A 70,569-nucleotide genomic window follows, 5' to 3' on the forward strand; every position below is an offset into this window, starting at 1 on the left:
GGTTAAGCTGCCACTGGGGATGCCTGCATCGCATATTGGCATGCCCAGTTGAGTCCTGGCTCTTTTGTTTGTGATCAAGGTCCCTGCCAATGTTCTTGGGAACGAGCAGATAATGTCTCAAGTATCTGGGCTCCTGCCACCCATGTGGGAGATCTAGGTGGAGCTGGCTCCTGGCTCCTGGCCTGGCTCAGCCCAGTCATTGTGGCCATTTGGGGGAGTGAAGCAGCAGATGTTTTTCTCACTCTGTCTCTCCCTCTCTGTGTGTGTGCTTCTCTTTCAAATAGATAAATCTTAAAACAAGGTCTGCTTCCTGCCCTGAGGTCAGCCTTGATCCCAGAGCCCCAGAACCAGCCCATCTTGCTTGAAGATGCTGGTTTGATGAAGTGCTTTAGGCCTGTCAGAGTGCAGGCAGCAATCTAAGGAGTGTCTGCATAGCCACATCTGGCCAGGACAGAAACCACAGACACCCGAGCACTCTCTCAGAGCTCGGGTACTTGCCTTCCAGGATGCAGCCTGACTTTGTCCTTCGACGTCTGCATGGTTTCCATGGTATTTGGACGCTGTACATCCACACACACCTGCAGTGCATGGTTTTGCATGTCCTCAGGGCTGGGGCCCAGGGTCTGCGTCAGCCCCATCCGGCACAGCAGCCATGGACGGCATGTGGCACCAAGGGCCTGCACTTATCACTTTAGTTCCTTTTTTTTTTTTTTTTTGACTTATTTCTTTATTTATTGGAAAGTCAGAATTACAGAAAGAAAGAGACACAGCGAGCCAGGCAGTCCGATAGGGGATCCACTGGTTCATTCCCCAAGCAGGAAACCCAGCAGGTGCTGAGTAGATCCAAAGCCAGGAACCATAGCCTTTTTTGGGTCTCCCATATGGGTGCAGGGTCCCAAGGCTTTGGGCCATCCTCGACTGCTTTCCCAGGCTGCAAGCAGGGAGCTGGGAGGGAAGCAGAGCAGCCAGGATTTAAACCTGCACCCATATGGGATCCCAGCACATACAAGGTGAGGACTTTAGCCACTAGGCTATCGTGCCGGGCCCAACAACCAGTGTTTTCTTCAACCATGGGCTGCATAGGTGTGGGGAAGTGATGATGCTGGCATCTGTAGCTTGAAGGAAGCTGGAACTCAGGGGGAGCTGGGCTAGCCCCGAGAGCCTGTGCAGAAGGCTCAGGATGGGCCTGGGCTGACAGCTGCAAGGGGGCAGGCCGCAGCCAGGGCATCTCCATATTCTGGACATGACCACCAGTTCTGCTGGCAGCTGCTGGCTCGCTTCCTCCTGTTCCCAGGATCTTTGGGGCTGGCCCAGCTCTGTCACAGGTGATCTTGAGGATCACTCTGGGGATGGGTGAGGTTTGTCCCCAAAGGTGGACAGCAGCCCCGGGAGGGGATCGATTGGCTGCTGTTTGCTGGGTTGGGCTGGACATGTCACACATGCGCAATCTCAGGCATTCTAGGGCTGAACCCTGGCCGAGGAGGAAACCCAGAGGTCCAGGCCAGCAGAGAGGCCACAGCTGTGTGTGCTGAGGCTCCTGGTTCCTGAATCTCCTGCAGTCTACACTGGTGGGTGGGCTCCTGAGGCCAGGGAACCCCCGGGTGGGAATGTGCCTGAATGGTTGAGAAGGACAGGGTCCCAAGTGGGTTTGGAGTTCCTAGATTTGTGTTGATTTGCAACATAAGGAGTTGTCCATTTATTTATGTATGTATGTATTGGAAAGGCAGATATACAGAGAGGAGGAGAGACAGAGAGGAAGAACTTCTGTCTGATGGTTCACTCCCGAAGTGGCCACAATGGTTGGAGCTGAGCCGTTCTGAAGCCAGGAGTTCAGAGCCTCTTCCAGATCTCCCATGTGAGTGCAGGGTCCCAAGGCCTTGGGCCGTCCTCCACTGCTTTCCCAGGCCACAAAACAGGGAGCTGGATGGGAATTGGGGCCACGAAGACATGAACTGCTGCCCATATGTGATCCTGGTGCGTTCAAGGTGAGGACTTTAACCGCTAGGTTACTGCACCAGGCCCAGAAGTGAATGCTTTTAACACGGGAAGCTTGGGCTTGTTCCTATCAGTGGTTACTGTCTGATGATAATGGAGATATGTTGCCAAATTCTGATCCAAATAAAGTGTGATGCAAGGATGTGTTACTCAGTCCAAGTGTAGTTGAGTAGATACTCAGAAACACGCCCTAACGTCCACGTCTTTGGAATCCTGCAGCTGCATGGGCGACCCAGAGGAAGCTCCTGGCTTTGGATTGGCCCAGGTCTGGTGATGATTGTCATTCAAGGACTAAACCAGAGAATGAAGATCGTTTCTTCTTCTTCTCTCTCTGTAACTCTGCCTTCCAAATGAAAAGAAATAAATCTTGGGGCATGTGTTCAGCCCATCACCTGGACACCCTCCTCCCATGTTGGAGTGCCTGGGTGTGGGCCCACTTCTAGCTCCTGATTCCAGATACCTGCTGGTACAGACTCCGGGAGACAGTGATGGCTCGAGCCATGGGTTCCCTGCTGCACCTGTGGAGACCTACCTGGAGTTTTGGGTTTCTGGCTTCAACCTCTGTCCCAGCCCCCAAAGTAGCAGGCATGTTGGTGGATGGAAGTACTCTTTCCCTACCTGATTCTGTTTTTCCAGTAAATAAACACAGCAGTAACAGTTCAGAGAAAAAAATAATACCTCTAGTTTCTTAATGTTAGATGCTAGAAATACCTAGAATACTGTTCACCTAATGTTTGTCTCTGTGGGTGGAGGTTTTCATAGGCTTGTCCAAACTATCTTTTATTCTTTATGAACAAGAATGTATCATTTTTACAACAATAATAAAGTCATTCTGAAGACGTATGATTGGTGAAATAACTGTCTTCAGCATGGTGTCTGGGGACTTGTCAGTTTGACTTATTACATAAGCATGAGGGACATGTGTCATGCCTAAAGAATGTGCAGCAATAAGATGAAAGTCAAACCAAGGAAAGAATGACATACTGAATTTAGAAAATATTATCATGGGAATAGGAATTACAATTTCTTATTAAAATATCCTGTATGCAATTTCATCCATGAATTCAATATAATCCAAACAAAAAAAAATCCCAGCAAATTATCTTGGGAAAGTTGGGAAAAGTTCCCAAAATTTAAGTAGGGAAGCAAAAGGCTAAAAATACTGAGTTCAGTATTGAAGGAAAGCAAGTGGAGGACTGACCTTAGACAACTTGATGACTTATGGTAAAGCTTCAGTATGTACAACTGCGATATCGGCAAGAGGATGGACAAGTAGAGCAACAGAACACAACAGAAAGTCAGTTACGGACCACACAAGTGCAGTCACCTGATGTGTGAAAAAAAAAAAAGACACACCATGCACAAAGATGGTTCCTTCCTTCCTTCCTTCCTTCCTTCCTTCCTTCCTTCCTTCCTTCCTTCCTTCCTTCCTTCCTTTTTATTGGAAAGTCAGATTTACAGAGAAAAGGAGACAGACAAAAAGATCTCCCACGTACTGGTTCACTCTCCAAGTAGCCAAAGTGACCAGAGCTGAGCCAATCCAAAGCCAGGAGCCGGGGGCCTCTTCCTGGTATCTCATGTAATTGCAGGGGCCCAAACACTTGGTCCGTCCTCTACTGCTTTCCCAGGCTGTAAGCATGAAACTAGATGGGAAGTGGGGAAACTGGGACACAAACTGGCACTCATATGAGATTCTGGCATATGTAGATTAGTCAATTGAGTCATTGCATCTGGCCCCAAAGATAGTCTTTTCAACAAGTGGTACTAGAACTGGAAATCAGCATGAAAAAGTAATCTATTCACAGAACGTACACTCTTCTGAGAAGTTAACTCAGAATGTATGAAAATAGGATATAAATGAACTGTCAAACTTTTAGAAAGTGGCAGAGGAAATGATCTTGGGTATGAAGGTGGCTTTTTAGATACAACACCACAGGCACGCTTCCTGGGGCTGAGCGCACCTAACCTGGCTAGACGGCAGCACCATCTGGTGCTCTGGAGAGCCTGGGTAGATGTAGGACAGACCAGCCTGGCCCACCCCATACCCAGCTCCCGTGTGACCCAGTGGGTGCCATGGCCTAGCCTGGCCTGTCTCACACCCATTCTGGTTCTTGCGAACACCACCAGATATTGAAGCTCAGCCCAGATGCCCCGCCCCTGGACTCAGCCCACGTGCATCGAGGGATGCTGCAGCCTTGCCCAGCCAGGTCTGCCCATAGCCCCAGCTCTCAGATTTACCAGTGGGAGCTGCAGCCCAGCAGGAGAGTCCCCAGAGTGCCTGTACCAGGTCTGTTCCTGGCCCCAGGTGTTGTGTGTGCTGGCAGGTGCTTTGACACAGCCTGGCATGGCCTACTGCAGTCTCAGTTCTTGGTGGTAGGTGTTGCAGCTCAGTCCACCTGGACATGGTCCATAACCTGTCCAGGTTTTCATGTGTGCCAGTAGGTGCTATGACCTAGCCCAGATCCAGTCCACACAAATGCTGACAGAATACTGCAGCCTTGCCTGCCCTGGCCTGTCCCTAACTCCAGCTCCTATGCTCCCCAGAGGGAGCTGTGGATTAGTGTTGTGGGCTAAGGAGTTGATTAGTGCTGGTTGGGCTGAGCAGGAACAGGAACACGAACTGGGCAGGAACAGGAACTGGGTTTGTGGCTAAAAACACCTAGACTAATTGGTCTTATCTGTATCCAATATCCTGCTAAATGAGGATGTGGGGGGAAGAGCATATAAGGAGAGGTGAAGGAGCAATAAAGGGAGACTTCTCAGAGACATCTACCATCACTGGTCTCGTGTCGGTGCTTCATCCCCAGACCCTCTCCGTGTCCACGTTACTGGCTCTGCTGGCTGGAGCAGATTAGTAGGGGAGTTCTTGAAGTTCCCATACCAGGCCTGCTCCCAGCCCCGGATCCCACCTGTGCCAGTGGGGGCAGCAGTCTTGCTGGTCTGCCCTCAGTCCCTGCCCTTGCATGCATTGGCAGGTGCTGCAGGTTGGCCCTACCTGGCCTTCTCCCAGCCCCCATGTCAGGTGGGTTTCTGGCTTGGGCCAGTCTGGCTTGGGCTGTCACCACACCCAACTTTCCACGTAAGCTGGAGGGTGCTGTAGTTCCACAGAGGTGAGCCCACAATTCCCCTATAGAATCTGCCCCCAGGTCCGGTTCTCATGTGTTCTGGTGGGTACTACAACTAAGCCTGACGAAGTACTCCCCCCAACCCTGCATTAACCAGGTCCAGCACGCCCACCAGCTAGTGTCTGCTTTTCTTCCAGCAGTTTAATGCTTGCCAGGTACAAGGCAACCTAGGCAGTTGCCTATGGCTGGGGCTGGATTGCCTTTTGAAGAATGGATGTTAGGGCTAGAACAAACAAGAGCACTCATTCTGTAAGAACAGGTGCTTTCAGAATGAACTACAACGTGGGCCACCACGTAAGGCCCAGGGGCTGTTACCAGATTTCTCTGCTTCTGACTCAGGCACCTGTCAGTGCATCCCCTCTAGCCTATCACCACTTGTGGCTTCTGATCTGCGGGTTCCTACAAATTCTCAAAGTCACACTCTGCTGTTGGGACTCCACTCTGGCCATAAATTTTTTTTTCTATTCATTAATTACAGTGTATTACATGACACAATTTCATAGGTACTGGGATTCTCTCCCCTTCACCCCAAACACCTCCCCCATGGTGAGTTCCTTCACCTTGATGCATAACCACAGCTCAGGTTCCGTTGGGATTCCCTAATTAAAAGCTCACACCATACAGAGTCCAGCATCCCACTTGTCCAGTCAAGTTCAACAGCCTCTTAGGGAGGCCCTCTCAGGTTTGAGGGCAGAGCCAGCAGAGCGTCACCTCGATCAATTAGAAGCTCCAACATATCATCAGCAACAATCCAGGTATGATGAGGCTGGTGCAGAGTCCACTGATTGACACAGTCCATCTTAGAGTTTCCCCTTGTCCAGTTTTTCGCTGCAAGCATATAGCTGAGGTGGTTGATTGATCTACTCCATCTTCTATCTTTTCTTGGTTAATGTTTTGATTCCTCCATTTTGTTCAGGGGAATCCCCAAAGAAACTTTGAGGTGTTCCCAGTCCAGGCTCCTACATGCACTACTAGTAAGCACAGTGCCCGCCACAGTCCATCACTCCAATCAGCTGGTGGTTGTAATCCCTGGGTTGGTTCTATTCTGAGCCCCGACCTCCATTGGAACCGATGAGTATTGCAGCTCTTCCCGGCTCTGTCCATCACACACTCGTCCCTCACCTAAACCAGTGGGAGGTGTGCTGGTTGGGTGCTGCATTCCCTATTGGCACAGGCCATTTCACCTTGGCATTTGGTGTTTTGTACTGTTTTTATCGCAACCAAACCTGGCCAGGCCCCCACACAGTTCCAGCACTCGGATTTGCCAGTGGATGACGTGAACCGACTCAGCCTGGTCTGTCCCCAACCCGAGCCAAATGTATGCCAGTGGGTCATTTTCCAAAGCCTCTTCTGGGTTGTTACCTCCATACTTCCTGCGTTTATTTCTAGGGTCAGTGTCCTGTCAGAGGAACTGTTCAGATTCCTCCATCAGACCCCTTCCTGGTGTCAGGTTTCACGCATACCAGCAGGTCCTTTGGCCAGCACCGCTCTTCAACCCATTCTGGTTCCTGCTGTTGAGAGTTTCAGCCCAGCCACGGCTCGTCCATACCCACATATAGCTCATATATGGCTCAGTTGGGGTTGAAACCTAGCCGAGTCCGTCAAACATCTACCCTGGTCCTCCAGAGCACCACACTGTGTTGCGGTCTAACCCGGCATGGTGCGTCAAGTCCGAATCCATGTTTGTGCCAAGGGAGTACAACTGTGACCCGACCAGAACTCAGCCCCCTTCCAGTTCCTGCGCCCCTTACTGGTAACCTCCACCCAGCCAAGGCCTCCCCCAAGCTCCCCAACCAGGCCTGTTCCCAGCCAGTGTTAAGTATGCCAGAGGTTGCTCTGGGTCAGCCCAGGGCGCCCCATAGACTGTCAAGCCTCCTGCATAGATTCCTCCGGCCCTTCTAAACCATCCAGTGGGGTCAGAGTTTGCACAGGGTTGATCCACACATACCTGACACATTCTAGCCCCGAGTATGGTTCTCAAATGCCAGACAATGGCATAGTCTTGCCTTCTGTGACCACTCTGCTGTTCCCTCCTCCTATCAGGTAATGGGGTATCCTGCTGGACAAGCCCAGAATTTTGCTTTTGAAGGGACTGGTGTTGGTAATCTGCACTATAAAGTGACTACCGGTTCTTCAGAGGAAGATTTACAGCCATTGAGACTCTTAAGGACTAATACACATTCTCAGAGAACTGTGGGTTCAGCATGGAGTGACTCCTGTAGCATATCAAAGGAATCAAATTCCAGAATTTCCTGGCCGGGCGGCCAGCAGGTGCAGCCTGGTGCCAAATGGCGCACTGGCTGCCCGCGTGCCGCTCACCCCATGTACGTACATACGTGGTGGTAAGCCTGGCTGTGCTAGGCTGGACTCATGGCGGGGCACCCAAGCACCCCAGGCAGCATGGCTGCCCGAGGTTTGAGACGCTCAGGCCCCACCCGGATCCTCCTAGCTCCTCCCCCACTCCAGCCGCATGGCGCGCTGAGGAGGCCCAGATCCGCTTCTCAGAGTCCCGGGACAACCCTCCCACTCCTAAAAGAGGGCCATCAAACCAGGATTAAGGCAATCTGGAAACCGCGCAGGAGCTCCTCCCCCACTCCAGCCGCATGGCACGCTGAGGAGGTCCAGATCCGCTTCTCAGAGTCTGGCCACAAATTTTGAGCAGAACTCAGAGGAGCCCCTGAGGGCTATTTTGCTCCCGGCCAGTTGGCCACTCACCACAGGTGGCCTTGCAATGGCTCCTTGGCCATGGGGATCTTGGGTTCTTGGAGGGGAGCAGTCAGGCGCACGGGGAGGGAGGGTGTTGCTTCAGGCCCTCTTGCTGGCTCATCGCAGTGGCTAGTAGGCCACTTCGCACTCACTGGGCATTTCAGTCAAGGTGTTCTGTATGTTCATAATTTTTGTTTTTTGCAATTTCGTTTTTATGTGCAGGATCATTCTATTTGAGGTCCTGTTTCATTTTTACAGCTCTCTTTCCTGCCTCCCCACATCACCACTCTCCTTTTCCAGGCTAGTCAAATACATCAAATACACAGCCATACGCCACCACGCCTCCTTCTGCAGTTTCCTCCAAGCTCTCCAGTCACCAGCATAAATAAGGCTCACGATATTGCCTTACTAAAAAGGGGCTCACATTACAGACACTTTCTGCCTGGCTCTTCTTACTGAACAGCTCATAGAGAGTTCCCTTCAGGTCGGTTGGCATGGTTCAAGGCCATTCACTTTCACAGTTAATATGTCATGGCAGGGATATATCGTCATTGTCCAACTATTCTCCTATTGACTGTAAGGCGCTTCCTGTTAAGTGATTATTTGGGTTATGAATTCAGCAGTCCAGAGCTTACTAATCTATTTAAGAGTCAGAGTGGAACAGGGACAAATGGAGCCCCATATGCTAGTTTACTCCCCAGATGCTTACAAGTGTTCCCCACCTCCAACACGTCCCCCATACCCACCTGCCAAGGAGCCACACAAGGAGCCAGGAACGGAATCCAGGTGTCCTCTGTGGTGGCAGGAACCCAAGGGCTTGAGTCATCACCACTGTCTTCTGGGGGCACACTGTCAAGGCAGCTTGAGTCAGAAGAGCCAGGTACAGAACCTGATACCGGACCCTGGGCCTTACGTAATGTCCCACTTTGGAGTTCATTCTGAAAGCACCTGTTCTTGCAGAATGAATCCTTTTGTTTGTTCTAGCCCTAACATCCATTCTTCAAAAGGTAACTAGGTCGAGGCCAGATGGGGCTGGGAAACCCTCAGGAGGCCCACAGAGGGCCCCGTTGGATCACCGCACGAGAAGGATGCAGCTGACAAGTCTCCCACGTCAGGCAAGAAAACAGGAAACAAGAATGACACTGAGAGGTCTTCCTATCACTCATCACCTGCATTTTTCATTGCAAAAAGAAGAAACATGACCTGAAGCTTGAGTGTACTTGCTTCCTGTACACGGAATGAAGCTGCTGCTCCTGCCAACGTGCTGCACTCGGGGCTGGCTTTGACGCAGTGGGCTTCCAGCGTGTGGTGCTGCCGTTTCATAGGAGTCCTCCTGCTTCCAATCCAGCCCCCTGCTAACGTGCCTGGGAAAGCGGCAGAGAGCCCAAGATGGAATTTTGGGCTGCTGGCTTCAGCCTGGCCCAGCCCCGGTTGTTGTAGCCACTTGGGGGAATGAACTGGCAAATGATAAATATGACATATAAAGTGACATGTAAATGTTATATGTAAATTAGCATATATAAATTTACATATAATGATATATAAAAATAATAATATGATATATACCCATTCTGCACTTGAACCCACAGGAGCAGCTAAGACCCTTCTGCAGAATACCACAGCAGGGATGGGGGGCCTGCACGCACATTCACTGCATTCTCCAGCTCCCTGAACTTGAACTGCATTTGTCTGGCTTCCATCCCTGCGGCTGGCAGGTGGTGGTGGCTGTGCCCTGAACCCCTAGCTTGACTGTTTCTCTCCAGTCTTTCCCTGCTGCCCCTGGGTGTTTACTGCTGACTTTCCCACAGGAGGGAGAGAATGAAGAGAAAGATCACAGCCAGTGCTTTTCTGGAGGCCAAGCCATGGAAAGCAGGGTGGAGGACGAGCTGTCTCTCCTGGAAAGTCCTGAGGCTGTCAGCTCCCAGCACTGATGCTCCCAGGTAAGTTCACTCTTGGAGGGGGCACCTGCACAGGGGAGGCACAGCAGATGTCCCAGCTCCCCATCTCTGCCTCACACTACAGCTCCACGGGGTTCCCTTCCCAGCCTGGGTGCAAGAAGCCACAGTCCTCAGACTGAGAGAGCTGCAACGAGCTGGGGCAGAAGGTCCCTGGCTCCACCACATCCCAACAGTTGCAGGTCTCCACTGCAGTTACATAACATTCCTCCTCTCTATCAGTCTGAAAAAAGTCTGGACATTTCACTGTCTCTAGAGAGAGGAAAATGGCAGATGGATTTAGCTCTAATGCTTCAATTATGCGGGGCAGGGAAACCAGACAACTGAGGGAGCTGGCCCACAGACAAGCTGGCTGTGGAGTTCCTGGCTGGAGCCAGCACTTCGTCACACAGCACATCCAGACTGCAAGGTCTCGGCTGTGCAGCTCCAGGGGGTGACCACCTGTACAACCTGATGTGCTTGGTATAGAAGGGGGCTGCGCCGCGGGTTGAGGGTGGGGAAGAGGTGAAGTAGGCAAGGATTCCCTGCATGCTGCTGACCTGACACGTTCCCACAGCCTCCCACTTCCTGTTGGCTCCACAGCTGTCTAAGCTCTTTCACCTTCCCAGCCTCGTGGCCCTCTGCACACATCTGCAGGCCCGAACTTGGAGAACTACTGCTTCCATCACGGTGATAAAGCTCATCGTTGGCCCTCCATGCCTGCAGCAGTCTCCCCAGCTCTGACAGCATAGCTGGGCAGTGTTTCCTCCATTGCTGGGAACCCAAAAGCCTCACTGTGTAATGAGTGATTCTCAAAAGACAACCATACAACCAGATAAACGGCCTCCTTGCTTTCCTCTACAACCCGGAGCTGAGAAGCAAGCATTAGCTCTCGAACATGACTGCTCACTCTGGAGGGGCCTGGGTAATGAGCACACTCAGTCCAGGCTGCATCAGCATGACCTCAGCCAGGGCCCAGCATGATGGCTCAGCAGCTAAATCCTTGCCTTGCACAATGCTGGGATCCCATATGGGTGGCAGCTCATGTCCCAGTTGCTCCACTTCCCGTCCAGCTTCCTGCTTGTTGCCTGGGAAAGCAGTAACAATGCCTTGAGACCCTGCACCCATGTGGGAGACCTAGAGGAAGCTCTGGGCTCCTGGCTTTGGTTCGGCTCGGCTCCAGCTGTGGCGGCCACTGGGGAGTGAACCAGCAGATGGAAGATCTTTGTTTCTCCTTTCCTCTGTACATCAGTTTAACCAATTAAAAAAAAAAAAAAACTTAAAAAAATTCTTAAAAAATGGGGCCCAGCACGGTAGCCTAGAGGCTAAAGTCCTCACCTTGTATATGCCAGGATCCCATATGGGCACTGGTTCCAATCCCAGTAGCCCTGCTTCCCATCCAGCTCCCTGCTTGTGGCCTGGGAAAGCAGTCGAGGACGGCCCAAAGCCTTGGGACCCTGCACCACATGGGAGATCTGGAAGAGGTTCCTGGTTCTCAACTTCAGATTGGTGTAGCTCTGGCCGTTGCAGTCGCTTGGGGAGTAAATCATCGGATGGAAGATCTTCCTCTCTCTCTCTCCTCCTCTCTGTATAGCTAACTTTCCAATAAAAATAAAATAAATCTCTAAAAATACTTTTAAAAAATTACTGCAGCCATCACCTGCAGTTAAGAGCTTGGGTTCTGTTTGAAAAGCAGTTCTTCCACACAAAGGTCTGTGCAGGATTTTGGAAGGAAGGCGAGCACTGAAAAACAAGTGATGCAAACTCCAAGGGGAGCCACTGTCAGAGCTGGGTCGGATCTCTCTTCCAGTCATGCATCTGGAAACACGGTAACAGGCAAATGGCTGCACAGTCAGAATTCTAGCCTCACTCCCTCTTACAAGGTTTTCAAACAGGGAGGAGAAAATGAAAGGAGTTTTAGAAAAGTCATCTGTTTAGATTCTTGTTTTCCCATTTCTGTCCAGAAACGTTTCAAAAACAAAACCCCATGGAGCCCCTGGCTTTCCAACCTTCAGCCGTTTCACATCCTTCAGTGAAGCTCCAGCTTTCTTGTGGCCATTCCACCGTGACAGGGCAGGACAACTGTGTGCTGGGCAGCCAGCCGGCCACCCGCCCGCAGTTCATTGCTCTAGTCCTGGTTCCTCTCCTTATGAACTGAACGGCGGCTGCCCATGTTGCAGATTACCTATGTGCCGGCAGTTGGTAAGCTACAACGGACCAGGACAAATGGCATTCTTCCATTCAGAAAGGGAGCCATATCCATTTCATGGGCTGTTTCATATTTTATCAAGTAGATTTCTGTTAACCACTATTATTTTATTCCCTCCCTTCCTGTAATAAGGGTGGCGTGAGCCTAAGATCTCTTTCATAAACCACCAGAGGTGTGGTGTTTATTCAGCATAGGACTATGGGAGAACTCAGCACATGCAGATATCAGTATCACGGGGTGCCAAGGCCAAGGCCTCCCCAGAAAGCTAACTTCTGGGGAGACCTGTCTTTGGTTAGGGCAGTGACCCTAACCAGTGTGCTGGGGTCACAGTCTCGGGACTTCCTGGTAAACATTCAACACAATCCTTGTGGGCTGCTCTTTTATAAAGGTTTTGATCTTATTTGATAACAGGAATTGGCGAGGCGGCCCTATCACGGTCCCCAAAAGCCCATTTCCTCATTTTGATGATGCTCCTTCCTTTATGTAGATGGGTTTCCGCAGCTTCCATTAGAGCTCAAGAGCTGGCTGGGGAGAACACCCTGCTGGACCCTCCACAAAATGAGAAGGGCTGGTGGGCAGCCCATCCCTCCCACAGAACCGGTCGGAAGTGGGGTCAGCTCATCAGGACGACCTTATCGAGTGACCGACGTCCCTGCATGTGGCAGTAATGAAGAGCAGACAACCCCTCTGTAGAGGATTTCTCCCGACGCCCATCCCCACCTAACACTGCCTCCAGGGAGCCGACTATTGGGTGTAATGTGTAGCATTTGCAGTCTCTCCTTAGCTTCTGCCAGTCTCACTCCTGGCTGAGATGGCGACCACCTGCCAGGAGCACCTGTGAATATGTGTTCCTTTTCAGAGTCCTGAACTGAAGGGAGTGTTTTGAGGACCCTTCAGATACAGGGAAGTGGTACAGTGATTCAAAGAGCCAGAGATCCCCATCACCACGGTGCTTGCTTTCCTCTGAGGAACATCCATCTTCAGCTAGCTTGAAGGGTCAGGTGTCAGAGAACCAGCTCAGGCACCAGCAGCAGCAGCAGGGGGCCTGCCCAGGGCCGGCCTCCAGATGGTCCCGCTGACCTGAAGTCTCTTACATCATGACTGTTCTTAGCAGCAGTGACTTTTATGTGTACAACAAGTTTTTTGTTTTTCTCTGTATTAACACATACAAAGGGCTGATTCTTAAAGAGAAAATTCCCTCAGGAACGGCTCATCTTGGCTTTATTGAAGCCTATGGAGGAGGCTCCGTGTGAACTCTGTCTGTACTTTGCAAACCCACAAGCAGGCCAGGCAAGTGTGTGGTGGTCCCCATTGCTGTTGCTCAGCAGGAGTGCAGAGAAAAGACCTGGGAGGCAAGGGGCAGGGCTACTCCAAGGATGAAAGGGATCCCAGGCAGACTCGTGCCCACTCGGCTCCCTCCACCGGTCACCTTGCACACCGACTCCAGCTGTGGCACTGATTTCTACACTTCAGAACCACGGGTCACAGTGTGTTTTGTTCCCTGTCCTGGGACGGCCTGGCCTGTGGCTGAGTCTCTAGCAGCGTCAACAAAGGGACAACAGGGAAGGAAGGAAGCGAGGAGTCAGTGCCCTCGTTGCTAACTGACACTTGTTCCTCTACCAGAGCACAGGAAACAATGAGCACAGAGCACCAGCCAATCACAACACAGCTTTATATACCATTACAAAAATAAAACCACCTCCCCTGGTTTCCAGGACAAAGGTGGAAGGGGGATGGGGGCATGGTGTTAAGAGGATGGGATGGTGGAGTCAGTTGCTAGCCCGTCTGACAAACACATTGGGCCTGTGGTTCCTCCCCCAGCTGCTCCATGAAGACGTCAGCTTTGACACATCTGCAAACTATTTTCTCTGCATCAAGTCAGACCCCAAAGATCAAACCGGGGAGGTGTCCCCTCCACGGGCCAGCTTACTCTAACTCCTCCTTGGGAAGACACTCAGTCAAGGCAGCACAGTTGGCAGGAACTGAGCTGTCTCAGCAGGAAAGGGCTCTGGCCCAGCCAAGGGAAGGGACAAGAGGCTAACAGGGAAGGGGGAGGGAGAGACGAAGGGGGGAATGGAAGTACCTCCAGACCAAGTGGACACAGACTCTCAGGGAACACCCCTTCAAATTAGGATCACGCCTTAGGCTGGCACCCCTCATGGACACCCCTCATGCACAGCCATGGACACTGAGCAGGGAAGTATAGCTCCTGAGTGTAATGTGGGATGATTTCCTAATACCTTTTCCCCCCTCACTGGTTCTGGATCCCATTCTGCCTGAGAAATTGCTGTGACCTGTTGAATCAGCCCTGGGCTTTTCCTTCTGCAGCAGCAGTGCAGGTGATGTGGCCAGGAAGGTGGGTGTTAACAGGCCCACTCATCAAGGATGGTCCTTGACTGTTGCAAGCTGTCCTTCCTGTTGCTGGGGAAGTGGTAATGTGTTGGGGGGTGGATGGTGCCCATGCACATGGAGGTAGACACCAGCCCTATTTCCTGCCTGAGGGCCAGCCTCAAGGCTCTCATGTCCAAAAGCTTGCATGAGTTCTGACTGTCACAGATGGGGCTGACAAAGTCCTGGCCTCAGCCCTGGCACACAGCTGGCTCATGCGCACATGCGAGGGGCAGGTAACTAAGCAACCAACTCCTGGAAAGTAGTGTCAGCATTTGCAGTTTTATTTCTCCTCTTGCAATCTGGTTGTCAGCTCTCAAAGCCATTCCGTTCCATATAGAATTCTGTTTCCTATGGTTCTGGCAGAGTGGTTCCATCGCAGACGATCAAAGGCTGCACTCCTCTGGCTACAATGTAGACCTTCCAGTGGGAGGCGCTGGCATAGCCTGGAGGGGAAATAACAACAGGGGCAGGGGACAGTATGAGCGGTGTCAGGGTCTGGACATGCCAGCAGGTGAGAGCCAGGCGGGGCTGCCAGGGGTGAGCCTCACAGGCATACCCCGCAGCCAAAGTTAAAGGCAGTTCTTGTTTGGAAGGGGTTCTAGCCTGTGTTACCCCATGGTTGTCAGTTTCCTCTGACGCAGGACACCCAATAGAAGCTGCTCTAAATTGGGATACCGCACTCCTCCTCTCACCAGGGCAACTAGTGGAATGCTCTGAGTGAGGCAAGCATCAGCCTTTTCAGCAACAAGACAGAGGGGGACAAGACCCTGCAGCCAACTCTCCTGAGGTTATGGGAAATATGCTAGCCAAGGCCCTGGCAACCCAGATGCCTGCTCCCTGCTAGCCAAGGCCCTGACAGTTCAGATGCCTGCTCTCTGATAGACGAGGCCCCGGCAGCCCAAATGCCTGCTTCCTACAGCAGACAGCCTGGGTTTGGTGCCTGGCTCAGCTCCTGACTCTAGTTTCCTTCTAAAGAATACCCTGGGAGACTGCAGAGGAGGCTCCAGGAGTTGGGGATCCCTGAAATTCTGACTCACAGGTTTGGCCTGGCCCACCCCGGGGCACACGGGGAGTCAAGTAGCACATAGCTCTGTCTCTGTGTCTCTGACAAATGAATAACGTACCAGGGCTGCCTACCTGGTACAACCACTGAAGACTCTTCTCCCTTGCTGGAGTCTGATTTTCTGTCCTTATCTAACTGGGGCAGCCGCACAGCCATCACTTCCCTTCCCTTTGCAGCTCCAGGCGCCTGCTGTTCTCCCAACCTCACCCTTCCCCCATTCTTCTCCCGGTCTTGCTCTCCTCTCTGTCTCCCCTCCCTCTCTCCCACCGTCATGCACCTGGCCTCTCAGACACTGCCAGCCACGGGGCTGCTTTCCCTCTGGCTGGCGTGTTGATTAGTCACAGCCCAGCAGAGACCATGCCCTGGACTGGGGGCTACTTTGGACCAGCTGCACCAGCGTTTGATCTCCACAGTTTCCCTGTCCACTGTCAGATATATTTGCTTAAAAAAAAAAAGATTTATCCATTTTTATTGGAACGTCAGATTTGCAGAGAGAAAGAAACACAGAAAGATCTTCTGTCTACTGGTTCACTCCCAGAGCAGCCACAACCACCGGAGCTGAGCTGATCCGAAGCCAGGAGCCAGGAGTCACTTCCAGGTCTCCCATATGGGTGTAGGGTCCCAAGGCTTTGGGCCATCCTCTATTGCTTTCCCAGGCCACAAGTAGGGAGCTGGATGGCAAGTGGAACAGCCGGAATACGAACCAGTGCCCATATGGGATCCTGGTGCATATAAGGCAAGGATTTAGCACTAGGCTACCGGTGCTGGGTCCTACATTTGCCTTCTGTTCTTAATTCTGCGTTTAGTATCCTGGCTGCAGTGGGAACTGGAAACCTGGAATTTGGATAATGGTGTCTCCACACTTGTCTGAACTGCTAGGCGTGTGAGAATTTGGGACAGTAACTTGTTGAAGCACAACCCCACACTCCAAACCCAAACATATCACAGAGTGTTGCAATAGTCATCCCTCATGTAAAGGTCATTCCACTGCAGGAAAGCAGGTTTAGACTAATTTCCAACACAAGAATCCAATTTTGGGGGGAGAGTTTCCCAAGGGCCAGCCCAGCTGCACTCCATTACTAGGGAACACTTAATCTGTGCATTATTTTTATTTCCGTTTCTAAACTGAAATCAAAGTTATGTAACTTGGAAAACAGCTTGGCATAGTTTTCAGTCTGCTCCATACACCCATTTGCGATCACAAGTATCAAGGGATCTAGGAGTCTTCTGAAAGAATGAAACTTAAAGCAATCCATTGGAAAACCCATCTGGGTTCTCACTAGTCTCCAGGCCCTGCCCAGGTGTCACATGGAAGAAAACCCAAGGACCAGGAGGCCGAGGGTGACACTTGTTGACTTATGAGTATCTGCTTCTGCCAGGACAACCCTGCTGTGGACAGTGGGTGTGGCAGAACTAGTTCTCTGGAACAGTAAGGAACGGGACAAGTGACAGTTGGAAAAACGCAGGGCCAGAGTCAAGGGTGAGTCGTCAACGTGAAGCTCCGACCTGGCCCCAGGTCACATACACAAGGTAACGCTTCCTGGGGGACCACTGCTGCAACATCCTGCTTTGCTTGCTTTCATTTGTGAAATGGGCACATAAAAGGTCTCCTCTAATCCTGAATAATCCTCCCCTGGATTGGCCATGTTCAAACACTTTACAGACTTGGCATACACCCTGCCTGATGGTGGGGCGGGGGTGGTGGTTACTTCTTTCTGGGTCTCAGCCTCATCTGTAAAATGAGGGATTGGTTGAGCATTTTGCAGAATTCCTTCTGAATCAGTTTGTCTTATCAATAGATTTATGTGTTCTAAATGCTCTTATGTATGAGACATTTTCCTCTGCTATATTTTCTCATTAGCTGCTTCATCTTTGAGCATAAACAATGACACCATTAACAAAAGAACGTTATTTTGGACTTTACTCAATAGAATCTTTGAGAAGGCGGGATTTTATTCTTAGAATACTTTCTGAATTGAAAACTAAAACTAAAATAATTCTGAATTGAAAACTGTTGTGGTGAAGTGGGTTAGGCTGCCACTTGTGAAGCCAGCATCCCACCTGAGCACCAGGTGGGATTTGAGTCCTAGCTATTCCACTTCTGATTCAGCTTTCTACTAATGAGCCTGGGAAAGCAGTAGAAGATGTTCCAAGCCTGTGGACCCTGCAATCCATGTGGGAGACCTGAAGGGAGTTCTTGGCTCCTAGCTTTGGCTTGGCCCAGCCACCCACTGTAGCATTTGAGTAGATCCACTGGTCAGAAGATATCTCCCTTTCTCTGTAATTCTGCCTTTCAAATAAATAAATAAATGTGAAAATGGAAATGACCCCATCGCTGATTCTGCCCTCCTGGGGCCTCACATACCGATATCCCCCGCCTCTACTGGCATGGCCACGGACTGACAGTGTCTTCGGCAATGGAAGGGAGGGATGAGCTGCAGCATGGCCTCCCCACTGCCAACGGTGAACAGGTCATGCATCCTGTGCATCTGGAGGAGAAAGCAGGGAGGAAAAGGAATGAAAAGAGAACAAAACAAACTCCTGGAAAATGAGCCTACCAAAGTCTGTGCAGACACGGCTCTCAGTCTCCCAGGAGCCTAAGTAAAGAGGAAAAGTAAGACCAATGACAACATTCACAATTATGCCAGAAAATGCAAACACACTAGTTTTTCCTAATCCTGGCATGCCCTAGGACTGAGGCTATAGTGACAGCTCTGCCACTGGTTCTCCTAACGAGACATTGGCAATTCAGTGGGCAGCCCTCAGGAGCTTTCTAATTTGCGACTACTTTTAGCTGCAGCTTCAGAGTGGGCCAAAGGTAAAAGATCTAAATGTAATTAAAAAAAAATATATTGTAAATTTTGTTTATTCAAAAGGCAGAGTGATAGAGAAAGAGATTTTCTATCAGCAGGTTCACTCCCCAAATGCCTGCAACAGCCAGGCAGGGGTGGGCCAGGCCGAAGCTACAAACTAGGAATTCCACCTGGGCCTCCCACATGGATGGGAGGAACTCAGTACATGGGGCATCATCTGCTGCCTCTCAGGTACATTGGTAGGAAGCTGGATCACAACTGGAGGCAGAGGCAGGACTTAATCTAGGCACTGCCATAGAGGATACGGGCATCCCAGGTGGTGGCTTAACCTACTGTTCCACAATACCCGCCCCCTCCCCTTCAGTGCAACTCAAAATGCTTCTGGAAAAAGCTAACAAACATGTGGTGGTCTAAGTAAAGAATCTTTAAGGGTCTTGTTTGTTCTGGATTGTTTTGGAGGAACAGATGGTTGGCTTACTACCCTTTGGGCAATTTTTTATGCAATAGTATTTCTTTCCACTAGGGCCCTAATAAGAACTACACAGCAGCAAGCTTAAGTTCACACTGTTTGGCAAGACCAATTTGAACAGATATGTAATGTGGCTGATTAAAAACAAATTGGGGTTCAAGGCCTGGCTCCACTTCTATCCCCAGCTTCCTGCTAACATGCGCAAGTACTTGGATTCCTGCCACCCACACGAGAGACTGAGGTTGAGTTGCAGACTCCTGGCTTTGGCATGATCCAGCCCTGGCTGTTGTGGGCATCTGAGGAGTGAAAATGGCAGATAAGGGCCTGGTGCAATGGCTCAATGGTTAAATCCTTGCCTTGCAAGCACAGGAATCTCACATGGATGCCAGTTAATGTTCCAGCTGCTCCACTTGCCATCCAGGCTAACTGCATGGCCTGGGAAAGCCCCAAAACCTTGGGATCCTGCACCCATGCAGGTGACCTGGAAGAAGCTCCTGGCTCCTGGCTTCAGATTGGCTTCACTCTGGCTGCTGTGGCCATTTGGGGAGTGAATGAGCAGATGAAGCTCTTCCTCTGTCTCTCCTTCTCTCTGTAAATCTGATCTGCCTTTCCAATAAAAATAAGAAATCTTTAGGAAAAAAACCTAGCAGATAGATCTTTCTCATTTATTCATATGGATATATAATCAAGACACTTTAAAAGAGGAACGCTAAAGATTACAAAAGGACCATGTCTTAATGAGAAAAATAAAGAAAGGAAAAACGAATGACAGTAAGACTGGCCTCTGATTTTGAATACTAAGCACAGCCAGCCAGGGTAACCTGTGCACTTTGGAGCACACACTACAGCCAGCAACAGATTCTGTGCAATCCCCTGGGTACCAGGCAAGGAGCCGCAGCCTCTGGCTCTGAGACTGGGAACAGCAGGGAGCAGCAGTCAACGGGGAGGTGGGTCTGGCTTGGATTTTTCTTCCTTCCTTGAGCCTAGCTTTTCTCCAAGCCCCCAGAATCCTAGCTTCCCCTCCTTGCTCCTTTCCTCCAGGGAGAGCCAGACATAATGGGGGCCAGCCGGAAGTCTGATTCCAGGGGCCACGTCCTGACTGTCATTCAGGGCCTTGGCTTTTGGCCCCATCTTCCCTGCCCACACCTAGGCTGTGATTCTGCTTCGGCAGCGACACATTTCATGGCTACTCTGATAACAGGAGTCGGGGGGCGGGGGAGGAGTTGTCTTAAGCTGCTTATAATTGACTGGTAACTAACACCAGCAGAAGCCCTGGATAACTTCAGTCTTAAAAGAAATTCCAGGAACCCTACAAAAAAGTACAGGTGTGCTTCTTCCACAGGGCTTGAGTGAGCGCACAATCATGAACTTCCACATCTAAAATGGAAAGTCAACAGGAGGGTGTGGGCCAGGCCTAGGCAGCGCTGTGGAGAGGGGGATGTGGGCCCTGGCAACCCTCACCTCTTCTTCCCCTCAGTATGCTGCTGAACAACTCGATGGATCCCTGCTTTGTGCAATTCCGAGACTGAGACCACAGCCAAGTGACTCTACCAGGCCTTGGGGCCCAGAGACGTGGACAGCAGGGTGGGGTAACAGGGCCCGGAGAGAGGAGAGCTTGGGCCAGGGTGGGGAGACAAATGCTTTAAGACACCAGACTCTCAGGATTGTTCCTCATTTGGGCTACTCCCCTTCCCAAAACATCCTGGAGCACACAGTGAAATGACTTGATAAGCGCCTGTGTAACTCTGCATCGACTCCTTTGGCTGGGCTCCTCCGGTTGAGCAGGCTGGTGAAATGAACTTGTGTCTTCCAGCAGGCAAACTGAGATAAACGCCCTCGCCCAGAATTAAATCATAATTGTGAAGATGAAATCACACGAGGGGGCTGGGTTCTAGCCATGGAGAATAGGAGAAATGTCTTCAAAATCAGAGGCGAGAGTCCAGCACCTCCACCCCGCTGCTGGCAGACAGGAGTCATTCCTCCTGGACGAAATGACTGTTTTTATAGTTTTTAAATTCCAGCAACGCAATTCAGCAAATTGGGAGCCAAATAATAGTATCAGAGGTTGATACTACAACCCTGAGCTGTTTAGAGGAGCCACAGTTTGGGAAATTTTCTTTCTTTTTTTTTTTTTTTTCAAAAGGAGATTCATCTTTTTAATTCCTTCAAATCCATCCAGTTTCAAGAATTTTCCTTAGGAAAGAGGCTCCACGAGGGAGCCATTCAGAGAAAGGTAAATGGACGCCAGCTCTCCAGCCCACTGGGCCCAGAGGTACATGAGGGTTCTGGGCATGTGGCTGTGGCCCCAGATGGAGGTGGGGTCAGGAAAGACGAGGGAGAGGGGTGCCTGCTCCAAGCCGTGCCTCTCGAACCCTGCCGTGGCAGCCAGTTTGGGCCAGTTCTTCACTGAAGCTTTTTATTATTTCTCACTGGGCAAAGTCAGCCTGGGGCTGAGAGATGAGGCAAACCTCATTAGCTCCCTACTTGACCTTGGGCACATCACTAAATCCCTCTGGGGCCTTGGTTTCCTGATCTACAAAAGGAGGAAGGCGAGCTGTTCATCTACACACTGCTTGGCTATGGTATATCTACTCTCTGGTCTGAGGTGGACGAATTCAAGTCACCTGCAGTGCTAGGATTCAACTTCCTTTAATGCAGAATTGCAGCCTGCCCCCAGATTTGTAAAATCTCTGAGAGACCTGCCAGAAACACACTTCTTGCTTCCTCCCAAGTCTCCTAGCTGGCCACAGGAGGGGAAACCTTAAGTTATGTGATTGTCTCCTTAATTCATCCTTAATTGTGGCCTTATGGGAAACATTCTAGATTCAGATCCTCTCAAAATCCCTTACCTTACTCCCCGTTACAGGTTCAGGGTGAAGAAGAAAACATTTTTTTAAGGAGGCATCTTTTGGAAATGGCAGGTGCTTGAAAACAGGAAAAAGCTCATGCAAAACTTGTGATCTGTTCAGCAGACTTCTCCTGTTAAAAAGTTTGAAGCAAAGAAAAGTCAATCAACTGGACAAGCCAGCCCCTCTCTGACACCAACAGGATGGGGAAGCTGTGGGCGGAGGTTAAGATGGAGGGAAATAGCAGCAGGATGTCTAAACCTCTGGGTTCAGAAAAACAGTTCAGCCAAGACATTGAATTGTAAGGCCCACTCCCACAAACCCTACAGCCACCATGTGCCTGGGAAGTCCAGTTAAACCAACACATAGAGGAAGGAAAGAAGCAATCTATTTATTGTATCTTGTAAGAGAGACCTGAGTAACAGCAGGCCAGGTGGGGGAAAGAGAGGAGGGAGGAGGAGCAAACAATAAGCCACGACCCTCCTTAGGAGGAGGAGACGATGTCCTACAAGGGAGGGGAGGAGCATGATTGCTGTGCCAGTGGGCTTTTGGTCTTGGGGATGAAAAGCAAACTTACAGAAAGATGGGGGCTTCACAAAATGCTGCCAGCAAAAGCTTGAGAGCCATCTTAGATTTCTGCAAGAGCTCTAAAATGGAGGAACGTGGTTTCCCCATTCTTATAAGGGCAAATTTTTTTTTTAAGATTTATTTTTATTGGAAACGCGGGTTTACGGAGAGAAGGAAAGACAGAGAAAGATTCTCCATCTGCTGATTCACATCCCAAATGGCTGCAACAGCTGAATTGAGCCCATGTTATCCAAAGCCAGGAGCTTCCTCTGGGTAGCCCACACGGGTGTAGGGTCCCAAGGTTCTGGGCCATTTTTTACTACCTTCCTGCGACACAAGCAGGGAACTGGATGGGACTGGGGCAGCCAGGACATGAACTGGAGCCCATATGAGATCCCAGTGCTTGCAGGTGGAGGATCAGCCAATGAGCCATCATGCTGGGGCCTTTGTTAGGGGAGCCGTGAGCCCCGGGACTGAAGGATATCTTCTGTAGAGCTCAGGCAGAACAGAAACACTCAGCTCCATCCTAAGCCTGGCTGGCTGTCCCCAGGCACCTTACTTCACCTCTCTGGTTTCCTCATTGCTGATGTGAAAAACGACACTGGGAACTCCTGCTTCCCAGGCTACCATGAGTGTGCCGCCAGCACAGACAAGTCAGACACACAGTCCTGGCGTTCTCTGCGTCATCTTCAGCCCTTGGTGCTCAGCATGGATGCCTGGTGCACAATGCAAATGCCAACACCCAAGCCGAAGTGGCCCACCGCCAGGCCGGCGTTTCCTCTCAAGGGCACCCCCACTTCTGACATACTTTTTCCATCCTTCCCTTTCCCCCTCTGGCAGATTTATCAGGGAGCACTTCTCACTGACTTGAGGATACATCACCATATGCGTATAATGTTATGGGGTGCAGCCTTTGATGGCTTGCACCTGCTTGACAGTGGACAGGACATGGAAACAGTTTCCACACCCACCCTTTCTACCTCCTCTCACACCATTCAAGTTAATGGAAGGGGCAAAAAGTGCACCCCACCCCTCCTGCCCTGCATACTATTCACAACAATTGACAGCACAGAAATTACTCTGCAGGCTCCACAAACCAGGCCCTTCCTGCCTGTTGGTGTACTAGATTAGGGTAACTACAGGAAAACTTTGGGCTTTGGTAACTTCTTTCCTGCCTGAAACTTGGTACTGCATGGCTCTCAATCTGATTGGAGGATGAGAGCTTAAAAACCCTTGACTTTTGCCACTCGGCACAGTGGCTCCAGGAGTGTAGCGGGAGGTGCTGTCACCAAGCTTGGGAAATAAACACTCCTCCTAACATCCTACACCTGGGTCCAGTGTGAGCACTCTCGCACTCCACAACAACAGGCCCAGGCATGTCTTTGGGGAGAGGGGAGGTCTCAGTGCCGCTGTCACTGTTCTGTTATCTGGTTCCCACCCTCCCACATACACACTCACCAGGGATATGGGAATGGGAACCAGCGCTCTGGGAAGCAGCGCCACCACTTGGTAAAAAACCCTTCTGCAAAGCCTTCCATGGCCTCCGGGTATTGGCATGAGACGTGCTGGATCTCTTCAGGTGACAGGGGTTGTGCTGTCTGGGGTAGGCAGAAAACAAAGCAAAACAAGACAACAGGGTGTTATTTACTAGAACTTCAGGGTTTGCTCAGTGAGAGAAACGAGCTTCACCTTACCTTGATCACCAGAGGATGCAGCCTCTCAAATTTCTGTGGGGCATCCCCCAGGAGCACGACCTGGAGAGGTAACTTCTGGGTGCAGCCGGTGCAGTTGGCCGGGATAGGGTCTGACTCATTTTGCTCACAGCTGTTGGTCCACCAGGGGTCAATGTCTGAGGGAGGATGGGCTGTGGGGAAGCCGACACAGGAAGAACACAACTAATTAAATCCAGTGGCCCCATGCGGCAGGGAAAACAGACAGGAAAAGGCATCCCAACACTTGTCAAAGTCAACTCCCACCAGCACCGGAGCTTTCTGAAAAGGGGCCTTTGTGACCAGGGCCCTCAGCTGGGAAGCACCGGGCCAAGGGGACAGATGTGGGACAGAGAAGTGTTTCTTTCTGTGTACCTCTCCATATATTGCAGAAAGTACCTTGTAACCTTCCTTAATCACCAACAGTACACAAGTGTACCAGTAGGAAGAAATACTCAGCCATGATTTTTGATGGCTGCTGCAGGTGCAGGAGGGGTGCTGGGCTTACTTCAGACCTGACATGTCAAACCCCCACCCCATCCAACACCCAGCCTCAGCCAGGAACTGGAAAGGGCTGCAAGATCCAGACACATCATTGGACGAGCAAGGCTCCCACCTGCCAATGATGAGCCTAGGCTGACATTCCTTACCTAACTAGGACTTAAACAGAGCCTGTGCCAGCTTCCATGTTGGAAGGGGCATACAACCTCCTTCATGTCCCCTCTGCCTGCCTTTGTTCCCTTGCCGCTCCCCAGATCTTTCTCTCTCCTTCCTCTTTCTGACTGCTGCGCAGGCAAAAGGCCCGAGGGCAGATCCCAAATAAAAGCCTCTGTGCACCTCTTTTTCAACCGGCTGATGTTTTCATGGGTGGCTGGCAAACCTAACACTTTTCTCAAGGCTTCTGACCCTGGGGCACACATGTGATTCTCTGAACCCTTCAGCATGCAGGCGGAGGTAGGGGAGTTGGTGGGGTGGAGGGACAGATGGAAAGAGCACCCCACAATCACTGAGGTGCATCCTGTTGCACACACAGTGTGCCTGGACCTCAGTTCTTAAGAACAAGGACTGGGTCAGGGTGACTCTGGGAAGGATGGGTGAGAGGAGCATAGACAGGGCAGACAGGAGTTTGGGGGCCATTCCTGGAACAAACACACATGCACCTGCCCATAAGACAGCGGCTCTTCTGCCCACAGCTCAAAAGGGGAAGGAGTTACTAACCACTGCTTCCACTCCTGGGGAAGGAGCACAGCAGGTGAGGAAAAAAAGAGCCACTGAATGCAGCTCCCTGTGCCTTTCCAAGTTTCTCAGGTTCTTCCCGTCCCGTTTGTTACGGCATTACTTCCTGTTTATTTTCTGTTTCATTCTGGGCTTCATCTGTGTTCTGTCAGATGTGTTTGTTCTAAACTGGAACTTGAATCCAAATGTTTCACAAGTTGATTCTGATTAAACCCCAATGGAAACCAGTCAGGAGGGCCTAGGACAGCCAACGGGCAATCAAACGTGCCTGCAATGAATTCCCTTCTTTAAACCAATCAACACATTTGGAAAACAATGCTTAGCCACAAATCACTTTCTGCAGCCAGTGGTAAACACTATTTGTGTTTTCTTTATCATTGTAGTAGTGGAGCATGGGAGCAGCTCACTGAGGGAAGGACAGTGGCTCATCTCCCCAGCATCCTCTCTCTCTCTCTCGCAGATGCTTTAGCTGGGTGTTCTTGTTGGTAGCTGCCACCCACCCATCTCAGCCAACCTCCACCTCAGGTAGACAACTACCCAGAAGTTGACTGCTGCACCCACAGGGCTCCCTGGGAGCGGTCCAAAAACCCTTCTAGGCTACCCATTGGAATAGCATAGGTTTCCCTTTTTTTTTTTCCTTTCTGGAATATTATCAACTATTTTATATTGGGGGTCAAAGTTGGCAAATTCTTGCCAAAGCACAAAAACTCTGGGTAACATAAATATAGTGTGTCAGAAACAATCCTAGCAATGGCAAGCAGACAGCATTTCAGTTTCCAAAGTAGCTGTGAGAGGAAATGAATGCACTGAGGGCCAGGCCTGATCCTGATCAATTTCACATGTGGCCACATTTCATTTTCACCATGTAACTACCAGGGAGGAGCATTGCGGGTTAAGATGCCACTTGGGGCACCTGCACCCCTTATCAAAGCATCTGAGTGTGACTCTTCGTGCCCTGTTCCAGCTTCCTATCTAAATGCATGTGGCGCAGTGGCAGGTGATGGTGTGGGCCCCTGCCACTCAAGTGAAACAGCCAGATTGAGTGCCTGGCTCTGGTTTAGGCCTGGCCCACCTAAGGCTGTTGGCAGTCATTTGGGGAGTGAATCAGATGATAGGTGATAACAAATAATCTTTTAAAAAAATTAATCTAGCAGAGGGTAGGCTCTTGAAAAGCACCTGATGGAAGTAGAAGCATGGTGACCAGGCTGGTGGCCAGCAGGGGAGGGGGAGAGGAGGAAAAAGGATCCCCCAAATGGGATAGCTTATGCCATCCATCTGAATTATGGGACACCAAAATTCTAGAAGAAGGGCGACCTTTGATTTATCTGTAGCCTGGAGCTCACTATGGACAAAGACTGTATTTGCCTTGGGTGGGAGGGGACCAAAGGACGGGAAGGCAGTGAGTCATGTTGGGGCAGGGGTGGGGGCATGTTGCTGGCTCCTTCCCTATTCTTGCAGAAGGAAAGAGACGTGGCCAGATTCCAGCTTACAGAGCTTTTGTCTGATGCGTTCTCTAGACAGCAGGCTGTACCCCCATGCCACAAAGTGAGTGAGATCCTAGCCTGAAAAATAGCCCAAGGCAGATAGCCACTCTAGCCCAGGGCACCCAGGTCATGTCCCAGACCTCACCTCCTCTCAGCTCTGTTGTTTCTAGCTACCCTTGCTGCCGCTCCAGAGAAAGAGGGCCAGTGGAAGTTACACAGCAGATTCTGGTCTTTCAGTTTCCAAGGTTGCTTTACTTCACATGTCCTCCTACACCAGTTATTTTAAGTTGAAATAATACAAATAAAAACAGTGTGACAGAGAAGAGAAACTCTGTGTCTAAGAGTTCAACATAACCTGTGGCCTGTAGCCTTGATTCTCACCATGATGCGGAATCATTGCACTGCTTGAGATGTCAAAGTCAGTCTCAGACAAAACATGACCTTGAAGGTGCAGCAGCTAGAGCCCCACCCCCACCCCACCAGCACCAGCTAGGCTCTGCAGGAAAGTGGGTGAGGCCAACATCTGAGCCTCAGGAAGCTACGTGGCAGACATTCCAAGTGGGAGAGAATTCTCAGTTGGAGGGTCCTTCCACACAGATAGTAACCTGAAAGAAAAGCAGGAAAAAAAAAAAAAAGATTTTCTTCTGAGGACAAAAACCTCCCTCTGGGTAGAAAGGAAGGGGAAGAACAAATGGCACAAGGCCAATGCTGGCACTCCCAGAGCAGCAAGCCCGTTTGGTTTGCTTGCTGCAGGATTCTGAACGCGGCCTGTCACATAGTAGGCTCTCCACAACAACAACAACACAGGGTCACAACTTTCAACAACAGGATTAAGTCCTGAAGGAAGAAAATGAAACAAGTAGCTTGTATTCCCAGCAACCTCGAAAGGGAGATGAGATGCACAGAACTCCTTATTTCCTCATAATAGGTTCTTAATTTTGAAATCTACTCAAGAAAAAGCTGTACCAATATAGGACAAAGCTCCCATGACCTGCCCCGGGGTGCCCTGCAGTGGACCCCCCTCCAGGAAATCCTTTTAGGAGGTATCTCTTCTTGCATCCCAACACAAGGCAGAGGCAAAGCCTTGGGATGAAGGTGCCTCTGCCAGGTCCTCTTCATGGGTGGCAGCATACACCAAGAACCATTTGCATGCACTGTTAAAGAGGGAAGGGCCTCCAGAAACCGTTTCGCCAACAGCCTGGGCCCAAGGCAATGCACTTGAGAGACTTCCAAACCACAGACTCCTTCTGTTTCCATGGGTTCTCGCTTGCATAAAACCTGTCTCTACATAGGAGACTTTGGAAAAGTTAGTTAATACCCTTGGCATATCAGTTTCTTCAACTTGAAAAAGGAAAGAAAAGTACAAACTACTTTACAAAGTGTCTGTTGTGCAGACTGAGAAACGAATGCAGAGTGGATGGCCTGGCACTGGTCTAGAAGAAGCGCTGACGGGGCTGTTTTTGCAAACCGATGAGGAGGGCATTTCCCAGGGCCCAAGCATTTCATTTTTGAATACAGGACTAGACTCTCTAAATCTGGGTAGGTCCTTAGTTCTAAGTCCGCAATCATCTGCTGGTCCCAGGCTCTCTGAGACCATTGCTGGGTCCACTTGGCCTGTCAGTGAAGGCTTCCAGCTGTACAAAGCTCTCACCGCACCATGGGAGAGAGGTCCACCCTTCTCACTGAGCCTGAGAAACTGCCAGCTGCCTCAATTCAATTAGGGAAGGAATCAAAATAACCAGGCTGAATGTGCTGGAACCTGACCTGACTGGGGACAAAGATGGCAAGGATGAGTGTGGGGCAGTGGAGAAAACACCAGAAATCAGGAGACTAGAGGTCAAGGGCTAGACAGCTACTCTCAGCTGGATACCAACCCTGGCCCTGATGTCCTCTTCTATACACTGGAAGCCTATACCACATTAACTCTCAAGATCCTTTTCAGCTTTGACATGCAGCAAGTTGGTGGAAATGATGAAAGCCAGGTGAATTGGATGGCAGGGGCAAGGTAGATACAAAAATATGAGATTGAGAAGGGAAGCAAACGAATTGAGAATGCCAAATGTGATGGGCAAACTGAGTTAATACGAGAGAGGCTTAAGTCATGAGGATACAGACTAGGAAGATGAGCTAGGCTAACTGCCTCGTGGAAGCTCAGGGAAATTATAGAACCAACAGCCTAAAGAACATTTCCCTTCAGGACTACAGTATCAGTTATACCAGTTAGAAAGAACCTTGTTTCTTCAGGGACTAGGCAGCTAAGAGGGAAAATACTTGTGATCTGAGAGAAAACCTATGAAACCCCAAAATCAGCCTTAAAGCTGGACTCTTCAGGTATACTGGGTAACTACAAACTACTCAGAAGTTAATTAAGCACTATGGCTGGAACTATGGCATAGTGGGTAAAGCCACTGCCCATGGCACCAGCATCCCAATTTGTGTCCCAGCTGCTCCACTTCAGATCCAGTCCCTACTAATGTGCCTGGGAAAGCAGTGGAAGCTGGCCTTAGTCCTTGGGACCCACGGGAACATCTGGCACTCCTGGCTTTGATCTAGCCATTTAGGGGGCGAAACAGCAGAAAGTCTCTCTTTCTCTTCGAAACTCACTTTCAAATAAATAATAAATCTTAAAAAAAAAGGAAAGAAAAGTTGAAGTGAGAGAATCAAGATGGCAGAATAGGGCAAACACATGTTTAAACAGATGGAGAAACATTAGCTGGTGTGAAGCAGAGGGCACATTCTGGGAAATAGGAGAGGACAGAATGACAGCACCTGAAAGAGGGGCACTTGGAGACTGACAGACACAGGAAAGCAGTGGACACAATGGTGTAGTGTAGTGACCGATGCCCCAGTGGCATTCAGTGAACGGTGATCTGAACTGCAACGGCAGCCAGAACTCCACCAGCAACAAGGTGGGAAGGCGTGTTCACCAGGAGCTCAGGAGGTGAACCCAAACAAAGAACTGCCCGTCCTGCTGGTCTGTTTGATTTGACCAGGAGCAGAAACAGAATGGCAGGTCCCAGACAGGCAGTGCAGGAACAGGGTGGATTTCTCAGCACAGTCCGCCATCTAGAGCTGAATCCGGGACCATTTTAATCGCTTCTCAGCCTTTTGGCTAAGATCAAGTGAATCAGGCACCATTTTGTGTAGGGAGACAAAGGCTATGGGACAGGACTGCACATGCACTGAGCTGGGAGTGAACTCATTTCTGACTCAGTGAACTGCAACAACATGGCATTCTACGGGTTCTACCAAAGATAGGACCGGGTAGCTCTCAGATCTGATGGCCAGCAGACCAAGAGCTCTAGTAGTGGCACATCAGGCTTCGTTTTCTACTGTGTGGCAAAAGTTTTAAGACTTCAGGGACAACAGTGAGCAGCACATGTTCTGAGCTGGGAGCTAACTCACTGAGCTCAGTGCATTGCATTGGTCTCACACGGAAAATAATACTGACTTCAGCATCGTACAGATCAAACTAGGTCCATGTGGCCCCAGACCTATTGGCCATCAGGTTCTGACAAGATCAACACCACCAACAACCTAGCTAATACAGGGCTCCTGGTATCTCCTTAATCCTGAGAAATGCTAGAACCAGAAGTGGGAAAAAGGTTGTACAGACGACGGTGCAGCCTCAGCATGGAATCACAGGAGGTAGAGTGGTGAGCCAGGATCTGGGGCTATGCAGTCCATGGTGGAAGTCTAACATAAGAACGCAGACCTGGAACTTGCTGGAGGGAGTAGCACAAGTGACTATAAACAAAGAACTGTGTGCCAACCACAATAAGTAAAATCAAATTGTAGACCTGCAAGTGACACAGCTTAGAAACCTGCCCCAAGGAGAAGAATCTACTAACCAGAAGTACAATCACCAAGAACAAAAGAAGAGACACAGGAACAATGAATATTACTGAAGATTCCCCTGCAAAGGAGCAAAAGTCTTTGCCAACCTCAGTTAACTGAAGAATATATCGAGAAAATGGGGAATACAGAATTCAAAACACTTGTTATAAAACGTCTATCAACAACGAAAAGCATGTAAAGCAGGCATTCAAGGAATTCAAGGAATATGTCACACTGGAAATGAATCTAATGAAAGCTGATATGTCAGAAATTAAGAATACAGTGGAGCAAATTAAAAGTACAGTGGAGAGTCTCCAAAATAGAATGAATGAGGCAGAAGAAAGAATTTCAGAATCAGAAGATCTTTCCTGTCATCAGGGGAAACAAACTAGAAGCTGGAAGCAGAACTCAGTCAAGCTAAAAAAAGTATTCAAGAACTGAAAGACACTATTAAAAGGCCAAATTTAAGAGTTATGGGAGTCCCAGAAGGAGCAGAAAGAACAGCTGAGTTTAAAAATGTATTTAATTAAATAATAAAGGAAAATTTTCCTAATCTAGAGAAAGAATCAGGAAACAATTTCCAGGAGGGGCACAGAATTCTCAACAGGCTTGACCAAAAGTGATCTTCACCACGACACATGATAATCAAGCTCTCTTCAATTGAACATAAGGAAAAGACCAGTTTGGGTTGAAGGCCAGTCAGGAAAAGTCACTGTTCCTGCTAAGACAGGAGGTGAACTGAGTAGGGCTGGCTCATGGACCCCCTGGTATGCGCTAAATCTGGCATTGGGAGGTGTTCTGATAGAGGAGCCTGGGCAACTTCTCTGGCAGGACACAGACCCAGCAGGTAAGAGCAAGAAACATGATAGGAAACAGCCAAGAACAGGCCATGGAAAGTTTCCCACTGGCATACATTAGCCATGGGTCGGGGGCAGACCAGGCTGAATCAGTTTGCATCATCCACTGGCATATCCAAGCACCAGAACAGTGTGGGTCGAGCTGGGTTCGGTCGCAACAAAAACTAGAGCACAATATGGAATGCCAAGGTGAGGTTGCCTGTACTGGATGTGGCCACAGCGCCCAACCAGCACGCATGAGAACCAGGAATGGAGGGGGCGGAGTCAGCAGGGGAATAAGGAGTGGTTCCCTTGCTGGACAGCTACTCCCACTGGACAGCGTGAGCTGGGATGGGGGCAGACCAGACTAAGCAGGGCTACAACACCTGTGCGCCTCATGCAGACCAGATCAGGGAAAAGCCAGGCTGGGCTGATTATTCCTACTGGTGCAAACAAAATTAGAGTGGGTGAGGGTTGTTTGGGCTTAGCTGCAGCATCAGTTGGTAGAAGCTGGTACTGGGGTCTAATTCTGTCAAGTCAAACCACAGAACTACCTGGAGAGTGCATAATCTGGGAGTGGGAGAGGCCTGGGAGGGAAACAGTGGGCTCCTCCCTCTTGGGTAACCACTTCCACGGGAGGGCATGAAAACTAGGACAGGGGCTGGGGTGGCTAGAAAGATACCCAACAGCATCTGTGTGGGCTGCATAGTGGAGCTGGTTAGATGGAACAAAGCTTTACTACCCATTGACGTGTATGAGAGCCGAACGGGGTGTGGGACAGACTGGACTACTGCTACACATACTGGCAAACCAGGGTAGGGGGCGGGCCTGGTGGGGGTTATTGTGGGTCGCTCCAACTAAGCTGCAGCTCCCACTGGTTTATGCGAGGGTCGAGTATGTTCTGGGCAGAACCAGGATGGACTGCAACACCCATTGGTTCTAGTAGAAGTTGGGGCTGAAAACAGAACCAATCCAGCAATTGCAACCACCAGCTGATCAGGGCAATGGACTGTGCTAGGCCTGTACTTGCTAGTACATACAAGAATCTAGTCTGGGAACACCTCAGACAAAGTTTCTTTGGAGATCTCCCCAATCGAAATGCTGGACTCAGAACCCTAACCAAGAAAAGACAGAAGACAGAACAGGTCAATCAACCACATCAGCTATATGTTGGCAGCGAAATACTGGGCAAACGGAGACTCTATGATGGACTATGTCAATCAGTGGATTCTTCAAAGACCTCATCGTGCTTGGAGTGGCAAGATTGGCAGCGATTCATAACTGGTGAATCATCAAAACCACTTGAGCAAGAACCTCGGAGCATGCCCTACATCCGGGACCTGGGGAGGGTGGGAAACTGGGTGGGCCTTCTCCCTTAATACCCTCCTTTAAACATGAAGGAAACAATATGGAAACAATAGTCTTACCCACTTTCCTATAGCCCTTGAACCTTTTTAACCATAATTAACTATGTAAAGATTGTCCAAAATACAATAAAAAAAAACCATTCACATTTGTAAGTAAGAACACACTGTCACAGAACCAACACTCATAAGCCGAAGCCACACTGTTCCAGTGCCTTCTCCAAGGACCCATGGGACTTCAGCTGCAAGACACACGAACTCTGGAGCAGACCTAATCGTCTGGCTTGCTGATGGCACACTGGCGTTTCCTCAATTTTTCAAACTGCAACTTGGACACAGGACAATCATTGTCTACTGACTCTTCCTCATCTCTTAACTCAGTAATCCGTGCAGATTTTACTTTATCAGATGGGACAATGGAAGTAAATGCCACCAGGTCCCATTTACTTCCCCCCATGTACCAAAGTGCCAGAGTTGCCTCCCGGAGGTTGTGAGAGAAAGACGGCAAAGTGGAATGGCACATCTGAGCTGGCCTAACCCGTGTCTCTGGCTCTTTCCAACACATGTTCTGGGCCTGCCAGAGAGGACTAGGAAAAGGCGCTTTTTGAGTTCTGTGGATGACATTTCATCAACTTTCTCAAAACATACGAGGAAGTTCTATCTGTAATCTAAAAACTAAATAGGGGCAGGTGTTTGGCAGAATGGCTAAGCTACCACTTGGGATGCCTGCATCCATCCCAGAGTGCCTTGGTTCCAGCCCAGCCCCACGTCCCCCATTCTAGTTTCCTGGGGCCGGGCCAGACCACAGTCAGGAGGACACAACTCAATCCAGGTCTCCCACACAAGTGACAGAAACCCAAGTACTTGGGCCATTCCCTGCTGCCTCCCAGGATTCACATTAGCAGAAAACTGGGATTGGAAGCAGACCCAAAACTTCAAGTCAAGCATGCTGACATGGAATGCAGGCATTCCAAGTGGTGTCTTAGCCACTTTGCCAAACACCTCTCTCACCCCAAATGTGTACTTTTTTTTTCCCCTGAGGGCTTATTTCCTAAAAGTGATTTTGAATTTTAAAGGGTTCAGAACATGGTTACATAAGAACTTCTATAATCAATCTGTGATAGTAATGTATGTATTCCTTTGAACAGAAAGATAAGGTTACTACTGCCAAAAAATAAAAGTCCCATACAATCTCTCTCTATTCTTTCTCAGAGTAAATTTCAAGCATTACCACATGTTACACAAGGCTCAACAGGAAACCCTTCCAACAATTTGTCAGGCTAGAATTCCTGTGCTGCCAATGACACGCTGTTAACTGAATTTAAGTGTTAGTTAAATTCAACTTACTTAGTACAACTGGTAATGCTTTCCAGCACAGAATTAAGTGAACCACGACAGAGAGACAGACTAAACAGAAAGAGTGGAATATACCCGGACAAAAGCCTGGACTGTTAGGCTAAGGACTGTTAAAGAACATAGTGAGAGCAAGCTGGACTTGGATGCTTTCAGTAAATCAGTAGCTGTTCACTAAACATGCATCGTAGATGAGGATGAGAGAGACCAGGATAGGACAAGGTACAGTGAAAGCCTTCCCACCACATGGGAGTAGGGCCTGTGGTGCTGGCTCTACCAGACGTGCTTCTCTGGCAAACTTCCTCAACGTTCTGAGCCTTAGCTTCTCCATCTGCAAAATGGGAAACCTAAGACCCATCCCAGCGAGTTCTCAGGACTGGATGAAACACCACAGTTTGAAGGAGGTGGATCCTTGCCTGCCGCATCTTGTGTTGAGAACACTATCTCATAAACGACAAATGCTTTGTGTTCTCTACCTGGAATGGTTCTGTCTTCATCACCCCCAGGCAGAGGCATGCCCTTATTCTCTGGCATGTACTTCTTGGTAATGGGTAAAGACATCAGCCGAATGTGATGGATGAGTGAGCGCCAGGCGTGAGGTCCAGAAAGCACCGGCTCAGGTGCTAAGGCGCTGAAAGGCTGAATCACAAAGTAGGCAGTGAGCAAGATTAATCCCAGGGTTACAAGGACCTACAAGGAAAGACAGGAAACGGATTAATAACAGTACCAGCAAAACAAAACACCCTCACATCAAGGAAAAAAAAACAAAAAACAAAAAAAACAAAACAGGCCACTTGTGCTATTTCGGATGTGCCGTAAAGGACTAATCCATTCTCATCGGGCAGCTATTCACATTCACTCTGGAAATCACTGAAAACTATGAGGACCACAAAGCTCACCAAGTTTCATTCATGTCGTCAGGGGCTCTATCCAACATTTAAAAAAAAATATAGGGCTCGGCAGCGTGGCCTAGTGGCTAAGGTCCTCGCCTCGATCCCATATGGCCACTGGTTCTTATCCCGGCAGCTCCACTTCCTCTCTATCTCTCCTCCTCTCAGTATATCTGACTTTGTAATGAAAATAAAATAAATCTTTAAAAAAAATATATATATATATATATACACACAAATATATATTTTATACACAAAGACAATGTAACCCAATGTACACAGCTTTTACCCATGACAGTTAACAGCATAGTCAAGTTTGCCAGTAACACAAGATAACAAGGCGCAAATGGTGGGATCGGTCAACAGTTAACATGGAGTAAGAATGGTGAAGCATCTGTGCTCAACCTCAGTGGGGTGCAGCACATTTTTACCTTATACACAGTTATAAGGAGAGGATACTGGGGCGGCCCCCTCTGAGGTTCGTTCTTTTCCAGCAGCTGTCTGATAAATTTTTCTATTGCCTTCTCAGACATGCCACACTGATGGCCTGTCTGTCTCACCAAGTCAACAGTCTCTGAGAGTTTGTCATAAATGCTGAGCTCATTGGCAGCAAGATCCATGTCTTCGAATACAAAATCCCTGAGAGAAAGAAAATACAAGTAAAAAGAAAGGTGGATTCTTTGTAGTACTCCCTCCTCAAAGTTTGTTTTTTCAGAACAGTGTTTCTTGGCCACCTGTGGGGAAGGACCCATGGCTTTGATGTTTTTCCCAATCCTACTGCAGACCAATTTAGTGAAACACAACAAATACATGGAGACACTGTCAAGTTGTTTTTATGTGGTACTCGGGGGTGGGCTAACCACAGGGGACAGAACAGTACTGTCCGCACACCTCTGAGGAGGACTCGTCTAGGGCAAATCCCTAATGGATGTCTGATGACATCCAGAAACATTCCTGAAATCAACCAAAATATCTGCCACTGGTCATTGACGAAGAAGAAAGGGGATGTGAACAGTGTTGTTGACAAATTACTTCTCTCCAATTATATCAGGCGGATCTTTCAGCAACATAAGAGAAGTGGTCACCCAGAGTAAAGTTCACTATGAGGAATATTCTGCTAAGCTTCATTCCTGGCAAAAGAGAGATTTCAGACAACATAAAAATTACGGCACAGGAGTTTCCCAGATCTTAACAGTTTGCTGTCCCCATGCTTTCTTCACAAATGCAACTTTAAAACTATGAAGGATAGTATTGTTTTAGTATTGTTTAAAGGTTTAAGATATTTTAAAACAAAGATCTAAGATCTATAATTTTAGAATTTGATTTGTGTTCTCATGGTTACTTCATAGTATTTCATAAAATAAAAGAACTAAAGTGGCAGGGCCGGCAGGTTGGTGTGGCAGGCAAAGATGACTTTTGCCCGTGGTGCAGGCATCCCATGTCGGCATTAGTTCCAGCCTGGTTGCTCCACTTCTGATCCAGCTCCCTGCTAATGTGCCTGGGAAAGCAGCAGAAGATAGCCCAAGTGCTTGGGCCCATGCACCCATGTGGGAGATCCAGAAGAAGCTCCTGGCTCCTGGTTCTTGATAGGATTGGCTCAGTCCGGCCATTTCAGCCATTTGGAGAGTGAGTCAGTGGAGGAAAGTTATCAACTTCTCTCTGCCTCTCCCTCCCTCTCTCTTTGCAACTGACTTTCAAGTAAAAATTAAACAAAAATTTTGTTTAAAGAAGTGGCAAATTATCATTTGGAAAATGAGAACTCTTCACAAAGTGCTTGTGCTGGGATAGCCATTCCTATTTGCTGGGATGCTGGTAAGGATTCTCCTGTTTGATATCCAACAAGCATTCAGGTTTGATTCCCAGCTCTGTTCCTGATCCCAGCTCCCTGCTAATGGAGATGCTGAGAGGAGTCAGACACGTTGGAATTCTGCATCAACTTCCTGGCTCTCAGCTGCAACCCGGCATGGCCAAACGCTAGCAGTTGGAGGCAACAGGGGAGTAAATCAGTGGATGGTAGTTTTCTTATCTGTATCTCTGCCTCTTGAATTTAAAAAAAAAAGTAGGGTATGGTACAATGACTCTATTGGATGATCCTCCCCTTGCAAGTGTCAGGATCCCAAATGAGCAGCAGTTCATGTCCTGGCTGTTCCATTTCCCATCCAGCTCCCTCACTTTTCCCAGCCTGGGAAAGTGGTAGAGAATGGTCCAAAGCCTTGGGACTCTGCAAGTACATGGGAGACCTGGAACAAGATCTTGGCTCCTGGCTCTTGGCCTTGGACTGGCTCAGCTCCAGTCTTTGTGGACATCTGGAGAGTGAACTAGTGGGTGGGAGATCTTTGTATCTCTTTGTCTCTCTAAATCTGCCTTTCCAATACGAGTAAATAATCTAAAAAAAAAAAAAGTAAAAATGTTTTCTTCATACAGAACAATATTTTTCTTCATAAAGAAACAATGGTGCTTACAATATATGCTCTCTTCTTCTGTTTTTCTTTTTTTAAGGCAGAAGGTCTTCTTATCTCATGTACTTCATTCCCAAAGTGCTTTTAACCTCACAAAGCACTGACATGGTACAAACATACTTTCAGTAAGAGGATGCTGCCACCTGTAGGATAGAGGACACCATCAAGTCACTACGAGAGATCTGAAAAGCCACAGCCCAGTGTGCATCAGTGTTTCTCTTCTTCAGTAAAACAAAAATGCTTAGTTCACCAGTGACGGGAACATAAAATGGGCAGCTGCTGTCAAAAAGTTAGTGTTACCTTAGAACACAGCAGTTCTACTCCCAGGAATGCACCCAGAGAACTGGGAACGATGTCCACACAAAACCTTACACTCAAATGTTAATAGCTACATTATTCATAACAGCCCAAGATGGAAGTAGTTCTAAAGTCCACACACTGATGAGTGAGTAAACAAAAATGTGATACATCTGTATTCTGTGATGGAATATTCTGGAAAATGCAAAGGATGAAGTAATGACACGGGAATAGCATGGATGAACCTTGACAATACTATGCTAACTGAAAGAAGGTCACTACCAAAGACTCTAAGTTATGATTGCATTTGTACCAAAAAAAACAAGAATGGGCAAATCTACAGAGTAGGAGGATTAATCAGTGGTTGCTTAGGGGAAAGAGGAATTAGCAGTGACTGTAATAGGAAAGCTGTTTCTTTCTAGAGAGACAAAAATGTTCTAAAGTTATGGTGATGGTTATTAATTTTGTGATTATGTCAAAATCCACTAAACTGCACATTTTAAAAAGCATCTACTTTTTATTTATTTGAAAGGCAGAGAGACAGGGATTTATTTTTCCATCTACTGGTCCTCTCCACAAATGCCTGTAACAGCTAGGGCTGAGCTGGATCAAGGTTAGGAACAAGGTTCTAAACACGTTTCAGCGGCTGGGAGGGAGCCAGGTGCCAAAGATTGTCTGCCTCCTAGGGTAAACATTTTGTAAAGATTTATGTATTTATTTCAAGGCAGAGTGACAGAAGGAGGGAGAGGATCTTCTATTTGCTGGTTCACCTCCAAACGCCAGCATCGGCCAGGGCTGAAGCCAAGAGCCCAGAACTCCATGTGAGTCTCCCGCACAGGGGTCAGGGACACAAGCACCTGAGCCATTACCTGGTGCCTTCCCAGACGCATCAGCAGAGAGCTGAGTCAGATGCAGAGGTGGGACCTGAAGTAGGAACTCTGAGAGCAGCTTAACTTGCGATGCCACGACACTCATCACAAATTGTACATTTTAAACAGGCCAACTTCTTGGCATGCAAATTATACCTTTTAGGGCCAGGCACGGTAGCCTAGTGGCTAAAGTCCTCATCTTGTAGCCACTGGAATCTCATATGGGTGCCAGTTCATATCCCACCACCTCCACTTCCCATCCAGCTCCCTGCCTGTGGCCTGGAAAACAGTTAGGGATGGCCCAAAGCCTTGGGACCCTGTACCCATGTGTGAGACTCAGAAGAGCCTCCTGGCTCCTGGCTTCGGATTGACTCAGCTTTGGATGCTGCAGCCAGTTAGGGGGTGAACCAATGGACGGAAGATCTTTCTGTCTCTCCTCTCCGTAAAATCTGACTTTCCAGTAAAAAACAAATCTTTTTTTTTTTAAAGATTTATTCATTTTATTACAGCCAGATATACACAGAGGAGGAGAGACAGAGAGGAAGATCTTCCGTCCGATGATTCACTCCCCAAGTGAGCCGCAACGGGCCGATGCGCGCCGATCCGAAGCCGGAAACCTGGAACCTCTTCCAGGTCTCCCACATGGGTGCAGGGTCCCAATGCATTGGGCTGTCCTCGACTGCTTTCCCAGGCCACAAGCAGGGAGTTGGATGGGAAGTGGAGCTGCCAGGATTAGAACTGGTGCCCATATGGGATCCCGGGGCTTTCAAGGCGAGGACTTTAGCCACTAGGCCACGCCGCCGGGCCCACAAATCTTTTTTTAAAGATGTTTTTAAAATATGTATTTGTAGAATGGAAATGTGCTCTCTTGTGGCATTTATTATATTACTTTGTCTATTTCCATCCCTCCCAGGGCCTAACCACTGAACTCTAAGACCTATGAGAGCAGGAAATGCCATATATACTGTTACTATGATATAGTGTCTTCTATCTATGTAGAGGGTATCTGCATATACTTATTAACAAAGACTGATACACTGGGCGTGTGTGTGTGAACGGGAATGAACTTCATAACACAATACGATTCTTTCAGAGTCCACCTGTCGAAGACTCCTTCCAATACGGACTTTCTGGAAGCCTGTGCTTAACCACTGTGAACAACCTACCGCCCTGGTTAGTATATACAGAGCAGGACGATCATTTCAGGTTGTGCAGGCCAAATGCCTTCACTTCCAGATGGAGGAATAACCCCATCCATCTCCTGAGCCTCATCTGTATCCTACTCACTCTACTCATTCTTCACTAGCAACCAGAAAGAAAGGCTGCAAAGCATAAGGAGCCATACTCAAAAAAAAAAAAATTAACATGCAGCATCTCGAGTTAATAGGTCAGCAGATCAGCTCAGAGAGGTGAGATTAGACATGATTCTTATTTCCTTTTCCATATTTCTTAGACTTCTGTATTAAGTTTATGATCACAAAAATCCCACAGATACTCTTAAGGAACAGCAGGGCACAAGGTGAGTCCGAGACAGGCAGCGATGAATGGCTATGGCACCGCAGGGAAGAAGCAAAGCACCACTTGCTGCCCATGCCGGGAATGACTGTTTAGTTCCCCATTGGGTTGGATCTGAAATGACACAGCTGGGAAAATGGAAGCGACACTGCACCAGCAGAGGAGAGGACTGAGTCTTAGACTAACCCTTGACAATCACCAGTCAGATATTTTGGTTTTATTTACTTCTATAAAAGACAGATTCTTCACTTCACAAGTACCTGTATATCTAGAGTTGGGGGGAAGAGCTGAAGCCCAATGCCAAGAGTTGGCATCCAACCCAGGTCTCTTGTGTGGGTGGCAGGGACCCGACACCGAGCCATTACTGCTCCCCCCACCACTCCCCAGGGTCTACATTAGCAGGAAGCTTGAGTCAGGAACCAGAGGCAGGGATTGAACCTGGATACTCTGATGTGGGGCATGGGTGTCTTAATCAGTCTTACCTGTGAGGCTAAGCATTTGTTCCTTAGTGAAATCATTCTGGCTAAGTCTATCTCCTCATCCAAAAATAAGATGATTGGACCACAAGGTCTTTAAAGCCTCCTTCTGCTCTCAGATTCACAAAGTCTGTGATCCGTCAGGAAGGGGAAAACTCAATTCATGAGGAACTGAGACTAACAGCCAACCACATTCCTTTACTACCATTTTCTGTTCCTCTGTGCTCAGTACTAATGCTCAGAAACGTAATGTCAACAAATAGCCACCGAGATCCCGTGATTCATTCATTCCATTTCACAGACACGCCGAAAGCTTCTCTCACTTGTCAAGACGGGAACCCAAGTGTATCTGACTTGAGGGTTGCTGCTTTCTCCTCATTCATGCTGCCTTTCTGGCCAAGCACTGTCCTCCATTCCAAGCTGCCAGCTCCGAGAACACAGTACACATCCCCCATCATGACTGAGTGCCCAGGGAATGGAAATGACTCAGCATAGCAATCTCTGAGAAGAGAGCGTGGCAGTGGCTTCTTACAGGATTTTTTGCAACTTCATGTTTTGGACAGTGATTTCAGAGCTAGTATTTCCTATTTAAACTGGAAGACATTTTGATGGCCACAGAGAGATGATCTGGGTGACTATGTTAAACTAGTATTTAAAAAAAAGTGGCCCCTTTAAAAAACAAACAAAAAAACAAACATAGAAGCACAACTAAGCATTCAGCGTGAGAGGCTGAGTGACAGTCAGTCAGTCACTGAAGTCTGAAGGGGATCCATTTACCTCCAGCAAGAGCATCCAACTCTGGCAGAAGTGAGCTTTGCCACAGAGGGGCGTTCAGAGCAGTGGCTTAAACCGCAAGGGCACAGGCAGGATCACTAAATGGATAGAAATCAAGTATCATGCACCACCCTGGGCACCCTGTGGTCCTCCCACCCCTCACCCACACGGAATTCAAGTCAAGACCCTAGTGGATGCCTGAAACTTCGGCAAGTACCCCACCTGACACATACTATGTATTTTCACATATAGAAACCTATGATAGCAGGTTAACTTATAAATTAGGCACATTAAGAGATTAACAGCTAATAATACATTGTAACACAACAGAATAATAGAAGTTATGGAAATCTGGTTTCTCTCTCCAAAATATCTTGTGCACTGTACTCACCCTTCCTCCTGCGGTGATGTGAGCTGGTGCAGTGTCCATGTGATGAGATGAAGTAAGGTGAATGACGCAGACATTGTGACAGTGTCAGGCTACCACATAAGGGTTACCTACCTAAAGTCCTGCAGTGGCAGGACAGCTGAGTTGATGACTGGGACAGCTACTAAGTGACTAAAGGACAGGGGGTGGATACAGTGCGGATACTGTGGGCGAAGGGATGGTGTACCTGCTTGGCAGGGATTCAGCTTAAGACTGAGGGATTCTGTGCTGCTTCGAGTGTCTATGTAATGTTTTCAGACTGCAGCTGACCATGAGAAACTGAAAGAGGGCAAGGCGAGAGGTGCAGGCACAGAGCTTATCAATCCTATTCTCAACCCTCACACTGGGAGCCACTGGTTTTTCTCAAGAGTAGTTTTCAAGTCAGGGCTACTTCTCTCTCTGAATGATACCTGACAACGTCTGCAAGATGCTTTTGGTGTCCGATATTTGTCAAAACTGGCATCTAGAGGGTAAAAACTAGACATCCTGCAAGGCAGGGGATAGCCAGTGCCAAGGAATAACTGTCTCAATCAAAATGTTACAAGTGCCTAGTTGCAAAAACTGCTTTCTGGAGAGGCCTGAGCTGGAGAGACCTGAAAGCTGTTTCATTTCTGAAGGAGAAGTTCTGTCTAGGAGAATGCAACAGCCCTAATGGGATGGTCCCCACACCTCCTTCCTAGTCTCGGCCTAAGAAACAAGGAAGCGGTCCAGCCGATACAACAACTTGAACAGAACTGACCAACACAAATGTCTGTTTAAAGTAGTAAATAGATGGCTCCGGTATGACGGCTCAATGGCCTAATCCTACCCCTTCAAGCACCAGTATCCCATTCATGTCCTGAACGCTCCAATTCCCATCCAGCTCCTGCTTGTGGCCTAGGAAAGCAGAAGAGTATGGCCCAAAGCCATAAGACCCTACACTCTTGTGGGAGACCCAGAGGAGGCTCCTGGCTCCTGATCAGCTCAGCTCCTGCCACTGCAGCCATTTGGAGAGTGAGGCAGCAAACGGAAGATCTTTCACTCTCTCTTCTCTCTGTAAATCTGTCCTTCCAATAAAAATAAGTAAATCTTTAAAAAAGTAGCAAACAGACCAAGGGTCAGACTAAATGTCAACTGTGCAGTGAGAGGATCCACCCCTTGTAACTGATAAGTCCTGCACACTGATGACATAACCCCAGAGCTTCATGCCCCTTGATGTTTATTTTTTACTACAACATGAGAAATGTATTTTCCCTCTTACCAAAAAATGTATTTTAAGTTAAAGGAACTCACAGGATAGCATGCATTCAGAACAGAATAGAATGCATTCACAACAGTAGGGGATGGACACTGTACTACATTGCTAGAGTCACACGAAGGAGTTAAGCAGGGGGAAGGGTATGAGCTGACTCTGGATCTCATTCCTGCACTTGAAGATTGGGACGTGTGCAGATGGGCAAGAGTTGTGGCATAGTATACCCTGCTTGTGGCCTGGGAAAGCAGTCGAGGACGGCCCAAAGCCTTGGGACCCTCCACCTACGTGGGAGACCTGGAGGAGGTTCCTGGCTCCTGGCTTTGGATTGGCATAGCACCGGCTGTTGCGGCTCACTTGGGGAGTGAATCAATAGATGGAAGATCTTCCTCTCTGTCTCTCCTCCTCTGTGTATATCTGTCTTTCCAATAAAAATAAATAAATCTTTTTAAAAAGTAAAATCTGGATCTCGAAGTTGCAGCTGTTCTCCCATGGTCCCTGCAGCACTATGCACACAGCCAAGACATGGAAGGAACTCCAATGTCCATGGGCACAGAAATGGTTCATGGAAATGTGATCTATACCTACAACAGAACAGTATTTGGTCTTAAAGAAGGAAATGCTGCCATTTGCAACACCATGCATGGATTCACTGAACATTGTGAAATAAGCCAAAGATAGACCACACAATGCCACTTACATGAGCAACCTAACTCCTCCCTTCACTCTGAAAATATGAAATTTGCACCTCTGAGCTTGGAGAGAAAATAACTGTCTTATGAATATATCCTCAAATCTACATTCTTTTTCCCTCAAAGTTTTTTAGTTTGAAAAATTTCAAACTTTTTGAAAAACAGAAACAACACACTGACCTATAATAATACTCTGTCTATCCTTCCCTTAAATTCGCCAATTACTAACATTCTCTCTCGCCCTCTCTTTACCAGGACCGTTTGCAGCACGTCATTAAATCACTCCTAAACATTGCAGCATGCCTTTTCCAATTACAACTGTATTCTATATAATGTCTATATAACTATAGACATTACCATACCCGTCAAAAGTAAATGATTTTCTCAATTACCTAGGGGTGGACTGAGGGAGGAGGGGACCCTCCCTCACTCAGTTTCCCAGGTCTCCATTCATTTATTAATCTGCTGCGATCACACTTTTGCTCCTCTCCCTCCACCCATTCCGTTCAGAGGTCTCCAGTGACCTTCTGAACGCCAAACCCAAGGATAATTTCAGTTACAACCTCATCTGACTTCTCTACAGCAGGTACCATGGCCAACCTTGACCTCCCTCGAGGTCTCTCAAGCCTTGGCATGACAGTCTCATTCTCTCGCCAGGGGCTAGTACCCGCCACAGCTGCCCTTGACCTTTTCCCATTGCCCCTACTGCTTCTCCCAGGAGCTCTTCATGATTCCCAAACATCTCCTCCAGTCCAGAATTCCACACAGAGCTCAAAGGCCATCTCTTTAACCATCCATCAGATACCCTGTCCCCAAATCCCCAGAGTCCTCCTATATGTAATATGGTTGTAACCGAACAGTATTTCTCTCTTCAGCCCCACTCTTCCCATGGTATTCATTTTCCTAATGGAAACACTAGTGCTCCAAATATGAAAACCTCTTTCTTTCTCTTTCCCACTGCTGAAACTGTTGTTAAATCCTCTCGATTCAGCCCTTTATAAGCCCCCCATTCCTCATTTCCTCTCTAGCTCTGCCAAGTGGAAAGGCACAGCTGAGGGCCTCAGTGGACCCTCATCGGTTCAGGTAAGCTCTGAATTTCCAGTCCTCCTTGTCTGTACTTCATTCCCAATGCTATCCACAAGCAATTTATTTGAAACGCACTTTGGGGGTCCCATGAAAAGCCTTCCAACACTCAGCATGCCCTGCTGGAGCACAGCCCAGCAGAGCAGTGAAGAACACAGAGACTGGCATAGGCCGAAGCTGGATGCAGAGTCTAGATTTCTCCATCTGCTGGTGTGGCTCTGAGACACTACCTACAGGGAGCTTCAGCGCTCACTTAATAAATCAGGATAATTACGCCTATGCCAAAATGCTCATGGGATTATAAAATGATGTGATGCAAAACATTTGGTCCAAGACGTAAATAAACTACTCAGCTGTAATAAGATGAAGAACAAGCTGTCTACCAGAACCCTAACTCATCTGCCACTGCCTACCTGTTCAGTCTCATTTTCTCTAAACATAAATCCCTCCACACATTCTACACCACCCTGCTGGTTCACATCTCGCTGCTTTTAAACATACAAAAGCTTTTCCTCTGCCTAAAAGGTCAAACTCCCTGTGTTTTGTCCAATAAGAAACTCTAAGGCTTTGACCTTGATTTCTTCCTTTCAATGACATACAACTCTACCACCTAGTAAGACCTACCTCCTTATCTTCCACACTAAAGTTTCTTGCAAGCAAAGATACATGGAGAAAGTAACAATACAAAAAACTAATCAGACATGAAAGCCATCTCAGTATAAAATCTGATTAAGATGGAACAAACTTATAGACAGGCACTCAAGTGATCTCACTGAAGCCAACATGCGGGCTTTTACATTTTACATAAAATATTTGAATGCCATTAGCTTGATGGTAGTTCAGGTGAGTCAGTGAGGAATCCAGCACTTGGACATGTTTTCTGTGTGTAGGGACCAGGATGCAAACCTGGCCCTGAAAGAAACGTAGTCCAAGACAGAAAAGGCCTGCCAGGACTAACAAGTTGGGCCATGCAAACCTCCTGTCAAAACTTCAATACAGCAAAGTTGAATAAATTAACTCCTAAAAGGCCATGCCTTTCCTTAGCAGGAAAATTTCAACACCCTGGATGAAACGAAATGAATTAAAGCAGACCCCTTTGCAGAAAATTCTAAAAGAACTATCAAATGAGTAATCAGAGAAGCCGGAATATTATGCATCTGGGAGTAGGATCTATCCTAAGGTGAGACAGGGTCCTAGCACCTTTCAAAAGACAAATTTTCGAACACCAGAACAATGCAAGAAAAGGGTGACCTCCAGGGTTAATAATGTCAAAAGGATAGAGGACACGAGATGGGGGTGGGGGCATTTCCTTGCACTAAAAGGTGATTACAAACGCCTCATTTACTCCTGTCAAACGCGCAAGTCCAACGCCAAGCTGATCGCGTAACAGAATTACACTGAAAACAAAACCAAGAAGTGTCCCCTTGAACGAGTTATTAAGACGTTACAGAGGAGGCCGAAGACGCTCCTGTGGCACAGTGCAATCCGGACAGTGGGAGCTGGACTTGGCCAGCACCGCGTTTAGACGTGGCAGGGACCTCGTCCCCCGGCGGAGCCGGTCAGTCAGGGTACGCTGTCACTCAAACCCGACCCTCTCCAGGGTCAAGGCTCGCAGCGGCAGCCCTGCGCAGCGGCCGGCCTTGCCCGCTCCCCCCTCCCGATCTCCGGCCCCGGTGACTCACATGCGAGCCCGCGCCCCCTCGGGCTCCTCCCGCCGGGGGGGACAGCGGCCGCCGGGAGAGGAGGACGGGCTGACCGCTTCCTGCTTCCGGGACCGCGGCCCGGACGCGGCCCAGGGTCGCTCCGCCCGCAGAGCCCAAGCTTCCGCCGCCAAGGCGCGCCTGCCCGGGAGCGGGGGCTCTGGCTCCCCCTGGCGGCCTTCTCCAACCGTGGCTCTCCTTGCTCGCTCACTGCTGTGTGTGAGTCCTTGCCCACGTCTACCTCAGCATTTACCGGATTTATTCAAAATCACCTACTACGTGCCGGGAAGTGTAATACGCATTAGCGGATGAGAATGTGAGGGATATGTGAATGTGTAATGGTCTCTCCCTGCTGAGCATTCCTGGGCTGGAAGAGAAATGCATCATTCAACTTCCTACCTGTTCACTTACTAATTTGAGGACTTACTCTCTGCCAGACAATACTGTGCTTCACATTTGTGAAGCCACTAATGCACAAGCTTATGACCTATATAATCCTACAACCTTTACCCTTATACAAATGGAGGCAGGTAAAAAATGCCAGAAGCTGAAGTCAGGCTCTTTATTTAAACAAATTAATGGTTTGAAAGTTACAGAGAAAGATATTCTGGTTCACTGCCCAGATGGCCTTGATGGCCTGGCTGCCAGGAGCCTAGAACTCCATCTGATCTCCCATGTGGGTGGCAGGGGATATTTTAAAAGGCAGAGTTTGGGCCCCGCGCGGTGGCCTAGCAGCTAAAGTCCTCACCTTACACGTGCCGGGACCCCATATGGGCACCGGTTCTAATCCTGGCAGCCCTGCTTCCCATCCAGCTCACTGCTTGTGGCCTGGAAAATCAGTGGAAGACGGCCCAAAGCCTTGGGACCCTGCACCCGCGTGGGAGACCTGGAGAAAGTTCCTGACTCCTGGCTTTGGATTGGATCACTTGGGGAGTGAATCATCCGACGGAAGTTCTTCCTATTTCTCCCCTCTGTATATCTATCTGACTTTGCAATAAAAGTGAATAAATCTTGTTTTTTTTTTTTAAGGCAGATTTTACAGCGAGGTCAGATTTTCCATCCACTGGTGCACTCCCCAGATGACCACAGCGGCCAAAGCTGAGCTGATCCAAAACTGAGAGCCAGGAGCTTCTTCCAGTTCTCCTATGTGAGTGCAGGGGCTCAAGGACTTAGGTCATCCTCCACTCCATAAGCAGTGAGCTGGATGGGATATGGAGCAGCCAGGACACCAGTCAGAGCTCACACGAGATACTGGCGCCACAGTGCAGAGATTAGCTTGTTGTGGCACTGTACTGGGCTGCTTCATTTCTTTTTCTTTATTTAAAAATGTTTTTTTAATTGGAAAGGCTGTTTTTGTTTTGTTTTCTTTTTTTTTTTTTTCTGTTTTAAAATGATACTTTATTTGAATCAATTTTTATAATTGATAGAAATACTATAAGTAATAGCACAACATAATATACAAATAGTTCTCCTTCAATATCCATTCTGCAGTTGCAGCTTAGTATTTTGGTTGCAAGTTATAATATTTGAGAAATAGCAATTCACATTTCTTATTATGTAACAATTTGTGGAGCTTTTAGTAATAACTAACAACTGGGGAAAACAGGGAAATGTTTGTAAAAGAAAATGGCTCATTTTAATACATCTTTGATCAGCTCTGTTTATAATGTGATAATAATTGACAAGATTTTTGCTATCTGAAATAAAGGAAAGATAACAAAAAACAGCAGAGTGGATAGAGATAATTTTTTTAAATCAACAAGCACAAAAGTTGTTGGAGTGTTTTGTTTTCTTTTAACAGAGAGAAGGAGGGACAAAGATCTTCCATTGGCTAATTTACTTCCCAAATGGTCACAAAAGCCAGAGCTGAACTAAACTGAAGCCAGGAGCCAGGAGCTTCTTCTTCCAGGTCTCCCACATGAAACAGGGTTTCAAGGACTTGGGCATCCCCCACTCATTTCCCAGGGCACAAGCAGGGAGCTGGATGGGAAGCGGGCATGAACTGGCACCGTATGGGATGCTGACGCCTGGATGTGGAAGATCCGCCCGCTGAGCCAATGTGTCAGCCCCTGGGCTTATGATGCAGCTTCCTGTAATGCACCTGGGAGAGCAGCAGAAAATGACCCTAGGCTGGGGTCCTATGTTGGAGTCCCAGATGGAGTTCCAGGCTCCTCGCTGCCAGGCTGTTGAGACCCAGGTAAAGCGACAGGCTCCTGATTTCAGCTTGGCCCTGCCCCGGATATTGTACCCATCTGGGGAGAGAATCAATAAATGGAAGATTTCTTGCTTCTCCCATTCTTTTACTCTGCCTTTCAAATAAATAAATAAGTACCCTTTTTATTTATAAAAATGGAATTGGAAGATAAGTTCATTTTGTGAAAAAGTTTTTAAATCCATGCATCAGAGGGTTCTGCGTAAAGTTCATTAAAAGTATATCTTATTTATTTATTTATTTATCTTTTAAAGATTTATTTATATTACAAAGTCAGATATACAGAGAGGAGGAGAGACAGAGAGGAAGACCTTCTGTCTGACGATTCACTCCCCAAGTGAGCCGCAACGGGCCGATGTGCGCCGATCCGAAGCCGGGAACCAGGAACCTCTTCCGGGTCTCCCACACGGGTGCAGGATCCCAAGGCTTTGGGCCATCCTCGAGTGCTTTCCCAGGCCACAAGCAGGGAGCTGCATGGGAACCGGCGCCCATATGGGATCCCAGCGCGTTCAAGGCGAGGACTTTAGCCGCTAGGCCACGCCGCCGGGCCCAAAAAAGTATATCTTATTTAAATAGTATTCATGAATTTCAAAACATTTTTGCATCAAAATAAATTCTCTTAATTCTGTCATTCCTAAACATTTTAAATAAAGTATGTATTTACCTACTAATTCGAATTGCAGAGAGAATACCGCCCCCAAGTCACCCATGTGGAAAATGAGTGTGGAAGTCCTGGCTCCTGGATTTGGACTGACCCAGTCTGGGCTGTTGTGGGCATTTAGGCAGTGAGCAGGGATGGAAGATCTCTCTCTCCCTGTCAGTCACTCTACCTTTCAAATAAATAAATACATAAGTCTTTTTTTTTCAAACAACGATCTGAAACAGTAGTGGGGACAGAAAGAAAGCAATTAAATTTGGGGATGTTAGAAAAAATTAGTGATCTGCTCTTGGCAACAAGTCAGTCATGCAGCACAGAGGGAAAGGGAACAATAGTCAAGCTTCTAGCCTGGAAAACAGTCCTGTAAACGTCCCCAATGTTATGTGTTTATCAAGATTTGGGCAGTGCAGTGGCCTAGCAGCTAAAGTCCTCACCTTACACGTGCCGGGATCCCATATGGGCGGCGGTTCTAATCCCGGCAGCTCCACTTCCCATCCAGCTCCCTGCTCACAGTCCAAAGCCTTGGGACCCTGCATCCGCGTGGGAGACCTGGAGAAAGTTTCTGGCTCCTGGCTCTGGATCAGCGCAGCACTGGCCGTTGCGGTCACTTGGGGAGTGAATCATTGGACAGAAGATCTTCCTCTCTGTCTTTCCTCCTCTCTGTATATCTGCCTTTCCAATAAAAATAAATAAATCTTTTTAAAAAAAATATTTGTTTATGTGTTTATTTGGAAGGCAGTTACACAAAGAAAAAGGTCTTCTGTCTTCTGAGTCACTCTCCAAGTGGCCACATTACCTCTGGCTGAGCCAGGCCAAAGCAAGGAACCAGAAACTTCATGCAGTCTCCCACATGAATGCAGAGGCCCAAGTACTAAGGCTGCTATCTGAAGCATTTCCCAGACCAATGGCAAGGTGCTGGATTAGAAGTGGAACAGCTGGGATCTGAACCAATGTCCATGTGGGATGCTCACATCAGGTAGCACAACATTGGCTCCTGTAGTTCTCTCTCTCCCTTCTCTCTCTCTCCCTCCCTCTCTTTCTTTTTAAGATTTATTTATTTTTATTGGAAAGACAGATATACATAGAGGAGGAGAGACAGAGAGGAAGATCTTCCGTCCGATGGTTCACTCCCCAAGTGGCTGCAATGGCTGGAGCTGAGCCAATCTGAAGCCAGAAGCCAGGAGCCAGGAGCCTCCTCTGAGACTCCCATCCAGGTCCCAATGCCTTGGGTTGTCCTCGACTGTTTTCCCAGACCACAAGGAGCTGGATGGGAAGTGGGGCTGCGGGATTAGAATTGGCACCCATATGGGATCCTGGTGCATGCAAGGCAAGGACTTTAGCTGCTAGGCTTCCACTCCAGGCCCAAAAAATAGTTCTTAAAAAAAATACTGCGTTATAATTTACACCTCCCCCCCCACACATCCCCACAACACCCGTCCATCACTGTGCCCAAAGACTCTAAGAAACACAGTAGGGTACACACATGGTCTAGAGAAACGCAACCCATGGAACTACAAAACTGACTTCTGTTCCGGCTCAAAGGTTACAGGGTGGAAAGACGATAAAAATCAGTTACACCCTGCATCAGCATAGCACTCGTTGGAGCTGACAGTCAGTTGAGTGGCACTGTGGGTTTAGCCATTGCCCTGGATGGCCACAGCAGAAGTTCCTCCCTCAAGGAATTCAGCATTTTATATGTCCAGCTGGCTTCACCCATATTTCTACCTGATAATAAGGACACTAAAGTTGAACTGTGAAGAGCTCAGTTCACCAGCTGTGGTTCTCTAAGCTAGGTAAAACTCAGTTTCCTAGAAGTAAAAGATACAAAAATATGCACCTTGTGGAGTTTTGAAAATTAAGCATAAAGACACAACAATGCTTAGCCTGATGCCTGGCCAGCATTTCTCAGCGTGCATTGCAGCTGCAGTTTATCCTGTTTTACGCCTGTATTCCTCCTCAACCTTCTCACATAGCTCCTGTCGTTTGCTCCCTGTGCAAGCCTTCCTAACAACTTCGCCAGCCCAGCCAGTTATTCTAACCCTTGCTCTTGCTCTGCTCCAGCCTTTAGACTGGTGGTATCTTGTCTTCCCCTGTTCTTTTTTCTCGTTTTCCTCTGCAGCCCTTCTCTATTTCTCCCCCAGACGCCCTGGTTTGGTCTGGAGTTACTAGGCTAATACATGTTGTTGAACTGTGGCGCCTCAGTTTTCACACCTGAAAAAGGGAATAACAGCATCCCCTTGCAGGATGTTGTCGCGTGGAAGAGACAAGGAAGCGCAAGCGCTGTGCAAGTTAGCGCCTCAGAAACTTGGGCGGCTGGAGTCCTTTCATTCTTGCTCCCCTTCCAGCCTGCCCCTAAGTGGTGGAACTTTGAATTGAATGTCAGTGCGTCATTCCAATCGAGTTCAGAGCTTTTGGATGTTCCCGCCTTCCACGCCTAAGCGAGCCAATCAGATCGTCCGGAGTTTGGCGCGGCCTCGCCCCTTTGGAGACCAACTTTTAACAGAGCTGACGCTTTTTGCCGCCCTCACACCCGGTCTGGTCTGGCCTCGAGACCATTCTTTAGTGCTCGGGAAGGTCTTTCCTCCTCCTTGTCTTTGTCTCTCCCGCTCCCCACCAAGTCCTGGTATCGGAAGACCGGAAGTGTGCGCCGTAGTGGCGGGTCCCCCTAGAATTGGCACCGGAAGTAACCATCGCTGGAGAAGGATTCCGTCAGCTTCAGCATGGCGGCTATTCCCCCGGACTCCTGGCAGCCACCCAACGTTTACTTGGAGACCAGGTGAGAAGGGCGGGCGGCTGGTCTCCTGGGGCTGGGCTGGCGCGGGGCCTGTCCGCGGAGCCCGGTTCCCGGCGCGCTCTTCCGGGAGGGCGGCCTCCATGTGGTGGTGGGGGGTGTGCCGGCATGCAGGGCCCCGGGGAGCTCAGGGTCCACCCGACCTCGTCCACCTTCGTAGAGGCCTCGGCGACCGCCGGGCGTCCCCCTCCCCGTGCTGCCTTTCATGCAGTGAGCAAGCGTGGAGCCCGCCGGCCAGAGCTGGGTACAATACAGATCCCCGCCTGCCAAAGCTGACTTAGTGATGGAGGAGACAAGCAGGTCAGCCGTAAAACTACCGTGGACGTAGAGGAAGTGGCACCTTTTCCCACTGTCCAAGAGGGAAGCGATGAGTTACTTAAGCTCCGACGCGCCGGCAGCATCACGTCCTAGTTTTGACGGTGTTGTTGCATCTCCTCCCCGCCCCTGGGAGCAGATTCAGGAGCCTAAGGGCCTGGGCACACAGAGCCGCACAGCTAACGGATACGGGGAGGCTTGCCGGGCACCTGGCCCCTCGGCTCTGTGGGAAAAGCCCAGAGTGATTTTGGTAAAGTAGATCCAGGGGTCTTGCTTAGAAACCTTCCATCACCTCTTCCTGCTGTAAGGGTGTAAAGTGAAAACTTGTCCGTCTGGCGCACAAACTTTACTTTCCCTGCCTCTTGCCTGCCGTGTAGTTGCCTCCTCAGTGGCGGGTGCCAGTCACGGCCTCTTCGTCCAGCAGGGCCATCCTTCCCTGCCTTTGCAGGTGCGTTACAGGGAACTGAGTGGACTGGAACCCGTGCCCGTGTTACAGGTGGCAGCTGTACCCTCCATGCTGCAATGCTGGCCGGCCTCTCATGTTTGTCTTGCAAAATAGGATCTTATGGACCAAATTTTTTTTATAATTTCCACCCAGTACTACGTGTAGCTGCAGCTATTTGGAGAGTGAACCAGTGAATGAAGATCATTCTTTCATCTCTCCTTCTAACACAATCCACGTTTGTTGAGTGCTTATACTATGTGCTAGGTACTGAGTATCCAGGCTACCAGATTTGACTCAGTTATCATGTTCTGTGGCTTAAAGTCTAATGGGTCATGGGGTCTGTTCTCATCTCCTGCTCTTTCTGTATCAGCTGGACTGGTGAGAAACATCACTCGTACTCAAAGTCATCAGGTTTTGCCTTTGTGACACCTGCCCCCCCCCAAAACACAAAAATCATATGTTCTTTTAGTTGAAAATTTGGATAGATGCTATAGATACAGGGATCAAAAATACAGAAGCCCAGGGGCAGGTGTTTTGCCCCCCCCCCTTTTTTTTTACAGTTTATTAATTCCAGTGAAAAATTCACAAATCACCGCAGATAAAGTCACTGAACTTCTGATTTTTTCAATATAATAAAGGTGTTAAAAAAAGATATTCATTGAACATTGCTATCTACCTAATCCCCATCCCCCACCCAGAAGCTTATGCATATGTAAATTAATATGAACTCCTGGTATTTTTAAAAAAGATTTATTTATGTCTGTTCGCAAGGCAGATTTATAGAGGGAAGAAGAGACAGAAAGATCTTCCCTCCACTGGTTCACTTCCCAAGTGGCCGAACGGCCAGAGCAGAGCTGATCTGAAGCCAGGAATCAGGAGCCTCCTCCAGGTCACCCACGCGGGTGCAGGTCCCAAGGCTTTGGGCCATCCTCAACTGCTGTCCCAGGCCACAGGCAGGGAGCTGGATGGAAAGTGGAGCAGCCGGGACATGAACTGATACCCGTATGGGATCTTGGCATGTGCAAGGCGAGGATTTAGCCATTGAGCCATCATGCCAAGTCTTCTATTTTTAATATATTAAAATCTTCAAATGAAGTGTAATATTTTTTCTCTCAAATTTAAGTCTCTTTTAAAAAGTTTTTTTAAAAGATTTATCTATTGAAAGGTAGAGTTTCAGAGAGAGTGACACACACAAAAAGTGGTCTTCCATCTACGGTTCACTTACTGAGTGATCATAACAACTAGGGCTGGGCCAAGCCAAAGTCAGGTGCCTGATGCTCCAACTGGGTCTTTGATGTGGGTGGCAGCTGTGTTCCCAAATGGGCTGGATCGGAAGTGGAACAGTTAGCATTGGGGTGCTGGTGTCACAGATGGTGGCTTAACCCCCTGTGCCACAATGCTAACCTCTAATGTAGGGTTTTAAAATCTTAGTTTCAGGTGATCTGTGATTTATTTTCATATCTAAGGTATTTGAATTATCCACTGCTATTTTACTTAAAAGAAGTATGGAAAGACCCTGATGTTTTACTCAGAGGAGGTAATCTCTGTGTATGTCATTTGCCTCGTGCTTGGTGGTGTTTCGTTTTGGCTGAGCATGCGATCCGGAGGTTGCATTGCACACAGTAAGTCCTGGAGTCTTCCTGTCCTGCCCTTTCGGCCGTGACCTTGTTCTTGACCGGGGCTATGCTCTCCCGTCCTCCGCAGCATGGGCATCATCGTGCTGGAGCTGTACTGGAAGCATGCCCCAAAGACCTGCAAGAACTTTGCTGAGCTGGCGCGTCGAGGCTACTACAACGGCACCAAATTCCACAGAATCATCAAAGACTTCATGATCCAGGGAGGCGACCCGACAGGGACAGGTAAACTGGAGTCTCGCTCCATCGTAACTGCATCAGACAGCTAGAGCTCTCGGTCTCACCTGCTATAGGGACTGAGCTGGTTGATGCTGGTGACAGTTCTTGCTTTCCCCAAACACATGTGAAATTGGCCTGAAACCAGCTGTGCCTGGGTACTCTTCTAAGCTCTAGGAATATATAACTGAACAAGGAGACAAAAAAGATCAATACATGATTCCAGAAATTGCTCTGTGGTGCCAAGTGCAGACACAAGGCCTGAGGCAGGAGCCTGGGTAAGAGGTCATGTTGACCTTGCAGGGAAAGCTGTAGACTTAGGGTTTATTTTGAGTGAAAAAGGAGCCATTGGAGAGTTTTGGGCTAATCAGTACCATGATACGCCTTGTTCTTTTTTTTTTTTTTTAAGATTTATTTATTTTTATTGGAAAGGCAAATACACAGAGAGGAGGAGAAACAGAGAGGAAGATCTTCCATTTGATGAATCACTCCCCAAGTGGCCGCAACGGCTGGAGTTGAGCCAATCCACAGCCAGGAGCCTCCTCCAGGTCTCCCACATAGGTGCAGGGTCCCAAGACCTTGGGCCGTCCTCGGTTGCTTTCCCAGACCACAAGCAGGGAGCTGAGTGGGAAGTGGGGCTGCCGGGATTAGAATTGTCGCCCATATGGGATCCCGGCACATACAAGGCAAGGACTTTAACCACTACGCTATTGCGCTGGGCCCGATATGCCTTATTCTTTAGAAAGATGCCTGGCTGCTGTTTAGAGAACAGATGTAAAAGCAAGAATGGGGTCCAGTTAGGTGAGGTCATCACCCATCCAGAAATGCCTGGACTAGCTTGATAGCAGAGAAGGTGGCGAGAAATTCTACTGTGTAGAGACAGAAACTTGGGATTCCTTTTTTTTTTTTTCAAACTTTTTATTTTATTTTATTTTATTTTATTTTCATTACAAAGTCAGATATACAGAGAGGAGGAGAGACAGAGAGGAAGATCTTCCGTCCAATGTTTCACTCCCTAAGTGACCACAACGGCCAGTGCTGCGCTGATCCAGAGCCAGGAGCCAGGAACCTCCTACGGGTCTCCCATGCGGGTACAGGGTCCCAAAGCATTAGGCCGTCCTCCACTGCTTTCCCAGGCCACAAGCAGGGAGCTGGATGGGAAGAGGGGCTGCCGGGATTATTACTGGCGCCCATATGGGATCCTGGTGCGTTCAAGGCGAGGACTCTAACCACTAGGCCCCGAAACTTGGAATTTCTAAGCAGATATGGTGGGCTGTATGAGAGAAGGAGACATTCGAGGATGACGCCCTAGTTTCAGTGAAGTGAAGAGTTGAGAGAAGAGCAAGTTTGGACGGGAAAGATAAGGATTTGAATAAGTTCATAATTCTGTATGAATAATGAATTAGAAGAAGGGTATGGCATGTGATATAAATTTGGGAGTTACTGGCATTGAGATGGGGATTATTAGTGACCCTGGTATTTCACTCATTTTAAGGGCCCTGGATTCTCTGTTCATTCCTACTCTTTGTCTTTTTTTTTTTTTTAAGATTATTTTAGGGCCCAGTGCAATGGCTCCCAGGCCATAAGCAGGGAGCTAGATGGGAACAGCCCGGACATGGAGCTCGTGTGGGATACTGGCATGTGCAATGGGAGGATTAATCAGTTGAGCCATCACAGCTGGCCCTCATTTGTACTGTTTGTCTTTAAACAAATTATTTTGTTGTTTTTTTTTTCATGGCAGTCTTAGTGTTATCATTTTTAGTTGTTTCATTACTTAATCTTGATGATCAAAGCTTTCAGTGTTTTCAATTTTTGTAGACATCGTAACACACTGTATAGGGTAGTGTGATCAGCACAGTGTGTTAAGCTGCTTATTGTAACACCTGTATCCCATATCAGAATATTGGTTCAAGTCCTGGCTTCTCTGCTTCTGATTCAGTTCCCAGCTAATGCACCTGGGAGAACAGCAGAAGATGGCCCAAGGACTTGGACCCATGCTACCAACATGGGAGAACCAGGTGGATTTCTGGCTCCTGACTTTGGACTGGCTTAGATTTGGGTATCGTGGCCATTTGGAATAAACCAGCGAGGTGGAAGATCTCTGTATTTGTTTCTTCTTCTTACTCCTTTGTGCTGCCTTTCAACAGAAACATGACTTCCTGCCGTGAAAGAGAGTAGGGAAGTTGATTTTCCCCATTAATGATTCTGCATTTGTGAACTCAGTAAACCAGCTGTGGTCCCGTGGGACCATCCCCACATCCCATATCAGTGCCAGTTTGTGTCCCAGTTCCTACACTTCAATACAGCTTCCTGTTAATGCACACCCCGGGAGGCAGCAGGGGATGGCCACATAGTAAGACCCCCCCACCACCCATGTGGGAGGTGCACTAGGGTGTGGGGCTCCTTGGCTTTAGAAACAGTTTTTTAAAAACTGGGGGTCAAAAATACCTCAAGACATGTTTATATTGAACATGTGCAGGCTTTTTTTCTCACGTTGTTCGCTAAACAATACAGGCTAGCAACACTTACATAGCATTTACGTTGCAGTCTAAGTAGAGATGATATGAAGGACAGACTGGGATGTGAATAGGGTATATGCAAATGATGCCATTTTGTGTTGGGAACTTGAGCATCTGGAGTGTGGGACAGGATGGGGCTACCCTGGGGCTACCAAAGCGCCCGGCCTCCAGGGGGTGGCTCTACTGAGATTTCTGCCCATTCTTCCTTTGCTTCCTAAATTTTGTTGGTCATTTTACTTTTTCCTGTCGTACATAAGTGATTCCTTCAGCTACAGTGTGTGAGTTATAGGAACTGGAGGGCAGGATTGCTTTTCTGGTGGGCTTTGGTTTTATTTATTTTTTTCCTTCTTCATTTTTACCGGAAAGGCAGATATACAGAGACAAATAGCAAAATCTTGCATCCACTGGCCATAATGGCCAGAGGTGAGCCAATCCAAAACCAGGAGCTACTTCTAGCCCCATGCAGGTTCAGGGGCCCAAGGCTTTGGGCCATCCTTGACTTGCTTTCCCAGGCCACAAGCAGGGAGCTGGATGGGAAGTGAAACAGCTGGGACACAAAACAGTGTCCATATGGTATGCCAGTGCTTGCAAGAGGAGGATTAGCCAGTTGAGCTATTGCACCCGCTCTTGTCTTATTTATTTGAAAGGCAGAGGGAGAATGAAATATCCTCCCTGTACTGGTTTACACCCAAAGTACTTACAACAGCTGGGACTGAGTCAGGCCAAAGCTGGGAACTGGGAGCTTAGTCTAGGTCTCCCATGTGGGTAGCAGTGACCCGAGTACTTGAGCCATCGCCTGCTGCCTCCTGGGGCAGGCATTAACAGGAAGTGGGATTGGAAGTGGAGAAGCTAGGAATCAGACAGACATTCGAATATGAGACGTGGACCGCCCAAATAGCCGCTTAAGCACTAAGCCAAATGCATGGCTCGCTGTGGTGGTTCTCGCTGCGGTAACTGGTGAGGGTTCTGGTTTTGAACCATTTCTGCTTGAGTTTTTGTCTGTTGTCCTTCTTGAGAAGGATCATAACTAGGAGTAACATTCCTGGGCTGTGTTCCCTCAGGGATTTTTGAGACAATTTTGATCCATTGACACTTGGTTCTGGAAAATATTGAGGCCAGATCTACTTCTTCCTTCAGTTCAAGGAAGTTTTAAAATTCTGTCTCTGAATGATTTTTGTTGTTCTTACAGGATTTTCTGTTTCAGGGACTATAATTATTTTTTGTTTCATCATCTTGCCTTCCATACTTATCACATTTCTTTTCACTGTGTAAGGTGATTCCTTTCCCCTGCATTCAGTGCAATAATCTGAGACCTTTACTCCGTGCCTTATTAAATTTTCAGTCATGTCTGTACTGTTCTTTGCTGCTCTAATTTATTTAATAGCTCTTTATTGGTGTCATTTGGGTCTCAATTTGTTTCCTTAGCTCTGCAATCTTCTCACCTTATTCTGTGATTTATTAGCTTGTCTTGGAGCTTTTGTTTTATTAGATTCTTACTCCCGCTTAAAATAACTTGAGACGGCCATAGAGAAGCCACTTCTTGGGTTCGGTTTTCTCCCCAGCTCGGTTCCTGAGGTGTTTTTCCTCTCTCTCCTTCTTCTGGGTGGTGTGTCTGTGTTAGGCTCTGAGCCATTGCTTTGCATCTTGCCCATGCCTGGGCATGGACTAAATAAATTCTCTTCGTCCTCTCCCCCTTCATGGAACCAGTTGTCCTCCCGCTCGAAGCACTAGGTTCCTTCATCTTCTAGCTGAGGAGTGTGAGAGAGAACCCCGTCCTGCTGCCTCCATCCTTCCTGGGCCCTGCAGGACTGGGCCATGACTCTTGGGCAGCTGCCCCACCTCGCTCTGATGTTGTCTCAAACCAGGAGTGGGACTAGGGTGGGAGATGTCATGAAACCCCTCAGCAGAACTGGTTTCCTGCCTCTGCTATCTCCCACAGGTGCAGGTAGAAGGATCCACTGTTTCTTTCAGAAATTTTAGAATGTTTTCCTTTTCTTACTTGGCTGATACTGATAAATGCCTGGCCTTTCAATTTTTATGTACTTACTTACTTTATATTTCATTGAATGGCAGAGAGGAGCAGATTCCATCCACTGGTTCCCTTCATAAGTGTCTGTAACCGTGAAGATTGGGACAGGCTGAAGCCAGGAACTAGGAACTCCATCTTGGGTCTCCCACCTGGTGGCAGGGAGCCAAGGACTTGGGCCATCACCTGCTGTCTCCCAGGGTGCACCTTAGCACGAAGCTGGAGCAGAAGCAGAGGAGCCAGGATTCAAACTCAGGCACTCCACTATGGGGTGCCGGCATCCTAAATGGTGTTTGTACTAAATGTCCACCATAAGCTTTGATTTGTGTGTGTGTGTTCACTTCATTGGTTATGGGGGGAAGCGGGCAGTGACAGAGTCTAATCCTGCATCATTCAGCTTTATCTGAAAGTGTTTTGCCAGTACTGTGATGTACTGCTTTCCTGTCATCTTTCTGTCTCACTGATAATCATGACATAAAAATTAGTAAGTCCCACCTGTGAATTGAGTCCTTGATTAGCGTACAGGAGTTGGAAGCGGCTCAGAAGTGAATTGGCCAGGCCATTAACTTATCTGCTGTGTCGTTGGGTTTGTGGTCCTTGATAACGTCACATTTCCATATTATTTTAATGAAATTGAATCACAATAGTTGGTTTGCAGTCCTTCATAATGTCACATTTCCATGATACTTTAATGAAATTGAATCACTCAAAAGGTTTCCCAGGAACTGCATCTGGCCTCAAGTGCAGTGCAGGCTTGCACAGCCTGCCCTCGCGTCTCTGGTGGAGGCAAACAGTGGCCAGGGCCCCCGAGGGTACCAGCACATGGTGGCACAGTTTTTGCTAATTATTTCAAGGAGCAGCGTGTGACATCCTGGGTGGCACAGCAAGTCTCTGGTGGATGTTTGCCTGGTGCTTTCTTAGCTTAAATACCTTTGACTTCCTGCTTCCTTTAATTTTGAGCCATTTTTCTACCTGCCAGTTTCCTGGGTTTTTTGTTTTGTTTTGTTTGTTTAAAGATTTATTCATCTTTATTGCAAAGGTAGATTTACACAGAGGAGATGCAGAAAGATCTTCCATCTTCTGGTTCACGCCCAAGTGGCCACAGTAGCCACAGCTGAGCCAGTCCAAAGCCAGGAACCAGGAGCTTCTTCCCAGTCTCCCATTTGAGTGCAGGGTCCCAAGGCTTTGGGCTGTTCTCGATTGCTTTCCCAAACCACAAGCAGGGAGCTGGACGGAAAGTAGAGCCACTAGGACACAAGCTGGCACCCACATGGGCTGCCAGCACTTGCAAGGGGAGGATTTAGCCACTGAGCCATCGCACTGGGCCCCAGTTTCCTGTTGACCCTTACCTTAGCTCTCTGAATGTCTTTTATCCATTTCTTTCATTTCATCCTCTCCTCCCCCTCAGACTGACATCCTGTTAAGTTCTTTTTTTTTTTTTTTGAAGATTTTATTATTATTGGAAAGCCGGATATACAGAGAGGAGGAGAGACAGAGAGGAAGATCTTCCATCCGATGATTCACTCCCCAAGTGAGCCGCAACGGGCCGGTACACGCCAATCCGATGCCGGGACCAGGAACCTATTCCAGGTCTCCCACACGGGTGCGGTGTCCCAAAGCTTTGGGCCGTCCTCGACTGCTTTCCCAGGCCACAAGCAGGGAGCTGGATGGGAAGTGGAGCTGCCGGGATTAGAACCGGCGCCCATATGGGATCCCGGGACTTTCAAGGCGAGGACTTTAGCCGCTAGGCCACGCCGCCAGGCCCCTGTTAAGTTCTTCCTTGAGGGCTTCTGGCTCTGCATTTGGCCTTGGGGTGCTGTGTATCCCTGTGTGACACCCTCACTCTGATTTCATCTGTCTCCTTGGAAGTATCTGGAACACCTGGAATTTACTGTATTGAACAGCAAGCTCTGTTAATTTCATTCATTTGTTGATATTTGTTGAGCCTCCTTGATGTCGTGTGCTGGTCCAGGGCTTGGGAGCAGGTCTTAAGCATTGGAGGCTAAGTCTGTTTTCTCCCCTTGTGGAGCTCCCAGCTCTGCCAGGTAGCAAGTTACTCATTGTAAGAAGTAACTAGAAAGTAGTAATATAGATCACATCATAAATATACAAGTGTTGATGGTATGGCATGTGGAGGTTTGGGCCAGTCTCTGCTGCTTTCCCAGGACACAAACGGAGCGGGATTAGAATGGAACAGCCAGGACTAGAATTGGCACCCATACCGGATGCCAGAGTCGCAGGTACAGGATTAGCTAGCTAAGCCACTGTGCTAGTCCTAACATGGTCAAGTAGAGGGAATGGATTGGATTTCAGAAGAGTATGTGAGGAGTACAGAGGCAGGAGTGACACAGGCATGGAAGTGTGGGGAGCCTCCAGCCCAAGTGTTACATGTTCAGTATCTGGCTCTGACACAACCCAGCCCCCATCTCTGTGCCCAGGATGGGAGGGTGGAGTGTGAATGAGGGGGCTACATGAATCGTGGTCAGAAAGGAAGCCCATTTGGAACAGAGTGGGAGAAGGCATCGACCCCGTGACAGAGGAATTCAGATTTATCTGGCATGATCTGGGGACCGTTTGGGATTCTTGAGTGTGGGATAAGAGAAACCTGTGAGGAAACAGTCCAGCTGAGGGTTGTTGTGAGGGAGTAAAGTGCAGGCGTATGGAAGCCGGCGGGCTCAGGCCTCCCCCAGCCTCACGGCCCTAGTACCGAGGGCAGGAGGGACGCAGCTGTGACCTTGCAGGGGCAGGCGTGTGCTGGTGTTTGTGAAACACCATGGAGCTTCATGGCTCCACACCGAATTCTGAGAGCTCTAGACAGTGTGCTCGTTTATTTTTATTTTGATATTGAATTCTGGTAATACACAGTTTTGGACTCTTTCCACAGGGCAGGCTTTATTCCAGGAGCTGAGTGCAGAAGTGAGAAAGGAAGCCCTCTTGGAGTCACATCCTAGTAGGAGAGTCAGGAGACAAAGCAGCAAGCCCCTGATGGACTGACAAGCACTGTGAAAGAACAGTGTCCTGTGTTCTGGGCTGGGGAACTGTTCTGTTTGTTGTACAGTGCTCAGCCGCATGCTTGGCCTCCACCCACCAGATGCCCCTCAGCTGTGACAACCAAAAATGTCTTGAGATACTGCCCAGTGTCCCCACGGTCACAATCACCCCTGGCCCGTGGGTGAAGGAGATGCTGTTTTGTGCTGTGTGATTAGGAAAGGCCTCGTTGATAAGGTGGCCTTTGAGCAGGGCTTGCCATAAAATGGAGGTAGTGAGCCAGGCGCCCCATTGGGAGCAAGGGCGTTGCAAAAGGAACTGCAGTCAGAGGCCTTAAGCCAGAGTGTGCCTGACAAGATACACAGGGGCTGGTGAAGCTAGAGAGATACGGTGAGGGGCAGGGCACTGGCCGCTGAGTCCCGGGGCTCTGGCTCTACGTGCGACGAAATGTCCATGGGGGAACAGAGTGCTACCACCAGACTCCTAGCAGCCAGGGTTGGACTCCGGTGGAAAAGTGGGGGGCGAGGCTGCTGTTGTGGCTGACGCTAGAACCTGGAACGCTAATTGGGATTAGCCTGAGCATGTCACTGAGTTAGCCTTGGTTCTTTGGGATGCGACAGCAAGATGGAGAGGGGGATGTTGGACTCACTGGACTCAGGTCATAGGGTGTGATGGGCACCAGGAGACTGGAGTCTGGAAGCCCATGTCAAGAAGAGAGTGATGCCAGCCGTTGGATGCTGCTGGTGGTCAGGCAAAGGGAGGCCAACAGGTGGTATAGCGGCCTCTGGGAGTCCCTGGATGTCCTGATCAGCAGTTCCAAGAAGAGGGTCCCCGAGAAGATTGGTGCAGTGCTTATAATGCAGCTTGGGATGCCCACATCCCATATCAGTGTCTAGGTTCAAGTCCCTGTTCTACTTCTGACTCCAGCTGCTTCCTCATATGTGCCCTGGGACATGGCAGGTGATGGCTCAAGTACTTGGGTCCCTGCCACCCGTGCAGGAGACCTGGATTGAGTTCCCATCTTTGCCATGTCCCGGCCCAGCTATTGTGCCATTTGGAGAGCAAACCAGCATAAACCAGAGATGGTGTCTGTCTTTCAAACAAATGAAAATAAATTAGTTAAAATTACTCTTGTGGACCCAAAGATTTTTGGGTCCAACATGGTAGCCTAATGGCTAAAGTCCTCACTCCGCACGCTCCGGGATCCCATATGGGAGCCTTTTAATCCCAGCGGCCCCTCTTCCCATCCATCTCCCTGCTTGTGGCCTGGGAAAATAGTGGAAAAAACTTCTGGCTCCTGGCTTCAAATCGGCTCAGCTCCGGCCACTGTGGCCACTTGGGGAGTGAACCAGCAGATGAAGATCTCTTTCTCTGTCTCCTCTGTAAATCTTTTTTTTTTAAGATTTTTTTTTTTTTTAATTACAAAGTCAGATATACAGAGAGGAGGAGAGACAGAGAGGAAGATCTTCCATCTGATGATTCACTCCCCAAGTGAGTGCAACGGCTGGTGCTGTGCCGATCCAAAGCCAGGAGCCAGGAACCTCCTCCAGGTCTCCCACCCAGGTGCAGGGTCCCAAGGCTTTGGGCCATCCTCAACTGCTTTCCCAGGCCACAAGCAGGGAATTGGATGGGAAGTGGAGCTGCCGGGATTAGAACCGGTGCCCATATGGGATCCCGACATGTTCAAGGCAAGAACTTTAACTGCTAGGCCACGCCACCGGGCCCTGTTCATTTGTTTCTTAAGATAGGAAGAAATTATTAATATCTTCACCTGCTGATAGGAACTGATCCATTAGGAGGGTCAAACTTGATACAAAAGCAGGAAAAATTGTTACGGGGTTCTTTCAGGCCACCAGCATGAGGTCTGTGTTAGTGGCATGGCTCATGTGAAGAATGGATTAACAGTGGGAGAAAGGAGGGAAGTGGATTTGCTGGTGAGGGTGTAGCTGAGCGTTCTCTCCTGAATACTCTTGTTCCCAGTAAGATAAGAAAGGCCATCCACAAAGTGCGAGGAGAGCGGTGAGGGCGTGGAGGAGGTTTGAGGACAGCAGAACTGGTCTGTGCTCAGGCTGCCTGCCTCCCAAGTGGTGCTGGCGTCAGGGCCTATGGCTGTTTCTCTTGGAAAACGACTGGATTCCCTCCCTCAGGATACCTGTGACCTGGCTGCCACATGCCGTCGCCTACAGCTCTCGTAAGGATTCTAGACATCCCTAATATGACCCTTAATTTGAAGTGGTCCACCAGTTGGCTTCAGATGTCAGAGCATTTCAGATTTCTAGGTTGACCATGCTCACATAATAAGGTCTGTGCAAATGTCCCAAAGTCTGAGACTCCATGGTCCCCCGTATTTCACAAAAGGAACGTGCAGCATGCTGTACTGTTCCCGTTTGGCCACAGAGAAGTTAGGGGTCCTACTTAAGGTGGAAATGCTGATCAGTGGAGGAGTCAGAACAGGAACACAGATTCCTGACCCCAAAGGAAAGAGAGCAGGCTCCCTCAGTAGACCTGTGGTAGGTGCCTGGGTGGGCCTGCTGCGACTCCCCAGGCCTATCCTGTTAGTAGCAAAGCAATCCTGTCGGTTAGCAGTGCTGTGACTACAGTAACAAAACTCGACCACGATGCTGTCTTGTTTTCTTGCATAACTGTGCAGAGGTGAGTTTACTTTGAATCAGGTGCCCGGTAGGGTAAGCAGTGACCCCGGGCTTGCTCTGTCTGCTTCACCATTCTTAGGACGTTGGTCTTTGGTCTCAGACTCATCTCACGGTTGCACAAAGGCTGCTGCTGCTCTTGACATCACCCTGCTTTCAAAGAAGCAAATGGGAAACGAGCTGTAATGAAAGACACGGGAGTGCATTTGTTTCTTCATCAGGAATGCTAGTCCAGCTTTCTCAGAAGCTCAGCTCAGCAGACTGGTTTTTTTTTTTTTTAAAGATTTATTTATTTTTATTACAAAGTCAGATGTACAGAGAGGAGAGACAGAGAGGAAGATCTTCCGTCCGATTGTTCACTCCCCATGTGAGCCACAATGGCCGGTGCTGCGCTGATCCAAAGCCAGGAGCCAGGAACCTCTTCCAGGTCTCCCACGCAGGTGCAGGGTTCCAAGGCATTGGACCCAGGCCATAAGCAGGGAGCTGGATGGGAAGTGGAGCTGCCGGGATTAGAACCAGCGCCCATATGAGATCCCGGGGCGTTCAAGGTGAGGACTTTAGCCGCTAGGCCACGCCGCCGGGCCCAGCTCAGCAGACTGTAAGGTCCTGTGGCTGCAAAGGGGCTGGTCAGGACCTGCCCTCCTTGTGCTTGAGGTTGAGGCAGCCCATCGGGGGAGGGAAACACAGGTTAAACCACCCCCTGAGGAGAGGGGTAAGCTGGGTAGGGTGACCTCAGGGGTTCCTGCGCCACCAGGACACTGACAGCTCTCCAGTGAGGCTGGAAGGCCTGCCTGTCTCCAAGGAGGTGTGATGGCTGGGGACTGTCACTCTTGTGGCTGGGAGCCAGTTGAAGAATGCCTGTGGCGACAGTCGATCATAGCACCAACACCCAGCAGCGCGGGCAGGGTGGGGGGCCAGCCGCAGTGCTGTGCACAAGGAGTGGGACAGGCATCATGAGGACCACACAAGGGCAAAGATCGGACATAGCATTGTGGTCTTGCAGTAGGGTGGGACCGTGGAGGCTACACAGGACAGTGGGGACATGTTTTCCAGAGAATGTGTGAGACAATTCCATTTGTATAAAGTTAGGAGTATGCAGGCCACCAATACAGTTGATAGGGGTACATATGCGTGTAGTAATATGTACCCTTAAAAAACAGAATATGTAGAAATGACCAAGTTTTGGTCATGATAATGGTTCTCAGAAGGGAAGCTATGATTTTTCTTTTTTAAAAATTTATTTATTTATTTGAAGGCAGAGTTACCTTCCATCTGCTAATTCACTCCCCGAATGGCTGCAACAGCCAGTGCTGGGCCAGGCTGAAGCCAGGGAGTTCTTCCAGCTCTCAGGTGGCAAGGGCTAAAGGACTTGAGCCATCCTTTGCTGCTTTCCCAGGCTCCTTAGTGGCCAGAACTCCTAACTTGCACCCATAGGGGATGATGGTGCTGGCCCACTGGGCCACTGTGATTCTTGGAGGCAGTCGGTAGCTCTTGAGAGGGTGAGGGTGAGGGGGGTGCAGCAGGGTGGTGTCTGTTGTGTTTCCTAGGGGCATCCTGATTGTTTGTCAGATTATTCTTGGTGTCTTCTGTCATCTGAAATGTGCCCTAGGCTAAATGCTTGAAAGAGACGGGAGAAGAGCATCTGAGTGTGGAGCGCTGGAGGACTATGGCCGTCCCCTTGTGCGCGTGCTGGACCAGGCCCACGGCTGGCTTTCTCCCTCCGTTGACACACGCACAGCAGGCTGTGCACCAGGGAACTCTCTGGCTCCCTGCAGGGCCCCTCGCCCCTGTTCCGCACGCCTAGAGAAGTGTTCTGTGTGACAACTGCTTGTCCTTCTGGCATGTGGGTGCAAACTGTACTGAGTTTGAATTGGGATAAAGAAAGATCACATCTGAGTAGACCCAAACTAGCTTCAGGCAGTCAACACTGCGTCTCCCTGCTCCTTCCTCTAAAAACACCCAGCTTAATTTGTGGCTCTTGGTGGCCTGCTCCGTCTGTCCTCCCCTTGTCTGGGGGAGTGTGGGGTGGGGGGCGAGGGGAGGTTAGGGTTTCAGTTCTGTGGGGCTCATGCCTGGAAGGTTTATTACCCTGTGGACTGACGGGGCACCCCTGAACTGGCCCCATGCAATCTGTGTGTGTTGGAGCCTTCTCCCCTCCTCGTCCTCAGCCCCAGCGCTGCCAGGAGCCCAGTGGGAACCTGGATTGCCATGCCTGCCGAAGGGCAGAGCCAAGGAAGGGGCGCGACAGAGGGAGCGTGCAGGTTATATAACCCCCGTGGAAATATACCAGCCTGCAATTCGGGGAGTGGATTTTTACGTGATTTGTACAGTTAAGTAATTTTCCAGAGCAGATAACCTAGGCCAGGTGGGAGGCTCCCCCGGTGTGCTGGGATTCACCCCGTTCCTGTTTATATGGAAGCAGTGTTTCTTCTGGAATAAGAACGGGTGTGGGGTGGGGTGCAGTGCTTTGACAGGTGTGCTGTGGTGGAGCAGCCTGAAAGGTAGCACATGGGATGGTTGCTATGGAAATACATTAGCCGTGTCCAGAGGCAGGATACTCACTGCCTGGGCGTGGCTGTAACGTGCAACTTTTGGGGGCCTCTGCTCTCCACTGATCTGTGGAGGCTGAGCAAACAGTAAGCTGTGAGGCCAACCTTCAGTTTGCTCCATCCTGTTATGTCTTGGCTGGTCAAATCAATAAAACCAGCGCAGCTCATCAAGGCGTATAATTGACTTTGCAGTTGATTAAAATACCCTAACCCCTAACCCTAACCCCAGTTAAGTTTATTTTAAGCAAGAGACATTGAAGTTTTCACCCCTATGGCAAGGAACATGTGCGAGCTGACTAGCCCTCTGTGTGTGCCCCTCTGCAGCAGCAGACCTGCTCCAGAACCCCAACCCCGGGATGGCCTCGCTTCTTCCTCTGAGTGGGGGAGCAGCATGGAAGCAGCACCTGCTGGTGACACTGTCGTGACTTGTGCCCAGCCACAGGTTCCTCCACTCACTGCCCGCTCTGGAGCTAAAGTCTCTCCGGTCGGTGCTCTGCCTTCTGTGACACTGTCCCCGTTGCCATGGGGTTGCTTAAGCGTAGTTTCTGTTTCTCCTGAAGTGGGGGAGCTTTGCCATCTGTGTTTCTTGCTTTCTGTTGTCTGGTCTGAGGGTGGCAGATAGGTTTCCACTGTTGTGCCTTCACTGGTCCCTTCATACTGGCTGCCTGGAAGCTTCACTTGGCAAGATTCAGGAGCCAAGGCTTAACCCAGGTAAGCATTTGGCCTGACGGCATTCACAGCCCGTATCGGATTACCTGGTTCTGTACCCTCTTCTGCCTCCTGGACTCCAACTGCCTGCTAGTTCTTACTCTGGAAAGTAGTGATGATGGCCTCTGCTAGAGTCTGATGAGTAACTGTGTCCCTGCCATCCAAGTGGACGACCTGGATTGAGCTTCTGGCCCCGAGCCTCGGCCCAGCCCCAGCCATTGTGGACATTTAGAAAGTGAACTAGTGGTTGGGAACATTCTCTATCAGTCGATCAAATAAATGAATAGACTCTGTGTTCAGTCTATCATATAAATGAATAATGGTTCCAGTGCTTGGGCCTCTGCCACACACATGGGAGACTCAGAAGAAGCCCCTGGCTCTGCCTGGCACAGCCCTGGCCAATGCCAACTGGGGAATCATCCACCAGATCAGATTATGAATGGTTGGATTACAGGGAACTGTAATGTTCTTTGTTTTTAATATTTATTTTCATCTACCTGAAAAGAAGAGAAAGATCTTTCATCCTGCTGGTTTGCTCCCCAAAGCCTTCAGTAGACAGAGCTGGGCCAGACTGAGCCAGGTGCAGTGCAGAACTTCATGCAGGTCTTCCATGTGGGTGGCAGGAGCCAAGCTCTTGAACCACCAGCCACTGTCTCCTGGGATGCATTAGCAGGGAGCAGAGCAAGAAGCCAAGAGGCCGGGACATAAACTGGAGCTCCTGGCTGGGATGCACACACCCGAAGCAGTTTAACCCGCCGTGTTAGAGTGTCTGCCCGTTTACTGTTCCTTTGATAATCTATGTTTTCTACACTTTTGACAGTGAATATATATTAGTTTAAATAAGCAGGGAAAACCACTCATTGTTATTTTGAAAGGAATGTCTCACCTGAATGAAACCGGTGATTTGAATGTACTGTTAGTGCTTGATTGTGTATGAAGTCGACCCAGCTGGGGGCCAGGCGTGCTCACTGCCTTTTCTTTCCTGCGCTGTTGAAGTCATTGCTCCTGGGCCACTGTCCTTGAGGGGAGGCAGGGTGCAGGCCTGGCTGCTTCAGCTTCCGTCTTCTCATTGAACAGGTCGAGGTGGTGCATCCATCTATGGCAAACAGTTTGAAGATGAACTTCATCCTGACTTGAAATTCACTGGTGAGTGTATAGGGTGGGGAGGGGATCAGGTTTGCAAGGCTTGTTCTCTTGGCTGTGAGTCAGGGTGATTGCCTGACACCTTGGAATGCTGCCAGGTATCTGCCCGGCCGTGGCGCCAGCAAGAGCCCTGGCAGATGAGAACAGACGGCCCCTCTCACAGCCGTCTGTGAGAGCAGTTCAAGTGCTGGGCTGAGTGTTCTGGCAGATTGTCGGGGAGCCAAAGCTTCCCCAACAGGAGACCATGCTGGGCTTTTGAAGGGTACGGGGAACATGGTCTGGCAGTTAGGAGGGATGCTGAGGGAGTAAGCCAAGCAGTTGAGGCCATTGAGGCAGTGCGGCCCTGTGCTCTGTGGTGAGCAGAGAGGCTGCCCTGAGGGGAGGCTGTCCGGGACTGTGCCATTGCTAAGAGAGGTTAGAGTGCTGGAGCAGCTCTGCGCTGGGGCTCTGGGAGTCACTCCTCTCCTCCTCTTTCCCACCAGGGGCTGGCATTCTCGCAATGGCCAATGCCGGGCCAGACACCAACGGCAGCCAGTTCTTTGTGACGCTCGCTCCCACCCAGTGGCTGGATGGCAAGCACACCATTTTTGGCCGAGTGTGCCAGGGTATCGGAATGGTGAATCGAGTGGGAATGGTGGAAACCAACTCCCAGGACCGCCCTGTGGACGATGTGAAGATCATTAAGGCATACCCTTCCGGGTAGACCCACTGCCCTTGGCAAGCACCCCCAGGTCTTCGGGGAGGGCCCCAGCTGCATGACACAGAATGACAACTAACTGTACACTCCTTTGGTTTAGCCTCCAGTACCATGGAGTTAGGGAGGCCTGGGACCCCCGACAAGTTGGGGATGGGCAGGCACTCTCACGGGACGGGGCTCTTCTCACCTGCACCTGGGTTGACGGGGCCTTTGCAGGAGTGTTCGCCCACCCGTCAGGAGTGACTGCACTGCTCCTGTGTCTGCTGCGACCCACTTGGAGCAGAACAAAGCCGACTCCCTTCTGAGTGCCTGGACCAAGCTTCTCTTCCCAAGAGATTCTCATTCTGTCCTACACTGCAGTCATTCGGTAGCTGACAGCCACTCAGTTCTAAACCAAGTCATGTCTGAGGCTTTTTTCCCTCTGTGCACGCCCCCCTGCCTGCCTCCTGCATCTGTAGGGGAGGGATGCCTCTCTGTTTTTTTCCCTCAAAACCAGAAATCAACGCTGCTGTGCCTGACACTCAGCCATCCCACACAGAGGCACGTTGAATTTTTGCCAAGTGAAAAATGGATCCAGCAATCAAGTTTCTGGGGAAGGTGTCAAGGGAGGAATGATAATGCGCAATAATCAAGACGTGAATTTATTAAAAGGAAGCTGAAGCGTTGACCA

The 70,569-nt window shown here is 49.0% G+C and overlaps 2 protein-coding genes across 9 annotated transcripts in view; one reads left to right on the forward strand and one right to left on the reverse strand.

Annotated features, from left to right (window-relative positions):
* Window positions 1-14,622: 14,622 nt before the first annotated feature.
* C1H6orf89 (chromosome 1 C6orf89 homolog) lies at window positions 14,623-46,476 on the reverse strand. Of its 8 annotated transcripts, none has more exons than XM_058663876.1 (10): window positions 46,333-46,472; window positions 41,221-41,315; window positions 37,290-37,429; window positions 35,259-35,466; window positions 34,414-34,627; window positions 23,813-23,982; window positions 23,577-23,716; window positions 21,555-21,684; window positions 17,789-17,912; window positions 14,623-14,803 (listed from the first exon to the last, which is right to left on the reverse strand). In XM_058663876.1, the coding sequence occupies exons 4-10, from the start codon at window positions 35,445-35,447 to the stop codon at window positions 14,709-14,711; spliced, it is 1,062 nt and encodes a 353-aa protein (XP_058519859.1). In that variant the 5' UTR covers window positions 35,448-35,466; window positions 37,290-37,429; window positions 41,221-41,315; window positions 46,333-46,472; the 3' UTR covers window positions 14,623-14,708. The 8 variants fall into 8 exon arrangements, with proteins under 8 accessions (XP_058519859.1, XP_012783931.2, XP_058519876.1 ...); XM_012928477.2 differs by lacking the exon at window positions 46,333-46,472 and adding an exon at window positions 41,609-41,624; XM_058663893.1 differs by lacking the exon at window positions 37,290-37,429.
* A 5,352-nt stretch (window positions 46,477-51,828) lies between these two features.
* The window catches only part of PPIL1 (peptidylprolyl isomerase like 1), an 18,873-nt gene continuing 132 nt past the window's right edge, over window positions 51,829-70,569 (forward strand). Inside the window, exons 1-4 of the mRNA XM_004590326.4 lie at window positions 51,829-51,996; window positions 54,476-54,630; window positions 69,137-69,205; window positions 69,685-70,569. The exon at window positions 69,685-70,569 is cut by the window's right edge and continues 132 nt beyond it. Coding sequence (XP_004590383.1) covers window positions 51,941-51,996; window positions 54,476-54,630; window positions 69,137-69,205; window positions 69,685-69,905 — 501 coding nt within the window. The 5' untranslated portion in view covers window positions 51,829-51,940 and the 3' untranslated portion in view covers window positions 69,906-70,569. The remainder of the gene's footprint in view (window positions 51,997-54,475; window positions 54,631-69,136; window positions 69,206-69,684) is intronic.

Source organism: Ochotona princeps, chromosome 1 (assembly GCF_030435755.1).
Source record: "Ochotona princeps isolate mOchPri1 chromosome 1, mOchPri1.hap1, whole genome shotgun sequence".
Classification (NCBI taxonomy): domain Eukaryota; kingdom Metazoa; phylum Chordata; class Mammalia; order Lagomorpha; family Ochotonidae; genus Ochotona; species Ochotona princeps.

What these genes read in the sequence shown, in the direction of transcription:
- C1H6orf89 (XM_058663866.1), bottom strand. An exon ending in AACCTGTAACGGGGAGTAAG is followed by an intron (nt 17,913 to 21,554) that starts GTAAGGGATTTT and finishes TTTCTCCTCCAG; the next exon opens with ATGCACAGGATGCATGACCT. An exon ending in AGTAGAGGCGGGGGATATCG is followed by an intron (nt 14,804 to 17,788) that starts GTATGTGAGGCC and finishes TTTCCCCTCCAG; the next exon opens with GCTATGCCAGCGCCTCCCAC.